The sequence below is a fragment of the Perna viridis genome, chromosome 15 (assembly GCF_037379345.1).
Source record: "Perna viridis isolate PV_CMFRI_1.1 ecotype Kerala chromosome 15, ASM3737934v1, whole genome shotgun sequence".
NCBI lineage: Eukaryota > Metazoa > Mollusca > Bivalvia > Mytilida > Mytilidae > Perna > Perna viridis.
Genome location: NC_142459.1, coordinates 3,402,248 through 3,474,336, shown reverse-complemented (window position 1 = coordinate 3,474,336; position 72,089 = coordinate 3,402,248). Strand labels below are relative to the sequence as shown.

Here is a 72,089-nt window from a genome sequence, read left to right as displayed (position 1 = left end):
TCCCATTTTAAATTTTCTTACTTTGGATTACAAACTTTACTATTCTAAGTAAAATAGACTCTAAACAGTACAATACTTAATAACAATCAATAAATTGTAAACACGGATTTTTTTCTTGAAATGTTATTTTTGGAATTTACTTCGTCATATAACAATATTTTACTTTGGTGTAAATGATCTGATTTTTTAATGCTTTCAACAAATTTAACAAAGATGGTTTTGTGATTTTGCCTACGTTTATAGCGAAAACGATCCCAACAAATAATCTTAATTACACCAAGAATTTGGAATACACATAACCGTGTTTGAAGTTTGGAGTTTTCCTTGTGAATGAATTCAGAAAATGATAACGTAATGTATACGTTAAATAAATGTAGATAATAAAAAATGTTTCTTATTTCTTTCAGAAAAGACCAAATTATGGTGGCGGATCAGACGTATACAAGCCAGTTTACGGAGGTGCATCCCTTAATACACTCCATGTACCAATAGTTCGAGGGATCGGCTATAATTCTGGTAACTCAAGACTTCCTGTGCTTCGAACTGGAAAAAGTTACATGAAGAAGCCTTATTCAGGACAACCATATCCCGGCAAAATGTTCAAGAAGAAAATTTTTGTTAAACCAGGCAAGTCTATTAAGAGGAACAATGTCATTAAATCTAAGACAAACATTAATATAAAAAAGGAACAACCTGTCACCGTTGTATTTAACCGTCAAAAACCAGTTATTGTTCTTGACAGGCGACCTGTAGTCAATATCATTAAAAATGTTGAAAAGGGTGGTAAAAACAAAGTGAATAATCTCGATCTGGTAGGAACTGTAGGACAGGCAACGGGACAAAAAACAATTGACGTAAATAATAGGAAACAGTTAACAAGCGTAGGAGGAGCAACTATTGGTATGAGAGGTGGAAATTCAGTTGGGGGTAGAGCAAAGACAAAAGGCGGTAACATGAATGTTGAAATCTTCAACAAGGTACCAGCCGGTTTTCTATCCCGTCCAGGTATGGTGAAGGCAGCAATGGCCGTGTCATCACGTGGTATAGGACAGGCTGCTGATGTTGGAGTTGCAGGCGCTGGTAAAAATATAGGATTAGGCGGTGATTTACCCGGGATAGGCGGAGTAGGTATTGGTGGAGCAGGAATGGGTGGAGCAGGAATGGGTGGAGCTGGAATAGGAGGCATTGGATTAGGTGGCATTGAAATGGGTGGAATAGGATTAGGTGGCGGTCTTGATGGAAGTTTAAATGCTGCATTAGGACTGCCTGGTCCACATTCCGTTGGATTTAATGCAGCAGATGCATTAGCATTGACGTCTGCTGTTGCACGGTTAGAGGAAAAAATAAGTGGTATGCAACAGCACGTAAATATAAACAATAACAATCACAACAGCAATGTAAACACAAACAACAATGGCGGAGTTGACATGGACCAAATGATGATGGCAATGATGCTAAACGGAGGAGAACTAAGTGATGCGATGGTCGAGTCTATGTCGAGGAAGATAATGGGCGTTGGGGATGGTGGTGGTGGTGGTGGCGGCGGCGGCGGCGGCGGTGGCGGAGGCGGTGGTACAGGAGGAAAAACAATAAAGATAAGTCCAGAAAATACTACAGGAAAATCAGTAATTTTGAAGGTAGACGGAAATGTTCAAATATCAAAGAGTAAAATCTTGGGACAATAATCATTGAGTAAATCAAAGTTTGATTAAGGGTAAATCGCAATCATTTATTTATACTTTTGTACATGGCTATAATGTATCACTGTCTGTTTCCAGTTCTGTTCTTTTGTATATTTTATTATTAAATTGTAATGTTTTCCAAGTGAAGACTTCCCATTAAACAAATGGAAATGATGTTCTCTCAACATTCATTACAATTTGCAATTTTTTGCTCACAGATCAAAGGGTATAACGAACAACTATTACATAAAAATGTCAAAATGCAAAAGTTATGTGACATGTATGTGAATACCATTATATTGAAAACACCAAAGAGTAGTCCAAATGACACAACATTGAAAACATACCGAAAAAGTAATATAAGAAGAGTTCAAAAGAATGCCCATAACACCTGGAGTATAATAGGCCAAGAACAACATACAGCACAAAAGAACTTAAACATACAAACTAAAAAAACTTAATAAAACATAAAGATATGAAAACGTGATGGTAACAGAAAGAAGAGATACTAATATTTTACGAAGAGAACCGATTTTGTAACCATAACATTGACATATTCTTTCGTGTACCTCGATTGTAACATTATATTTTATCCGGTTGGTGTTTCTAAAACTGGGATGCTCACACTACCGGTGCACCTGGCCCATACTTTCAATTTAAGTGGAGTCCAGGTTTCTAATTTACTTCTATTTCTTAAGGCATTAATTCTTAAAACCCGTCAAAAATTCCTCATAACAGAAACGCAAATGGGAAGGGGTTTGTGCATACAAAAGATGACTTAATCAGATGAGTGCGTTCATAACCAAAAAAGTAATTTTTATAATGTCACTGGGCGAAGTGCTTCTGAGAAAGGGGTATGTTCAGCCATTGTTGATGTCATCACTACAAAAGTTTTATCGATGTCATCACAATTTAATTGACCGATGGTGTATGATTAAATGCGTGGCATTTTGTTTTTATAGTAACTTTATCACGGTTCATATCGGATGAGTACGCTTGGACGAGCACTGGTATTAACCGTGATTAAGCCATTATCTAAAACAAAATGTAATTTATTCCTTTTATTGGTAATTTGATGTATAAGAAAAAAATGTTCGTCATCTGAAACGAAATATTAATTAAATGAGGTCTATTTTATCGGATGACCACTGATTGTCATAATTTGTGATACTTTTCAGACACGCGCGTCAGTTGACGAAGCGAAGTGACATGGCAATGTTGGCATGCCGCAAGATTAATTTGTTAACATCTGTTGTGTATTATTATCAGGAATATTTAAGAATTATATAAATTCTGCAATAGTGAGTTATGATTGTGCTCCAGAAAATATGGTTATTCCTGTGGATTGCTCGAAGTCCAAAACCCAGGGAACATCGTCAGTTATCTGATTAAAATCCATGTGCTTTTTTATTTTAAACTTTTTTATTTTAAAATAGTACTTTATAGTTAGTAGTTTACAAGACAAGGTAGACATCAGATACATATCGTAAGAGCATGATGCCGTTCATGGTTTTCCCACATTATTTTTTTTTCAGAGCAGAGCAGGCGATTTATACATGTACATGTAAGAATGCAGCAAATCTTAATTGTGGCTTTAGAAAAGTATGCCGTAATGATTTATTATTCCATTTCAGTGATATTGGTGTACATGTACCGTATTTCTTTTTTTTTTGTATTTGTTTACCGTAACTGCTGCAAGTGCAAATTTGCCGGTCGTTGCAACGTCATAGTAAAACGTAATTTCATTGGCCTCCAAAAAGCAGATCCATACGCGGGTTATTGGCAGATGCTTATCGCAAACTCACCGATAATTTCTTGTTTCAAGTCAGTTTGCCGATCCAAGCATTATCAGCAAGTACACATAAAAGATATTTCACACAAATTACTGATAAAAAGTTTTTATCTCAAAATATCTTCAGTTAGATTTCACATCTTACTGGATGGCATTCACCGAAATTGAGTTTTACTCACGAGCAGTACAACAGTCTCAATAGTGGAGCAGAATAGGCTTACACTTCAGGTGCACCTAGTGAAAGAGTAATCAGCGGAACCAAGATTCTCGCGGAAATCAAAAGAATGTATTCCCGGGACAAAGATTTGTTTTGTTTTGTTTGTTGGAATTTAACGTCCGATCAGCAATATTTCAGCTATATACAGACGATGAACATGAAATTGATGATAAAATGAACATGAAATGAGGATGAAATAGTGCTTAGATCCCTAGCCGGGGGCTAGGGCGCTCTGCCCACAGAGCAACTGGGATGTGTGCCCCAGGTGGTGGAATGGGGTACCCCTGGCGTGTTACATGCTGGGGTTATCAGGCTATAATACGGAAAATCTGACGGCAAACCATAGTGGTGCACCGTGTTGGGAAAGATGCCACGTTCCTCGCAAGTTAAAGAACCTACTGTGGTATTCGATAGGAGTAGGAACCATAGGGCTCCGCCACAGGAGGCTAAATTGCCCGACACTGCCCACCTCTCCCTGTTTCCAGTGGCAATCAAAGTTTTTCGGCCCCAATGTCCGTGTGTCCCATCCTTTTTTCATTTCATCATCATTCATATTCATTTTATCATCCATTTCATGTTCATCGTCTGAATATAGCTGAAATATTGCTGCTCGGACGTTAAACCCCAACAAACAAACAAACAAACAAAGTAACAAAAGTAAATGAAGAATTCGGACTCCACTAAAACCTGGGACAGGTGCACCGGTAAAGTGACACTTTCAGAACATACAATAAATAGCAAGTCATTGTTTTTTCTTTAACAAAAATCATTTACATTTATGAATTGGGTTTTCGGTAATTGAATTTATCAATTTTCTATTTACGAATTTTTGACGTCAGTAGAATAAATTTCAGATTTTATTTACGTTTTTCTCGTTGGCAAAGTACATTCATATTGAGACCTATCTAAACTAAGTCCCTTTTAAACTTCAAAATTGGTTCAGTTAAGACTAAAGTCCGGTTCAAAAGGCATTTAAATTTATCTAAATAGAGATTGAAAATTTTCCATTTTAGACACTTTTTCGGGTTATTCAGTCTCCTGTTCTGACAGTTTTTACTGTCAAAATTGTTTGAAAATAATATACAAAGAAACAGCCCACTAACAGCAAAAGTATGCAGTTTTTCTTATCGAAAAAAAAAGCCAATTGTCAGTCCCTGTGAGAATCAGGTAATCGATGAATCATGATATGAAAAAAATATCTTTTTGATAGTGTAATTTGACTATTTGCAACATCAGAATAAAGGAAAACAGTCCAGATTTTCCATATCATTCTGAAAATGGACATTTCAAGGGCAGATAACTCTGTCAAAAACCTCATTTTTCTAATATTCTATTGAAACATTTTTGTTTTATGGATTGTTTCAAGACATTGATGCAGAGATCAAATTATGGTCTTTTCAAATAGAAAAAAAATATCTTTGAGTGATATTTCATTGTCAAATTGGTGGGGTTTTGACATACAAGTTTCTGATTTTTCCCATTTTGCCTGATACTTACTAACACTTACACTTAACGTTTCATTGGTTTAAGTACACTGACATGGAGTAAAGCATAAAAATCTGTTAAAATGTCTACCTTCAGATGGGGAATTGCCCTAAAAAAGTATTATCTTAAAGCTGAAATGTCAACACTTTTTAATTGGCAGTAGATAATTCAAAATCAAAATATATAGTCTTACCATGAAAACAGATGTAAGACTTACAATCATTTGTTGCCTAAATTAGTTCTGAATTCCACTTGTGGAAATGAATATTACGTACTTTTCTACTTATAGAATAGTGAAGGTATACAGCCTATTGTGCAACACACATTTCGAAAACAGATTCGTTGCAAGTGGTCTTGTATAAATAAACTGGAAATAGTTATACGTCTTGGTATTTGTAAACAATATGAACTTTACTGATATGTGTACCAAATCTATGTTGGCGAGACGTTATAACGGTGTGCATAAAATAATTTTCAAGACAACGATTATTGTTAATTGTTTATTCATGTTTGTTTTGTTTGTTTGTTTTTGTTTTGTCGTTGCCATTCTTGTAACCATAGTTGTATTTAGACTACGGTATGACGTTTTGCGGCAAACGGATTGAAATGAAACATTAAATTAGAATGAATGAGTTGAACTTTTTTCCGTTTATGTGAAAAATAAAACAATACTAAATTCTAGTTCATGTACACTTTAAAACTATTTCTAATGTGCAAGTCACCTTGAAAACAATCGATATTTTTTTGTATTCAAAATGTATTCAATGAGTAGAAAATTACTGAATTGCAGTATTTCATAGTGAGTATAAAACAGTGAAGTTCGGAAAGTCATTACGAGTTATATCACGCATTATATAGTTATAGCAAAATATATACATTCTTCTTATCATAGGGGACAATATAACCCAAAAAGATGGAAAAAAACCAAACATATTACTCATGTTGATATTCCGAAGTGCTGTATACGTGTTTTAAGGGGTAACCTCTAATCTACAGCATTCAAATCAAACAGAGGAAGTAAAAATCCTAAAATTAAATAAAACTGTTATGTTTCGCATTCACAAGACACTTGTACATTGGTCTAGGATGACTAATGGTAATTATTTAACCGAATGTGGGTGGACGTTCAAGTTCAATTATTAACAAAAATAAATCAGTATCATATCATTGATCACTCAATATTGTGTTATTTTTTTCTATATGTTTCTAGTTTTGTAATTATGCCCAAGCATGATCCGTTTTCCAGTTGTAGTTATATTCTATTTAATACATGAGTAGTTAGATTAAAAGTTTTTATTATTCGTTCTATTTATATGTTTTTCATTTTTTTAAATTTATTTTTTTTTTGTTATTGTAATAGTTATTGTTGCAGGTAAAAACTATATCTTCAAAATACGACAATACCAATAAGATATGGATATTACAAATTTTGTCATGTTGTAAACAAGGAGGAACCTTTATTTCGTGTTAAGCTGTCTGAACGTTAGGTTCTTTAATATGATATGATGATGACACATAACACTTTGATACAATGAAGGTAAAATTTAAGGTGCACTAATTAACTGTGACAAGGATGCAATAACAAGATACTTATTACAAAATAAAGCGTCCCTCTGTTTTTCTCAAATTGTTCATTTTTATAACAAATGCATATGATTAAAAAACAGGTTCTTCAAACTTTGAAACCACGATAATTGTTTTGTGCAAAATGGCGTTTGAGAGAAATCGGCCATGTGAATGAAATTTGATAAGAGTTTTTGAACTTGAATCAACACATTTACTCCTCAATGCTTGCAATTTCTGACAGTTTAAAGGTTATGATCCAATCTCGAATTAAAGGTCGGGTCGTTAAGCGTTTATTAGTCACGTATATATTAATATAACCTACATAAAATTAATATAATAAAACTTTTATTACATTTAAATCACGAAACTGTTGAATGACTATTTAGATTTATGCACAAGAAACTGACAAATATTTGGGAATATTAGTTACATTAAGGAATTTAATCTTTCATCTGTTCTAATCATTATGTGATATTTTCAAAATGAATGGTAATAACAAAATTACCGATTTTATAAAAAGAATCTCCTAAAAGAACTCATGTGCTTTCTTACACTTTATCTATCTCCGAAAATTAATACCTTTGACAATGGAAAATCTTTAGTTTAGCCTTATTTAACTTGAAGCCAAACTGTCAGGTCAATCTCAACAAGCATACTAATCACTGATTAGGAACTTTTTCTATCTGGTATGAACTAATGTTATATTGCAATTGGAAAACTTCGAATAAAAAATCGACTTATTCGAAAACCCTCATACATATGTTGTGTGTGTCCTTTTTCTTTGTCTAGTCGTTAACCATGGATTGTGTTTTTTTTACCGTTCGAATCCTGTGCATCTTTATTTTCCTTTTACATCATGGAAAGGAGGAAAGGACCTTGATCTATGTATGTAAAAAATAATATAGGCCGAAAGGCAAGTCCTTTGTAGTCGACAGGTGCGTCAAATCGGGTTACGACAAGTTCACGTTTTGTCTTATTTTCACCGGAAAGTGACCTGGTACAAAGGAAATATTTTTATACTACTTTGTGCTAAATAATAGTGTCTAGAAACTAGGTGACCAACAATGCTTTAAAAAAAGTTTTCGGAGAAAGAAGACAAAGTTTGCAGCACTTCGATTTGAAATGAAGCAAATCCAAATGTAATCATTACAACATTAGAAATGTATGCGATAAAGAATAATTTTGTAGTTCGTTACATATTTCAGAGAGTAGATCACAGACAAACTGCTTATGAAGTGTATTTGATGCCCAATGAAAACCAATATTCACGGTACGTTTGGTATTTCAACTCTCAAGTAAATGGTATTAACTTCCAATTTATATAATGTGCCATGTACAATATCCAAATTCACTGTTCTCTACGGAACATTCATAATTCTCAATCCATAGAAAAAAAGTCAAATTATCTACTATGGAGTCGGAAAGAGTATTCAAGGAAACCAAAATTCTAGCAGAAATTTAACGAATTTAATCCAGGGATAAAGACCTAGACATGGAAAACAGACAAACACAACAAAAAACATAAATTAACCAAAATAATACATACAAAGCAACAAAAGTAAATGAGCAATTCGTACTCCATTAAAAACTCAGGTTACTGTAAACGTGTGTACTAATTTTCGCTATTTTCGCGGTTGCCTCAAGAACGCGAAACATAGTACTCGCGAAAATATATTCACATTACCAATTCCTCTGACTGTTATAATCATGGTTTTGAATTTTGAATAGAAATATTGTTTTGTGTGAGAGTCGTATTATTCAATGCAATCAAGTATGAATTTATACTAAGTCTATTACAAAAAAAAATGTATGCTTTGGTTTTTAATTTCTAAATTCATTATGCAGTTTATATAATGATTTGTATCAATGACTATAGAGTACATGTCACATCTAAGAACAGAAATAAATACTGTGCAAACATTCTTGTCACAAAAGGAACAAAATGGAAGTGTCAAATACACACTACAGGTAATCACCGATAAAAGGTTAACGTTAAATACACACGCCGAGTACTGTGAATATAAAGTTAATCCGTAAACATGCAATGAAAGTGTAAACAGTTAATCCTTCCAATTGGCTTGGGAAATTTAGTGAGTTTTTGTTAAGTTTTAGATAAGAATATATACACTGTTAGATTAAAATGGCCATAGGAAATTATATATGTGGACTTGTTAATTTGTCAATGTCGTATTAACGGTCGTTATTAATTTATTGAAATATAAACGGTAAAACAACTGATCAAAAGAGTAATCACACAATGTCCAGACTAATGAAAACTTTATTTTTTTCATCTTGAAAACCGCGAACATATTGACTTTTCATAAACCGTTAAAATTAGCAGCCGCTTAACTTAATACTTTGCAGTAATATAGTTCAGTACAAATCCATATGAAATATCAATGTAAAAAAGGTTAACCAAGGTTCAGAATCCAATGAACAAAAGATGCCCGTTTTCTTCATATGCTGTATTTTATCTAGTAACTCTGTTTACAAATCTGTAGAAATTAATACTTTCATCTCCCTTATAATTTAACCAAATAAAGAACAATTACTCTTGAAAATTGTCAATTTCATGTTAATTCTATATTTTTGTCTCAAACGTACAACAATGGAATCGCAATCTAAGACTGACTATGGGTCTACAACTGGTTCAAAATAAAATGTGAAAATGAGTTCATTGAGTTTTTGATGGTCGTGAATCACCTCCTGCCTGATTTATATAAAGACTGATACTAAAAATAGACTCCCCGGACTACATTAATGCTAACCTTAAAGGAACTATATTTATTTTAAAAGGTATCTTGTGGTTTGCATAATTGTATTATCATTTTGCAAGTGTGTTTTGATGGATTAATTTTAAGTTCCTTCGGTTTACAACTTTTGATGGATATTAATAATTTAAAATAAATGTACTCCAGGTAATTAATTAATTGATTTTCAGAAAAGTGTAAAAGTAATGAACAAGCTCTACATAGCTCGATTCTAGTGGTAATCATTTCAAAATCATGATTTTAATATGATATGTCTCAAAGGTCGTTGAAATATTTACACTGTGATATTAGTTTAAACACATGACGAAAGTCATATACTTGCATGTATGACAGTCTTATTTCCGACGTCATAAATAAGTTTGACCTAATTTTTCAGACGTCAAAACAGTTTTTTCTCCATAACGGTCGCAGTTTTGTGCAACATATACGATGTGTCTCTTTACAAATCCGAAGACACTCCTCTTATAAGAACTAAAATAATCATATAGTAGTTATTTGGATTGAGATCTTCTTTGTATTTTATTTTAATGCTGCTGATGCGCATTTACTTCTTGAAACACGTGTACAAAATGTCGAAATTCGTGACACTAATAAACTTGGTACTTTTCTATATAGTAATCATTTGATATCATACGGTAATTATTTGGTGCGTTTATGCTAGTTTAAAAAATATATTTAATCGTTTTTGTGAGAACCATATATATCATACATACATTTATATTGAAATATGCCTTTTTTGTATATGCATTTTAAGTGTTTCTTTAAACCCTATATCAATTACTCTATATCGCATACCCTATATCACACTCCTAGACCTATATAAAATACCCTATATCACACTCCTAGACCAATATCACATACCCTATATAACACTCCTAGACCTATATCAAATACCCTATATCACACTCCTAGACATATATAAAATACCCTATATCACACTCCTAGACCTATATCACATACCCTATATCACACTCCTAGACCTAATAAAATACCCTATATCACACCCCTAGACCTATATAAAATACCCTATATCACACTCCTAGACCTATATCGCATACCCTATATCACACCTCTAGACCTATATAAAATACCCTATATCACACCCCTAGACCTATATCGCATACCCTATATCACACCCCTACAAAAAACACACTTGTAAAATAGTTAAATTTATGACATAATGAACATGACATGTCAAAATATGTATCACACGTGGTATTAACCCTCAATCTGTATCACCCCGCAGGCCGTTGGCTTTTGGGTTATATGGGAGTCTCGGGTTGATACGCATGCGATACAGATTTCGACAGTAAATATTCAGTATGTAAACTGAAAAATATATTAATCAAATCGCGCTCGCTTCATCTGTTAATCATATCGCACTCGATTAGTCTGTTAATCATATCGCGCTCGATTCATCTGTTAATCATATCGCGCTCGATTCGTCTGTTAATAAGCACTGCAGGTCTACTTTACACAATCAGTTTTAATTCTTTCACCTTCAAGGATATATGTGACAATTAGAGTTTTAAAAATATGGAAATTTATTAATATGTACCGCATTCAAGGATGACCTATTTTGAATGTATGTCTAGATCAGTGGACATTTGACACATTCGTCACCTTTATAGTGGTCATTTTTGTTAATAATGGTCAGTTATGACACCCCCGCTTAATCATTGGTGGTATAAAGTATGATTTGTAAAATTAAAAGTGTGATGGTGGGAGGGATTATTGTATATTAATGAGATAATTACATGAATTATTTTGTATCTTTCCATTGATTTATGAATAACTGGAACAGATAAATTTAAGAATTAAATTATGTTCTGACGTAGTTTGGTTAACCGAACGTATTAATAAAACAAAAAGAAAAGAGTCCATAATGAACCTAAGTACAAATAAATAGTAATGACAAACTAGTATGTCAATTGTTTGTTAAACAATTGAAAGGTCTTTCCCTTGAAAATTTTCTCTTTGTAATATACACATTAAACCATCTACAACAGTTTGACTTTTTGCACTTGGTGACCTTGTCAAATGCAATTGTTGATGTTCCCATCATGACTTTTGTAATGTCAACTCGACGACCTTTCGTTAGATATACAACAACTTTACTTTCTGTGAACTTTAGCATTGCATTTTGCACTTATTAACCCCAACTGGGTTCTTTTTCTATATAAATGAATTTGAGATGTACACATTATGGCCTTTAATTTGATATGCGACAACCTAACTATATAAGCAACTTAAGTTTCGCACTCATTGACCTCATCCAAGTCGTGGATTTTAACATATAGACCCCCGCTCTAAAAACTTCAATTTTCAATACATCAAAAACTAGGCAAGGTATGTCAAATCTGAAAACTGTATGATAATTTGCAGAACATATACAACAAAATTACAAAATAATTTTGGCAATTTTGGAGCTCATTTTGAGCCCAATGATTATTAAAATATGATACAATAACAAACTTTAGAACCGGAAGTCATAGAGACATGAAACTACCACCATACATCTTAGGATTACCTGGCCTTGAAAAAACGTGCAAGGTCAAGGTCATACGTTTATGTCAAGGTCACAAACCGGATTCTACATAACATTTGAATTGTCATAACTTTTGAACAGACAGTCTAACAGTTGTAAATGTCTCAAAATGTAGGGCTTATCTAGAGGGTCATTTCATACGTTGTATGTATGCACTTATCTCTTATTGCTTTCTCAATATCAAGGCCTGTAGTTTGCAGTGAGAAGGCTTTATAGCACTCTATGAACTTTGACCTTGGATGCAAATGAAAGGTCACATGGACCAAAGATCATTGATGAAGGTCCCATGTTTCTACAACTTCTGGTTCTCGAAATATAAGTTTGAAAAACTTAAGTATGATATTTCAAGAGATATAACTCCTGTATGGTTTGATAATAAAATACATGTTTATGTTTATTCATTAGGTATTCATCTTGTGTACATGAAACAGTTTTTAGATTGATTCTATCTATTATGGTTTTCAAGAAATGAGGGATGGAAATAAATTGTTTTAAGGGGACAAAACTCTTAAAGATGATAATAAAATCCTTAGTAGGGTCATTTTCTAATAGAACATGATGACATTTTCACCAAGTATGCTAATGATATTCTGAAAAATGAGTATGGGGGACCTATTAACCATATTGATAAGACGCTAATAGACGGGAGATAACTTCTACAATGGATTATCATGTAAAGTCCGAAGAAAGGTCTATGGATGGTCCAAATGAATGTAATGAAAGATGACGCAACAGGGCCGTGCCAAAGTAAATATTGAAAGGGAAAAACTAGCACTTTGTGACCTGTGACCTTGGGTGAAAATGAAAGGTCACATAAACCAAAGATCATTGATGAAGGTCCCACGTCTCTACAACTTCCGGTTCTCGAAATATAAATTTTTAAAACTTAAGTATGATATTTCAAGTAATATAACTCCCGTATGTTTGATAACAAATTTATGTTTATTAATTAGGCCGTCTGCTTATGTGCATGAAACCGTTTCCAGAATTATTCTATCTGTTATGATTTTTAAGATATGAGCGATTAAATGAAACTGTTTTAAAGGAATATAACTCTTACAGATGGTAATGAAACCCTTAGCAGGATCATTTTCTAATTGAATCTGATGACATCTGCATGTTCACCAAATATGGTCATGATATCCTGAAAAATGAGTTCGGGGGACCAAGTTGAAAAAAAAAAACGCCAATAAAAGGGAGATAACTTCTACAATGGATAATGGAATTCTTTACAGGGTCATCTGGTGAAAGTCCTTAATGAGCTCTATCGATGGTCCAAATCTGGTAATGATATCTTGAAAGATGATTAGGGGAGAGCATGTCAAAGAAAATTTTGCAAATAACGGAAGAATAATAAAAAAAAAACATTAGAATCTGTTGAAGTATTTCTTGTATACAATTATTTTTTTTTTTATTTTAACCTTCCTTTATATTTGATTCTGATGCTGTTGATTAGAGGTTGCTCCGTGAAATGATTGGTATTTTGTACTTTATGCAGTCAAGTTACTGAGTATTCTTTATTGCAAAGTAACACAATTATTTCATAATAACATATTTCTGACTTTTTTTAGATAGTTCTATTATTTAGGTTATTTGATAATATCAAAATATCTATTTTAACTTACCGTAAGAATGGTAATTATTGCGTCAGATTTGAAAATAAAGAGTATAAAAAAATATTTTAACTGATATTAAGAATGGAATGTATTGCATCAGATTTGTTGTGGTAAGGGGTTATTTCATAAGATTTTATTTTTAATATACCTTGAAATGAGTGTAATGTTCAACTCTAGTTTTCTATATTGATTTATTTATGAAGTGTTCATAATCATAAATAGTCTTTTTACATGCCAATGTGTTACTTTCTACATGATAGGGAGGACAAAAGAAAATACTTGCAATTAAGAACACTAAAATGTTCTTTTATTTAACTCTTGAATTCTGATTTATGGACCTAAATATTAACTAACAATGTATTTGACTTAACTGGTCGAGTGTTGTATAGTTTCGCAATCAATTTGATCGACTTTATCGTTTTTTCGTGACAATTCGTCGTTATTACTTGAAAGGTGGGGGCGTCAATAAATACTTGGAATATACGGTACAACGGGTCAGGTTTAACTTATACTATAAATGTACTATTTTTTCGGATTTCTAATTTTTGCTATTTCCGCAGTGGACACAAAACTAAACAAAATACACGTCAAATTGATTTTTTCACCATATAATTTTGTTTTGATACCACGAAAATCGATACCCAGGAATATGTTCACAAAGAATAAGGGTTTCTTTCAAATAAACTAAATTAAATGTGAATTTCACAGAAAAAAATGCAATATACGTTTTCGTGATGAACAATATATGTTAAGGACTCTAAAGAGAACCATATAATGCGATTTTCGTTTGTTTAAATTGTCCAGGTCGACCTTAACTGGTGTGTGTTAATATACCATAGACATGTTTAATTTATTTTCCGTATAATACAAATAAAAATATTTTTGCATGTTTCGTATAAATCGTGAGTAATGTTGTAATGAAAATTAAGTTCAAAATTATGACTTTAATACTAACAGTTTCAAATGAGTGTGTCTGAATCCTTTATAATCCCCCCCCGGACAACCTAAAATTCTGGAAAGACAAATTTAAAGTAAACACTTTGCAGAAAACTAAATATAGATGTCAGTAGTAAAAACTCGAGCGATAAAAAACTCATTTAAAATATTTAACACAACTATTGCGATAAAGTAACCTGAATATAAAAGAACTGCTGAAAAAATATAGAACAATATTCAGAAATATTATAGCCATTAATATTGGACAGACCATGAACTTACTCAAAACATATTCTATCAAAATGCAAGCACCGCCGTATGATAAATATATACTGTAAATCAAGAGATTTTCCGTTATATAATAAACAAGCGATAAGAAACAGGATACTATTGGCGCACATGAAATTTTACATAAATGAACTTTAACTTTCTCGTGAAACAATATATATATATATATATATATATATATATATATATATATATATATATAGATGTAGTTACAATTGTTGCTATACATTGATTATTCGACAACGTTGCGGCGATTTATAAACAATAACTATAGTACGCACAATATCCAACTAAAACATTTAATTGTATGTGTTTGTGTAAAAGCGTTTTTTTTTTTTAATAGTGTTGTGTTTTCTTCTCAATGACAATTAAGTATGCGGTAATATAATTATCATAATGTAATTTGTAAATCCTAATTATCTTATTGTTAATTACAATATATGATATTTCTCCAAATTAAGCAAATTCTTGGACATGTACATTACATAAAATATGTAATTTACCAATTAGAAGATGACAACACATAAGTAAATTACTTTATATAATGATAAGGATTTTGATGATTACTGAGAGTCGTAATTGACTTCCTTTGGTCGTATGATAAATGTGTACTACGACATGAGACCTATAAACCGTCACGGTCTGTGCCTTACTGACATTTGACGTTCATATACTGCTTTCAATCTCTTCGTTTGTAGCCGGTGGAACCAGTAGGCTTAAGCTTTATGAATTTTACGCCGTCTTCTGGCTTGTAACTTGGATTGCATCTATGAAGATAGAAATGAATTCCATTTTGTTATTTATTGTCGGTGTTATATGTATTTTATTTGGTCAACCATGGAGTGTAACACCTTTGGTGAGTACCATTTTGATTTACTTAAATTGCTTAAAGCACTTTTATTTATTTTTAAACACAATTTGCTTTCTTCAAGACAATAAACCTACTACATTGTAAAAAATCACATTCTATAAACCCCGTGCAGGTCCGGGTGTCAAAAGAAGAGGCATGCAGCAGCGCTAAGCTTGTCGTAAAAAGCGACTAAATAGTGCTCAGAAACCTAGCCGGGGCTAGGCGCTCTGCCCACAGAGCAACTGGAATGTGTGCCCCAGGTGGTGGAATGGTATACTCCTGGTGTGTTACATGCTGGGGTTGTCAGGCTATAATACGGAAAACCTGACCGCAAACCATAGTGGTGCACCGTGTTAGGAAAGATGCCACGTTCCTCGCACGTTAAAGAAACCTGCTGTGGTATTCGATAGGAGTAGGAGCCGTTGCGTTCCGCCACAAGAGGCTAAATTGCCCTACCCTATCCACCTCTCCCTATTTCCAGTGGCAATCAAAATTTGTCGACCCCATGATCCTTGTGTTCCATCCCATTTTTCTTTTCATCATCATTTCATGTTCATTTTATCATCTACGTCATGTTCATCGCCTGAATATATCTGAAATATTGCTGCTCGGGCGTTAAACCCCAACAAACAAACAAACAAGCATTCTATAAACATTCTTTATCTTATGCATAAAGAATTTTAGCAACTATATAAATGTAGCAGTTATGTGTATTGAAGTTAGAAAATACGCTAAAAATACAATTGATATGATAATTGATCATGTAATTATGAACTTTTCAGATATTTAACTTCAAATTCATTAACATTTCATGACAAAAAATATAATTACTTCAATACTGAAAATAGTTTATAAAAACGATACAGTCATACTCGGAAATTAAACATGAATAAAATATAATATTACAATCAGTTAACGATTTTAGAAAGTAACTTTAAGTCGCCAGTGGTCTGTTTAAACTTTACACAGATTCTTTGGTCTGGAAACGATTTTTAATGTTTACATCTGAAATCAAAATTTTATCTAAAATTAAAATGAAATTTTTAAAAGCGCAATTGTGTAATAACTTGTTATACACTTTTTGATTTAACTTTAAATAAGTTTTTATAATTGTGTTAATTTCTGATATGTCAACCTAAGAAAGTCGGGTTAACCAAATTGTTGAATGGTTGGATACACAAATTAAGTTCAAATAAATTTACAACAAATCAAATATATTACTATAGTGAATGACATATTTATTACATGATGACTCGAGTTCACCGCTTGAGTGAAAGACAGGTGTCAATTTTTCCATAAAAAGGTACGGCGATTTCTCGTTGTTTTTGCATTAAGTACCATAAAACACCTGAATCATGTCACATAATTCCTACAGAGAGACATTCCAACTACATCATAACCTAGTTCTATCCGTTCATTCATATAGTATGAAGTTTCAATATCCCTATAAGGACTATTTGCTACGTATTTTTGTCTTTGGTCATTGTGTTTTTGTCCACATCTTTTTTTATCCTTTATTTGATTAGTTTTTTTTCAGTATTATTTAAATATGATTTATGCACATACTAATACAAAAATATACCTTCATCTTAATCACGATTCAATCAAGATGGTTAAAGGTCATTTAAAATTTAAGTTTTTTGAACAACAAAGATAGGTGTAAACCACAACCCCTAGGTAATGTGAAAAAAATGCAAGCTTGAACTACTAAACTATCATTCCCATAATTGTGCGTTTCAAGATTTCGATTAACTTGAACAAGAAATAATTTTACCTGGTTTTCTTTTTTGTTTTTCTTTAATACTTTTCAGTATTAAAAGGGAAATCAAGAAAACCAGGATTAGACGGTTACCAAAGAGAAAATAATCCAGCGATAACGACTAGATCAAGCAAATAGACACACACAACATGAATTAATACAACACGCAAATTAAGACCAAAGATAATGAGTAACCCGGACTACACCAATAACTGGAAGCATTTTGTTATTCTTGTTTACAAGTTATTCTTTTTTCAATTTCAGAACTTAAGAAAAAGTTACTTCCCCTTCAATGGCAGGAGTCTAGTCGCATCGCCATCGATGGTTCACAGGCGACCAAGAAAAGTCATGTCAAAAACATTTCAGAGTATTTTAAACAAAGGTGTCGATCCCACCAGCCAACAACAGAACTTTATAGCCACTAAATCAACTCAGTCAATCATATCAGACATGATAACTCCCACTCCTTTAACACTTCGAAACTCTAATACCGGTTTAGTGAGAAAAAGAAATAACTTTTTAGGGAAAATGAACCGAATTCCTGCTATAAATAATCAAGTGCAAAATCCAAATCGGCCTCCGAAATCCGACCAGGAAATTAGACGCCAACTTATAAACATTATAAATAATATGAGCCCACAGCAACTCAGTATTAATGCTCAGGGACTCCTGAATTCGGCACAACAACTTAATAACATAATTGGACAGAAAAACGAACAGATTGTTAATGTGAATGTTGTTAGAAAGAAAAGTATTCATGTTCCATTCCCTAGTCTTATTAATCGTAATGTAAACGCATTTGCAAACAGAAAACCAGTTATAAGGAAGACACCTATTATTACCATGATACCTAAATCCAAGATGGCGACTAAAATCCGTAAACCTTTAATAGAACGTAAAAAACTAACAATGATTGAGAAAATGAGGACGATTCCTCCACTTAGCGCCATGAAACCAGGTGTCGGTAAAACTGTTCAAAATGCCGTTTCAAACTTTCAAAAAGGAAGCATCGCTACCATTGACTCAAACAGGAAAATCCAAGTAGTTAAAAGTGCTAACAATACTGCAGAAGTAAAAATTGTTAATCAGGGTACTGGTCTTACCGGGAAGCATGATCCAAACTTTATAGTATTAAAGGACATCACAATAACTAATAAAACAGACGGAACGAATGGAACAAAAATGAGTGTCACTTTGATGTCTCAGGCAACAGGAGGTCGACCAATCGTGATTGAAGCTAATAGTAACATTGTTCTTTCCCAGGAGAAAATGGCAAACGGAACAGTTCAATTTGTGGTTAAAACTGATACGAACGGTACTACATTCGGAACAACAACGCCAGCAAGTACAGTAGGTCCAACAGAAGAACAGGAAATCGAAGCAGAGGAAACAACAACCGCAGCTGCGCCAACGACGACGGGCGAGGTATAGCATCTGGAACAGTCAATGTAACTGTCATCATCCCATTCTATTTGACGTTAGCTCAGTAGAACTGACATAGAGGTCTGAACTGAATCTGCGTTCAAATCGGAATCAAAGTTAGCAGTGCGTTAAACCGGTGCATATGGGGAAAATCGGAGGGTGAATGGTGTTCCGGGACTAAATGATGATGGAGCTGGTAAAAAGACCGTCGGTTTAATGTATGGATAATGTTTAGTGCTTTGTCCTAAAAATCATTTCTAGAGTGTTTTCCTTGGCATAAAAGTCGACATGATATGGCGCACTGACTTTCCAATAGTGCGCATGCGTTTCTGTCTCGTGATGTTTAATCTACTGAACTGTGATAGACTTATATTAATTCGTTAATTTCCCTGTAAATCATTTGTGTACACTAGTTATTAGCTTTGTTCAGCCAAATTAACTTTAAATGTTGTTTTTTTTTCAGTAAGTTTTTAAACTCGTAGAATAATACAATTTTTTCAAAGGTGATTATGATTTTTTAATTAAGATGACTTAGTTTTAGTTTTGATTCTTTCGTAAGAAGTAGTAAGTGCCGGTCATATCTAATCAAGATGGAGAAAGACGAATTAAGACCATATCTTTAAGAGGAGAGGTTTGGTTATTACTTGCATTTATTTATCTATATATTCAATTTTCTTTACAGTGACGAGTTAGTACTTTTATTTTCTTTCCTTCGATTCATGTCAAAAACTTGTTTTTAATTTATTCACACTTTTTAACAACACGTTTTATTTTACTAACTTTTGATGTTTTGATACGAGAGAAAAACACTTTACTCAGTCAAAAAATAATTCGATTTATTTTTATACTATATAAGTACATAAAAAAACTTACCATGTTCAAAATTTAAATTGTAACTATTTTAGTAGTGATAATTATATATTTTTAAGAAGATGATATTCGTAAGGATTTTTTTCTAAAATTTGTCATACATACTAGCAATCCCCTGAAGGGAATTTAATTAATTCATATATGGTAGTAAGACTCAGTTCTGTTTCAAAGATAAGTTTAATAGTTTATTATTTGTACTATTTGTTTCATTACACTCAGCCAAAATGTCTCAATTTCGATTTTTTCTGAGGTGTTTTCTTGCTGATGTTGTAAACACGTGTACACTTCGAGCTCTGCTTGATATAAGCTTCGTATTTAACGTGGCTGTGATATTGACATAATAAATATTTTATTTCAATGAAACAGTTTTCTTTAATTGTGCAATTATTATTTCCCAAAGTTAGCAAACAGAAAGGTGGTTTTTAACACTTTTTTAAAAATATGTTATAACTTGCAAATATTAGTGTGTTTTTTAATTGTTTTTATGGGTTTTATGATCTATTATGCACGTGGCTTTGTTTCAATAACTGAGTCAAGTCAGGGGGATTCCCTACACATTTACAAGTAATATGTGTCAGTATGTCAATGGTTACACTTTGAATGTCCCCTAATGATGAATAATAAAGATTAATTTCCATTATTACCATGACCAGAGGGGAAAAACACCATTAAAGGTGTTCACAACAATCGTTTTATAGGTCTTACCACAACTGTGACTTTTTAAAGTATTCTGTTTCTTTCCTTTTTTTCGTTTTTGTTGTTTTTGTTTTTTGTTTTGTTTTGTTTTGTTTTTTGTTTTTTGTTTTTTTGTTTTGTTTTGTTTTTTGTTGTTTTATTTGTTGTGAGTATTTATTGCAATTGCAGCAACATCAGATGCAATTTGTTTGCTCGCTTACTTTTTGTTGTTCTGTTCTTTGTGTTAAATACCGTTTTGTAGTTTTGTATTGTTATCAAACACTGCTGCAAGCTATATTTTTTTTTATTTTGTCTACAAATTTTATTTTTGTTTTATTGTTTTGTTTGTTTTGGGGTTTTTGTATTCTAGTCTTGTTTTAGACTAATGAACTTGTTTTGTATTTGTTACAGCGCTCTTCTCTCATCTAATAATATAACATTTGTTAAAAACCTGCTTTTTTTTATTAATTTAGTATGCAACTACTTAGTAAATATAAATTTAAAAACGATCTGTTGTATTTGTGGTATAATTGTACAATTGTAATTATTCACAAAACTCAATGCAGCAATTTGTGTCTTTTTTGATTGTCTTTGAATTCATTAGAACTTTTTCAGCATCATATCGACAAACAGTGTTGAAGTAGTTTTTTGTTTGTTTTTTTTTTTTAATCAAAAGCATATTTAAGAACAACAGTTTGTCGGTGTTCATCTTCACAAATATCACATATGTACGAATATACAACCTTTTATGCTTTTTTTCCTTTGTATATTTCAATTGCGCTAATTCACATGAAAACAAATTGAAATAATAAGATACTTTGTCAAAAAGTGTTCAGTTAAATTATGAGTGTAATGTTTATTTTTTTCAATATACTTTTTAATTTCGAGTTTCGTGTAATGATATACGGTATGATACCATATGCTTAAAACAGTATTTGCATCTAAAAAACCTGTTGAATGATTTTACTATGAAGAAGTGTATTAAGGAATAATATAGACAATAGAATTGTGTTTTCAGATTTATTACAACTGTAAAAACAACTGCACAACAGTCTTTAATTGTGACATTTTATATTCAATATAGAAATAAACAAATAAATATTCTCTTAAAATGTTTTACTTTTTTACATAGGTCGAAATTCTTGTTGTGTTTGTCATCATGGGTAATTTACTAGTTTTGCACATATTTTACCAAAAACCCCCTATAAAATGCTATAACTGCTACACGGAAAAGAAAGGGCGAGTGTGACAAAGAGAAATATCAAACCTACTTTGTGAGGGTTTTGGTGTGGGGGTTTCCTCGTTTGAAGACCAATGGTTGGCATTGATTTGTTTGTTTGTTTGTTTGGGTTTAACGTCCGACCAGCAATATTTCAGCTATATTCAGACGATGAACATGAAAGTGATGATAAAATCAACATGAAATGATGATGAAATGAAAAAGGGATGGGTCACAAGGACAAAGGGGCCGACAAATTTTGATTGCCACTGTAAATAGGGAGAGGTGGGTAGGGTCGGGCAATTTAGCCTCCTGTGGCGGAGTCCTATGGTTCCTACTCCGGGAGAATACCACAGTAGGGTTTTTTAACGTGCGAGGAACGTGGCACTTTCCTAACACGGTGCACCACTATGGTTTGCGGTCATGATCTCCGTACTATAGCCTGACAACCCCAGCTTGTAACACGCCAGGGGTACCCCATTCCACCACCTGGGGCACACATCCCAGTTGCTCTGTGGGCAGAGCGGCCTAGCCCCCGGCTAGGGTTCTGAGCACCATTTAGTCGCCTTTTACGACAAGCTTAGCGCTGCTGCAGGTCTATTCTTTTGACACCCGGACCTGCACGGGGCGGTTGGCATTGAGCTGACATTTTCACCCCGGTGGGTTTTTTCTCTTTGACATATTCACCATAACTATTCTCGTTATATTAGCCCAAAAGTATCAACCAAAGGCAGTCAATATGTATGTATATGTAACCGATTCATGCTGAATAATTTCCCACACGGTGAATCTGCATTCGACTTGTATCTGGAACAACAATTCTACCAATTCAGGGAATCTGTCTCTAACATATAAAAAATAGTTCAGCATGATACGATTGCATACAGTTGAACTCTGTTTACTTAAGGCAAGTGTGGACACAATATAAGTTTTAGCACACTTAAACATGGGAAATTTTAGTGTGCTTTTATGGAACAATCTCGAAAATGGCCTATGATAAAGTAAATTTACCAGTATACTTTCCAAAGCCCTTGTAAAGGGAAACAATTTACAATAAAATCAATAAAATCAGCTGGAAAATTCTTAAAATGGACTTTTAAAAAATGACATTTGGCCCCTTTGATTCTTTGCTAATTAAAAATGGTAAAACATCTTCCAATACTGATTGAAAAGTACAGGTAGGGAATACCATGAAGAATCCAATGGGGAAAAAATCAAAATCGGACAAGAAATTAAAAAGATAATTGTGAGAGTTTCGCCAACCTTTGCCCCATAATTCTATTTTTAAAATCAGTTAAATATTCAAAGAACAAATTTCTATAAGACACACACACAAAAAAAGAATTATCCATATTGAATGAAAAATAAACCTACATCAATTTAAAAATGAAATGTCTGTTTTACACCTGTTTTATGGTATGGTCTTTTTGCAGAACGGAACAGTCTAGTGACCCAATTTTAATTACCAAGATACCTCTCGCAACAAGTAACAACATATCAAATTTTTTTGACATTCCTTTTCACTACAACTAAAGTTATCGCACGAAAATAAAAAAAAAATAGCAAAGAACACGGATAACGACGCCAACAACAAAGACATCATAACATAACACGACCGCAATTTTTTGAGGTCGTACAACAAACTAGAGGATATGCACAAAAGATGAAGCATGTTGAAATAAGTTGATTTGGCGTCTAGACAAATACAATGTGTACACTTACTACATTACTTGCTGACGAAACATGCATAAAATGACATTCTTTTCGTGTCAATAGTCAAGAAATGAAAGATGAAACAAAGTCAAATATTTTTTTTTTCCAATTTAAAAATCTATCGTCTCATTAGTTCAATGAAATGAAAGTCATCGATTAATGTTAACAAATTTTTAAAAAAATGATTGACAACAATATTGATAAAAGAGTAATCAAGAAAACCAAGGTCATAGCGGCAATCAAAAGAATGCAGTCAAGGGACAAAGACCAAACACACACAACAAAGAACATAAAGTAACTGAAATCATACATACAAAGTAACAAAAGCAAATGAGCAACTCGGACTCCACTAAAAACTGGGAGCATGGACCAGGTGCACCGGTAGGGAAAGCGTCTTCTGCTTTTCTAGAAGCACCCGCCGAGTTGCTCATAAAAAAGTCAAGTCCGGGGGTAGACAAACGAGGAAAGGAAAAATATGACCCGTTGAATAAATCAGTATTCATGGTGCAGGTGGATACACTATAACGATCCACGAGTTCATGATGACTACCATAAAACTTCTGTAGTGATGACTTCAATCTTGTAGCAACATAACCCTGCTATTTAAACTATCATTGTTGCCACGGTCAAAGCCCTTGGTTAGGAAACCGTCACAAATATGCATTACTCTGACATCATACTAATGCATAAACAAAAAGCGTTAACAATATCACTATCAACTATTAAAATCTCTAATTGGTGAAAAATCTCTAAAAAAGAAATCATTAATTATTGTTGTAAATATAAATGTATGTAATAAACAGCAAGATCTATGAATGTATTTCAAAGGTAACAAACCACAATATGCTAACATTGCTAAAACATGTGGTCGAACTACAAAAAAGCATATATTAATATGATTATTCATAGTTGCCACGTGACCCGTATCCTGCGATATCCGATTGTGCACTGAAAGTGTTTCCTTTTGCTACTATATATTTATGAAAACTGCCAAAATGGTTTTTTTTTTAATTTTCGTTCTATATCAAATTAATGCTTGAAAGGCTTTTGGTGAAATATTATATCAATGATTTCAAGATTTATTTCCTTTAACTTAGGTCTACCCCTTAAAAATCTTCATCTTATATGAGGGAAATATCTAGAGAAGAAACCAAACGTTTTGATTGCCAAGTTCCCACATACCGGTGGTTGAATGAAGTGAACAATTATGGACTCACAATTGCCTATTTATAAAAACTAGCATTTTTTTTAACTTTTTTTCGTTTTCATTGAAATCAACTTATTATTATTTCAAAGTCATCTTATTAAATCTTTAACCCACATAGACTTTGTTTTGGTTCACGTTTTTTTTTATTGCTGTTGAATTCTTTTAGATTCGTACTGCACGTATCGAAATCCAATTAATTGTTTGCAGTTTTAAATAAAAAATAAAGACAAGATATAGCTCTGTTATTCTATATTATTCTACTATTCACTAAATCTAAGTATAAATGCGGCTACATAGTATACGGTATTCAATTAACATACAGCATCATTTCTGATATTATAAAATTTCACTACTAAATATAACTTGTGAACTCCTTAAAATTCTATCTAAAAACCCCACACCCAAAAATTAACATCAATCCTCTTTTATATCCCCCAGACTGCACGTGCTTTCTACAATTCAAAATAATGAATATGCATGAGCAGTTGGGGTGTGGCATAACTACCATGCTTATCATGAAATGATAAGCCAATCTGAATAGATTTGATTTCACTAACCAGTATCAAATACACAAATATAACAATTCACATCTGAACTAATTTTATTATCGATTATCTAGGGAGACTCACGTTTGGCACGGTTGTTCCCCAAATGTGTAAAGTAATGTATAATAATATGAAAGGAAAGTTATATAACAGATGTATACACAAGAACTTTTTAATTGGAACGCTGAATAAAGTTTAGGACGTATCTATTTTGGTCCGAAGTAACATTTACCGGAAATTGGCAAGGGAGGCGAAAACTACCAACCGGCACAAACTGTGAAATAATTTTAAACTAAATACAAACTTCGAAATGGCTGTACGAACTATTACAGAAGATGGCCAGTTTCAAGTTGAACTAACGAATGCAGGGACAAAACTTGTTGTTGTCGATTTCTATGCAACGTGGTGAGTTATTTCCCTACAATAATTATCGTTAATTTAATATGACAGTTATTTGTGTTTATCATGGGCCATGGCCATTGGCTATGGTTTGTTCTGTTACTATCATAATCATAGCTACATGTACAAATATAGCTCCTGTGACATATTCATATCTGCTACACAAGTGTATATAGATTTCTTTATCTCAGCTGTGGCAGGATGGCTTACCTGCATTTGTAGTAGGTAGTGAGATTTAAATAGCCAGTTAATAGACTTGGCTAAAGGATTAATTCTTTTTTCTGAGGTTCAATCCTCAGTAGCAGAGTATAATTTTGTGAGTCAAATAATATCGAAGATTGAACCCTAGACCACTCTGTGACAAGCCAGTGACAAACCAGTTCAGCTAAAGAATTAATCCTCCCATTACACAGCATTAGCCTTCTCTAACAGTGTTCTTGTGAGTCATGATAACGGTGCTCAATAGTCAGATAGGTATTACTTCAGTAATAACCATTTATACATGTATGTATTGTCTGCCTTTTAACATATTCATGTCTAACAAGGGTCTTAAGAATAGGAGCATAATAGAATAGTCCTTGGTTTCATTATTAATGAAAGAATGTTTATACTTCCTCAACCAGGGCTCATGTTTCTGGGCAATTTAGGTGAAATATTCGGCATTGAGTCGCTCATTTCGCCCTCAGACAACACCAAAAGCAAATTGAAGTCACCCTGTTGTTTTCAGATATCGCCCATGTCGTGCCAGTATCGTATTGCATATCCCTGAGCAGGTGTACGTCAAAACATGGATGCTATAAAAATATAGTGCATTTTCTTTTTGCCTCTCTACAAACTAATGTTTTGTCAAGAGATATGAACAATGACTTATAAAATAGTGCAAACATCACACTAAGATGAAGAACTTTTTTAAAAGAAAATCTAACATGATAACATAAAAAATGTTCCACTGAAAAGGTTGGTTAGGTGAGTGCAAAACGAAAGTGAAAGTAGGGGAAATGGCTACTTATAGTTCAAGACTACTTTTCTGTCTGATCTTCGTGGACTCACCCTATTTTCTTTGCAAGAAATTATTTTTTCACATGCCCTTAGAAATGCTACATAAGTGAAAGTTTTATTGAATCAATTTACATATTTTTTAAAAAATCCTAAAAATATGCACTTCACTATAGAAGTATATAGGAAAATTAATGCGATAGTGAGACCTAGTAAGCCAGTTTTTCAAGTAAAGTTGAATATTCAGCAAGTGGTCTTTACCAGCTGAAAAAGTAGTACCCCAATGCAGGTAACACTTTTAAGATGAATTAGCCAACTTTTGAACCTGATTTTTTATGGTAGCTCTGGTTTTTTGCATTTATGGTTAACTTTACCAAATTTGGAAATGCTTTTTGTTTTCATGAATTTGTAGGATATCAGTTCAATAAAATTACTATCTTGACTATTTATGATGAGCATATCTATATTCAGGTAACCTAAAGAAAGTAATACTCCTGCATAAAGGATAGTTTTCAAGTTACAACACATTTTAAGTATGTGGTTAGGACTTGAAAATAGTCATTTTCCGTACATTGCTTCTTATATATGAAAAAAGGAATATTTTTTTTTATTTTTTGTTTTTCTTTCAAATAAATAGCTAAAATGAGTTGCCATATGACTGTGTGATTGATTTAAAAACAGAAATGTCACAAAAGTCAACAGCCAATTTTTTAGTGGACTTTTTTTAGTGGTTCAAATGGACAGATTCTAATGCGACAAGAAAAATAATGGTGTTTTTCATTTAAAAACTGAATTTTTTCAAAAAGTGTCCAAAGCAGACAAATATTATTATGATATTTATACCAGTAAACTATTTTTCTTACACTATAGCTATCTGTTTTAAAGAAAAAATCATTTTCCTGTCATATTGAGGTCCATTTGTATCTGCCTGGGGTACCAGAATGGCTTAAAATCTGCATTTTCTGCATATGAAAAGCTATATTTTTTTAAAACTATGATATTGGTATCATTTTTTCTGGATTTATTATAATTGAAATGACCATATCTATAGTTTAGAACAGTTGAAATGTTTATTAGTAATAGGTACCAGTATCGTATTGCATATCCCTGAGCGGGTGTACGTCAAAACATGGATGCTATAAAAATATAGTGCATTTTCTTTTTGCCTCTCTACAAACTAATGTTTTGTCAAGAGATGAACAATGACTTATAAAATAGTGCAAACATCACACTGTAAGATGAAGAACTTTTTTAAAAGAAAATCTAACATAATAACATAAAAAATGTTCCACTGAAAAGGTTGGTAAGGTGAGTGCAAAACGAAAGTGAAAGTAGGGGAAATGGCTACTTATAGTTCAAGACTACTTTTCTGTCTGATCTTCGTGGACTCACCCTATTTTCTTTGCAAGAAATTATTTTTTTCACATGCCCTTAGAAATGCTACATAAGTGAAAGTTTTATTGAATCAATTTACATATTTTTTTAAAAAATCCTAAAAATATGCACTTCACTATAGAAGTCTATGGGAAAATAAATACGATACTGAGACCATGTACTCTATCTTTTTGCGGTATTTTGACTAGAGTTATCTCTCTTTCGATAACAATTTAGACAAAAATGGCGCCCGTTCAAGAAAATAAATTGTGAAAATTTTCAAAATCTATCAAATTATCGGTTTCAAGCAAATATTTTTAATCAACTTTTTATTTCAAACGTTTAAGACTGGATTCGGAATGAACATTTTTCACTTCAGCTTACTGTTCACATTTTGTTTCGAAATGTGTAAAATAGTTGTGCAGGTTCCTTTGACAGGTTAAATTTATCTCAATTGATAATTCGGAAGAAAACCCAGAGTTCTTTTGATCTTGATGTTTCATAACAAACAGAATAGTATATTCTCCATTTGGACGAAACATTTCATAAGCTTGAGATGAGTTTGTACCAACTGCTACAATTTGTGTCAATGAAGTTTTAGTCTTGACTCTGTCAGTAATAATTTTTTAACATGACTATTGATACTCTTGATCAACTTATACCAAGAGACTGGATATTTTGAACAAGAAATCATTATGGATTAAGTGGGACCAGGGAAAAAAACAAAACAAAATGAAAATTCTAACAGAATGTCACAGCCTGAAAATTTTCTATTCCAGTGCTGCTAAAAAAGACAAAATCAATAGGACAATGCATCGCAAGAAGCTTTGCTTTGCTCAAACATTTATTAATTTTGCTGCAACAAATTTGGTAAGGGGTAGAGGTGTAGATTAGAAATTCAACTTCATGAATATAGGATACAGTCATTTATTCAATCAGCAGGCTGATTTCATTTTTCCAAAATATTTAGCTACTTACATATGTAGCATAAAGAAAAAGTAACATTTATCTCAATAAAAGAAAATAAATATATGAAAATGCTTGCCTACATTATGTGCATGTAAGTAAGATATAACACACATATTGTTAAAAAGCATTAGTAATTGATGTGCATATGCATTCACTTCTCCCTGTTCATCCCCACTTCTCCCTAATGTCTCTCTGAAAGAGAAGTCACTTCTCCCTGTTTTTCTCATGTAGGTTGAGCCCTGCTCAACTCAAAATTTTAATGTACATGTGTACTTTCCCTGAAATGAATCCAACTCATAGTGTATGATATAATGTAGTAAGTTCCTTTGATCAGACGCATAACTTTGATCAGACGCATAACCAGAAATAGTTAATAATAGTTAAAAACCATGTGACAGTCGTAACAAATATCCATATACATGTATATTATAAGTCCGGAATATTGCAAAACTAGTAAATACATGTTTTATGTTGCAGTCCTTATAATTACACTATATTCCAAACACATGTCTGTTGAAGGCTAAAACTGAACTCTTTTTATATCCCTGACAACTGGAATTAACTACATTTGTAATTACATGTATGTTACCATTTAGAAAAAAAATAGCTCTACATGTATGTGATTTAATTTCTAATCTTGACACTTAAATATAACCTGTTATAACAGTTAATTGCCCTTTGGTAGTTAGGCAGTGAACACTGTGTTCAAAGGAGATTATGAATAGCCCCAGTTATCACTTCCCTTGACAAACATGGAAAAAAGTATACATGTATCTTGCAATTAAAAAGTCTTAATCCTAATCCTTATTGTCAAGAAAATGCTAAATATTTTGAAACTGTGGGAAAGTAAAAAGTTACTAAATAATATCAATAAGTTTAAATAAATATTTTCATAGATTATCATAGTAATATGAACAAAAATCAGAAACAAAGGGGGACAATTTTCATAATTTCTGTTATGGGTGATACAGGTATGGATCTTACATTGAGGTCAAGTCTAGAGGTGTTTACTGCATTTCTATAGTTTACTTACATGTACATGTATGTAAATTGGCTGAACATAAGTACATCATGTATCATTCACTATTGGGATTTCATGTATATTCACTGCAAATTACGTGTAAATACATATAATAATGATAATATTGATTTTCAACGATTTAATCCTGGCCCTCATTTAATTATACCAATTATCAATTAGTTCAATAAACAAAAAAGACTAAGGGTTTACTGATAATAAGATTGTATATCTGCGTAAAAAGAAGATTTTGTTTTCACTGTGTAGTTTCTTTTTAATATTTAAATGTAAAAAAAGATGAATAATATATCTTTATATACTTCAATAATACTTCACTGAAGTCAATTATAATTAATTTGAACAATTAATATAACAATATTGAAAAAAATAATTTACACAATGTATATTATACAATCATAGCACATATTAATTATTTTGTCTTACATGTACATGTATAAGCACAATTTAAGACACATAATGTTGAAAACAAAATATATGAAGCACTATACATAAAACAAAACATTGAATTTATAAATTATGAATATTTCATCACAAAATATATTTAAATTTGCACTGTTGATTCATATTACAAAAATACAATATTTACAATGTCAATCAAGAAATCAGTCTTGAAGTCCAAGTGAAGTAGATGGGATGCTGTGTCAACGTGGTCTACCATGTTGATGAGTCCTTGGTGGTACCTGTCTTTGAGTGGCTGAAGTCTGGTGTCTATCTCTCTGCATCTGCGTCTCTTTGGTGGGCCAGCTTCTCCTGCTGCGTACTGGATGATGGTGCATTCTGTAATTGCCTGGGTCTTCTGTAGTACCTCTATGATCTGGTAGATTTTTGGGTGGGCATACTGAACTTTCTTCTTGATCTTGTTGTGCCAGCCTTCCATGTGGTTGTATGTTGGTGGTGCGGGGTCCGTCAGTCTGGTAGTGGTTCAATAAGAAAGGGTGTCCTTCAACCCAAACTCTGTCACATAGTTGGTGAATGATGTTGTGTCGGGTACTTTGTCAGCTTCTCCGATGTCTTCAAGTGCGTTGAGCTATATGTCCTTAATTTGGTGTTGCTGTACGAGTGGTAGGACTGCTGCTTGTCATACAAGCTGGGTGATGTCTTTGTAGTATGTCTGAAGTCAGCATTTCTGTGTCTTTCACCAAATACACTGTATAAAGTGGAAGAAGAAGCCTTTAACAATAACCCCAGGGAAGGTGGTGTGTGCTGCATTGTTAGTTGCTGTCTCTTAATCGATGAATATGGTGTCTTGTTGGAGTTATAGCTGGTGTTGTTGAGAGATGTGTCGGGTCTGGCTGAAGAAACATGTGTAGATGATCTCATAAAGTATTTCGTCAAAATTATACAAAGTTTTACAAATTTTTTTTTTTAAAATTAAGCATAATGTTTACAGCTTTATTGTTTATTATAGAATTCTTTATAGGTAAAATACAGGTACATTTCAGATACAAAATTTTAAATGTTTAAACAACATAACCCCTTATGTTTAATTATACCTGTAATTAAAAGTGGGCAAACCAGGATGACACCTTTTCAACCTACATCAAAAAAAGAATTGATTTATTGTCTGACATTCCTAACTTAAGTCAGCTTATAACTAATTGCACACATATACATGTTACCTAGAAAAAAAAGACATTTCACCTCTGCTCAGGAATCAGGTTAACCAAAAATAAAAAATCTTGTGGTTTGTTGTCAGCATTTAAAATCATGATATATTTTTTTTAAATATTGATAGATGAATATCCAGACTACATATATATAAAAACAAAATAAGTCAATCAGTTTCTTTTTTTAATGTTATTGATTGCTTTACATTTTGACCACAAAGTACTCATGCACTTGAAAACTCTAAGAGATGAGGAAAATCCTAAATTTAAATGTTTTCATGAAACCTAGGTCTTAGTGAAGTGGTATTACTTTGAATACTTAATTTTTGTACGTACAAAGATAAATATGATTTGTTCCTTATTATATCAGGTGTGGACCTTGTCAGAGAATAGCACCCATTTATGCTGAATTGAGCACAAAGTACCCAAATGTTGTCTTCCTCAAGGTTGATGTCGACCAGTGTCAGGTGAGCAAGTGAAATGGGATATACGGGTTGGTTTTGTTTGATGACAAAGTCCTCATAATGGTAATCAGTGTGAATTGAACCTTTCACCTTAGAAACACTGAGAGCCTGAATTCAGTCTGACAGGAAATTAACTTGTAATACCAAGCATAATACAAAGCAAGGATTTTTTTATTTCATATCTTTAACAACAATAAATGATTGTAGCTTGTGCCTTAATGTATTCTTAAAGTATGAAGAAAAATAAATCCTAGTTGTAAAACTGATAAGGCATTGTTATTTTTAAAAATATTAATATAATTAACTTCATCCTTGTACTGATTACACCTGCCTCATATTATTTCATAATCAGCTCTATTTTTTGGACACATTATTTTTGTCCTATGAAAATGAAAAATAACAATGATAAATAGGGACCCATCCAATAACATAGGAGGTGGTTGTTTACAGAGTAAAGATACAATCTTTTCATCGAAAACCTCATGTATGCAAATTAATGATTAAAATTAAGAGGGTGTACATGTATGGCAGTAGGTTGCACATGACAAATTTTGTTTTCAAAATATTTTGATCCATTTCAAATTACAAATGCATCCTTTCTCAAAGTTGAATGTTCATGAAATTCATTGAAAAAGGGAGATAACTCTTCATTTATGTGCAAAATTTGTTACTTTGTTAGGGAACTCTAAAATTGTTTTCCCAGCATTCCATTGTCACCTTAGTTTTTTTTTATTATTTGACATACATATGATATAAACATTACATTGAAACGAAGAATTCGGTGGGATAAAATGACCCTGAGCCAACCATATCATAGGACAACCTCTTAAACACTTAACTATTTCTATAATAACTTTGATGTTGATGAAGCCTGTAACTATGCAGCTCATTATAAATGTTTCAGTCTGTCAATAATCATGATAATGTCCTTGACATATTTGAAGCAATTATGGTATATTGCGTTTTTGTAGTTTGGAGATACAGTTTCATCCATAAAACTGGTATTAAAACCTACATTATTTACTTATTAGGGAACGGCAAGTTCAGAGGGGATTTCTGCCATGCCAACTTTCATATTCTATAAAAACAAAACCAAAATAGACACGTTGAGAGGTGCAGACCCTAATGCTTTAGAGGAGAAGATAAAACAATGGAAAGGTGAAGATTCTGAGGGTGGAGAAGATGAGGTTACAGTCAAAGGACATGTAAGATATATATATAAGTCACAGAAGGTCAAGTTACTTATGTAGGTCACAGTTCAAGATCAAGTAGGTTGTATAGGTTACAATTTACGGTCCTGTTACATATAAACATCAAATTTTTAATGTCAGATTAGTTGTTTAGGTCAACGTCTCATGTCAAGTTTGTAATACTGGTCACAGTTTAAGGTAAAGTTTATGATATAGTCTAAACTCAAGTGAAAAAAAGCCATGACTGGCCAAAATAAATCAGATACTACATGTAATTCTATAAAATATGCACTTTAAAGTATTATTTTGTAACACTTATGCAACCTAAGTATTTGTCAGAAATATTGTTATTCTTTTACCTTGTTGCATTTTTCTCTTTGTAATTTTTGCTTGACCGAAACACAAAAATACCAATTGTAATAGTACATGTTTAACAGATCTTAAGGCTGGCAATGTTTAAATGTTTACTGATTACAGATGGATCTATCTTCGTTTATCAGCTCTAAAGGCTGTGAATGTTTAAATGAATCAGATGAACATACATTAGAACATGCTCTGTCTTCAAAAGGAGGCTACCTGGAATCTGACTGTGACGAACAGGTATGAAAAACAAGAAAAATTTCTACATATTTTTTCATACATTTTAAAGCATGTGAAAGTTTAGGGCTGGTATGAAAGATGTGATTTAGTTCAAATATGAATACAAACACTTTAATTTTTATTTTTCCTTATCTCATGTAATTTTTTTTCAGTACTAGAAATTTAGTTCCATGCACATTGCCCCTTTAGGAGATATTGCTCTTATTGCATCAAAGATGGGCATCTTAATAACCAGCTGAATTATCAGATAGGGCAAAAAATATGAAAATTTCTTGTAATTTAACATAATGTGATGTACAAGTGTAGCAGAGTTTCATACATGTAATATATACTGGTATGTCTAAAAAACATTCTATTTAATAAACATAAAAAAGAGTATTTTTACTTGAAATGAATTTTATGTATAAGCATTCTTTTGATTAAATAGATTATTCTGTAATCAGTATATTGTATGGTGGATTATTTGGCAGATTTTAGGCCAAAAGATATTTAAAAATTTTTGCATTTCTTATTTTGGCGGTTACTTAGTTTTGCACAAAATTCTTTAGCCCAGAGTAAATATTTAGTGGAATTTATTTAGGCATGCTTAGAAAGACTCCTAAAATATGCCAAAATTAGCACCTGATTTTTGCAATTAAAGTAAAGTATAAAGTGGTTATTTATTTCAAATGCATATCTTTGTCCTTAAACTGTTGAGTAGTCTATGAGCATTTGTGATATATACTTCTTCCAGGTAAGGATTGGGGTAGAACAAAAGAAATGTAGATTAAGCATGCTTATCCACTACCCTGTAGTTAACACTGAAGTTGTATTTTTAGATAGTTTTGATTGGTCACCTGTGTCTGAATACTTCCCATTGATGTTGGTCTTTAAGTGGTATTTAATTGTCCCCCGTGACACATTGCAAGGGGACAAGGAAATGCTGGGTGTCCGTCCGTGTGTCTGTCTGTCCGTCAGCCCATGTTTTCCTCTATTTGTTTTGAAATGCTTTTACCAAATAAGTTTGTTTTTGGTATGTGGCCGTATCATGAGGAGTTACAGATTAAGGTTGACTTTGGTTATGGTTGAATGATTTTTATTGAAGTTATGGCCTTGGACTTAGAAAATTTCAGTGAATTTACAGTTGTCCACACTTTTTTGGTAATGCTTTTACCAATTGCTTATATATTTTGTATGTAGTCTTACTATGAAAAGTTACAGATTAAGTTCGACTTTGATTATGGTTGGTTGATTTTATTGGAAGTTACAGCCCTTGGATTTAGAAAATTTCATTGAATTTAAAGTTTATCACATTTTTTTTAGCGTGGACATTGAAACACTGTTCTTTTATTTAATTACGAACTTTGTGATCTTTTATCATACCTTTTCATACCCAAACTGAATTAGTGAGTTGTTTATTAGAATGCAGGGGCTGCTCTGGCTTCCAAAATTCTCTTGCCAATTTTCATAAATTAGAACAAAAATGTGTGCCAACGAAAATTTCTCTAATTTTTTAAAATATGACAGTATTAAGTCCCCTGATGAGTTATCTTTGTCAATTTTATCAAAATAACCCCTTCATTCATGATGTACATGTGCCCAAGATTCACTCTTGATGCATACATAAAGCTGGTTTTTAGCTCTAGTCTTAGTCTGGATCATTATAACCATTAGTCACTATTCATATGCAAAACAATAAAGTACAACTCCAGGTGTTTTATTTCTATTATTGACATCTGTCTAATTAAATTGATCTTAAAATTTAAATTGATATTTTATTTACAAATTTTTAACAAACTTCATTTTCTTTTTCTTTTTTCAAGTGATAACATTTCAACAAACTACCATGGACCATTAATTGTGTCCCTTTTCAATTATCTATTCAATTTTATTAATTCTTGCATTTTGAAGTGTTTTAGACACTTCCTAATGGGATAATTATTTTTAATTGGATGTAATTTATTTTTTTATTAGGTAAATCTGTTTCTGATTGTATCATATGGTTTATCATGGCTGTGAAGCTTGTATGTTACCATGTGCACATGGTCATGATTGTGTTTACCTTTGACTAGATGATGAGAGTTTTGATTGGCTCAATAATATATTTACATCTGATTGACACATTGTAAGTCACGGTCACCTGGTCTAATTACCTTTGATTGGCTTTAGTTGTAAATTGGTTAGGGTCAATTAACTCAGACCAGGTGTCAAGACAATTGTTTAAATAGAAAGAAGAATATCTGTTGCTGACAAACTTCCTGTCAATTTTAATATAGAAAACCTAGACACCAAGAAAATTGCCAACTGGTTATTTTTGTTGCCAGGTCAAATAAAAAATCTCATATTAAGCGTGATCCCTGAAATGATCTTGTCTGTCTATCATTCTGTCACTTTCCATTCATCTGTTTGATAGCAGTTATCATAATGGATTGGTATTTGGCTGTCTATAGATGGGGCTTTGTTAGCAATGTTTGTTTGTTGCTGCTTGATATCAACTTAATACCAAACTATCTATTATAACATGCAGTCTACTTTTGTATTGTCATGACTTACTAAAACTGAACATAATTAATTTTACCCAAACGTTCCTCTTTGATAGATTCCACAACAGTTAAAAGTGTAAAATTTGTAGTAATAGAAAATACATGTAGCATTGTGATGTTGTCAAATACATGTAGTACTGTGATGTATTGTGAAAATAACTGCAGATGTAATGAATTAATGGAATTAGTTTATTCATTTTGCAGTTGATCATCAATTTAGAATTTTCACAGACAATGAAGCTCCATTCTTTGAAACTATATGCTCCAGAAGGTATGCCTAATCCTATCCTAAAAATTCTTGTACGGTAATGTAAACCAATCTATTTCTATGAATACTTATTTTCATGTCAGTAGTGATTTTGGACTTTTGACACTCATTCAAAGTATGTACTAATAAGAACCATTCTGTTTAAGAATTGGGCAATGCATGGCACATCATTTTCATCAATTTGGTCTGTTTTTGTCTCAAATCTATTCAATACATCTAGAAAACAACCGAAAAGCCATTCAAATTTATCCTATAGCATCTGTAATGTAGATATTTTTTTTACTGCTTATATATGGATAAAGTGCAAGAACTTTTCCTCACCTTTTTTCTATAGTTCATTTCAACTAAATTTGAACTATCAATAGCTTAAAAAGGCAACTTTTACAAACTTTTGATGATTGATTCATGAGATAATGCAAAAAAATCTCTGCATATTTTTTCTTCTTGTGCCACAACCTTATGCTCATTTTGTCAAGTTCTTAGACATAGAAGTTATGAAAAAGAGACAATTTATTTTTTATTGCTTGTAAATTGAAGAAAATCATGCAGAGGCAGTAGGTACCTTTATCTTCTAGAGTCCACACAACTAGAAGTGCCACACAATGAGAATCTTGTGGTTTGGAACATATCTTGGATCGTACATGTTTGGCTGTATAATCCATATTCAACCTAGTCATTGAGATTAACACCTGTTCAAATTTATTTGCATGGTACATGTATAAAAATGTAGAAGTTGATGTTGCTCAATTTCTGTATACACAAACTGCAGAGGTTTCTAGTAAGGATGGTTTTGGAAAAAAGTAACAGAAAATCAATAATCGGGTGACAAAACTAGATAAGTAAAGCTGATATTGACAAAACACCATGAATAACACAAATTAAAGAATACACACAGAAACTTTAGAATAAATAAGCAATCTGGTAGAGTAAGCATCCTCTTCTTTTGTGAACTTTTGAAAGCTATAGTATAGAGGAAAGACTTTTTTGTTTACTTTACCCTTTTAATGTCTACTGAAAGAAGTTAATTTTTGTGTAATTTGTTATTTGTCTTAGTATGGCTAAATCAAACAGATTTTTTGTATTATTTTTCAAAAAAAGTTAAATAATGGTGTGGCACTGTTTTGTCAGAGTCGTCATTATCTGTAGACTCTTCATTTTTATGTGATAACTTGGGATCTTGATGAAATTTTATAACAAGGTTGCATTTGATTTTGGGTTTATGTCTCACTTGTTCTGAAATAAGGGGCAACAAAATAAGCATTCCGTGGTGTTGTCTGTATGACTTAATATTGTACAAATCAGGGTCTGTTCTATTTCTTGCCCTAAAATGCTTGAAATACCTTCCACACTACAGTGTCAAACAGCAATCAATCTGTCAATCAATTGATCAATTCATATGATAGATATATACATGTACATATTAAATAAAGGACATACATGAACTTGTATATTTTACAGACAAAGCACCAAAGACAGTAAAGATCTTTCAAAATTTAACAAAGTCACTTGATTTTGATACTGCAGAGAGTATGAATGGAACACAAGAATTTGAGTATGTATTATTGTTATTCAATGAAAATATCCAGTTTTATATGGTTACTTTGGTAAAGGGGACTTTAGGATTGCACTCTGTCAGTCTGACAAATCAGTTTTCAGCACTTTTTTCGTCATGCTTGCAGATATTCATTTGATATTTGGTATATCCCTTAACCAAATAGCAAGTTACAGGTAAAGTTTGAATTTAGTTTCGGCCTGTTGATTTTTTGCTGAGTTATGGTCCTTAGACTTTGAAAATTAATGCAGACTTGAAGCTTTCTATACTTATTTGTAAACAAATGCATTCTGTTCTGTTAAACAGAAATTCTTCAGAATTTATATTGCTAAGCAGTACAAATAAGAGGAGAGTAATTTTCAAATGCATATAAGACACAGGTCCATAAGTGGGAGATTTTTTAACTTTTTGTGATACATCGAGAGTCTCCTTAAAAAAGTCTTAACACCTATGTTGATACTCTGACATGTATATAACTCTATTTATATTGAAACTGTATAATGGGGGCATTTCACTCAATGTTATTGCCCTAGAGTTGATATTCTGTATACTGAGGGGATGTTTACTTTGTTTATGACTCCCTGTGCAGGTCCGGGTGTTAAAAGAATAGACCTGCAGCAGCGCTAAGCTTGTTGTAAAAGGCGACTAAATAGTGCTCAGAACCCTAGCCAGGGGCTAGGGCGCTCTGCCCACAGAGCAACTGGGATGTGTGCCCCAGGTGGTTGAATGGGGTACCCCTGGCGTGTTACATGCTGGGGTTGTCAGGCTATAATATGGAAAACCTGACCGCAAACCATAGTGGTGCCCCGTGTTGGGAAAGATGCCACGTTCCTCACACGTTAAAGAACCCTACTGTGGTATTCTCCCGGAGTAGGAACCATAGGGCTCCGCCACAGGAGGCTAAATTGCCCGACCCTACCCACCTCTCCCTATTTCCAGTGGCAATCTAAATTTGTCGACCCAATTGTCCTTGTGTCCCATCCCTCTTTCATTTCATCATCATTTCATGTTCATTTATCAATTTCATGTTCATCGTCTGAATATAGCTGAAATATTGCTGCTCGGACGTTAAACCCCAACAAACAAACAAACAAACTTTGTTTACGACAGGTTGTCAGCTGCTGATGTAAAAGAAGGAACATTGATACCACTTAGATATGTCAAGTTTCAGAGTGTGGGCAGTGTTACGGTATGTTATTAATCAGGGGTTGATTTTAATTTTTTGAGAGGGGTTCAAAGTTTGTGATTAACTTAAAACTTTGAGATTTGTATCATTTAATATAAGGGAACAGAACTGTCTGGTTACTTCTTTATTTTATTTTCTTTCATATCAACATGACACGTGTCTCTGTCACCATGACAACATGACACTTCTGTCTGTCAGTCACAGCCACTTTGTAGACCAGTGTCAGATATGACTTCTTAGAAACTTTGTAGGATGATCAGATGTCAGATTGTATTTAATATCTGACCAACAGATTAATTTATTGAATTTTCTGGAATTTAGTGGCTGAATTGTTTGATATTTATTTCTTGATAAAGTTCTAGAATTTTTTTTTCTTTGTAGTAAATTATGATATGATGTGAAGGGAGATAATCATAATGTAACCAGTGTGATTTGACTGTTATTTCAGTCACTTCAATTTTAATGTTCTCAATTAAGTACTCATGTCACCAAAAAAAAATCTGAACTTTGGTATTACAGAGGTGTTCTCAGTATTTTCTAAGAATTTTGTCTGAAAGTTGTGAATCTCTTCACAATACCTGTTTTTTTTAATTTAAATTTGATCATTTGCATAAAATACAACCAAAAGCATGGAGCATAAACAGGTCTTGTATTACATTGAAATGACTAAGTTGCAATAACATTTAGACATTTATTTCTGCATCTTCATGCTGAGTAACTGCATAATGCAGATTTGACCAGTGGTATTTGCCTTAAGATCTGTGACAGTTTGAAATCAAGTAGGAGCATTTAAGTCAGAAATGCCTCGAGTTTTATCAAACATCTGAATTTAATTCATAGTTTTCCTATTTAAAGGGAGGTAGCCAGACTCAGAACTCCAGATATATTAATGTACTGCCTCTGTGGTATCATCTCAAGTGTGGGAGGTCATGGGTTCTTCTTCTAGATACAGAAAATAATAGCAGTGATAAGACATATACTGCCACTACACTTGGCCAAAGAAGAGAAAGTGGAAAACCATAATCTGTGTTATCAAAGACAATGATTTTGATTTCAGCCCCATATCTTGATCTACTCTTAGAGTTTGTGGTAAAGGAAAGCTATTGACCAAACTTCACAACAAACGGGATGACTTTTTATTCAGAATTGTCAACTTTCCTTTCATCTCTGGCTACATCCCTTAAGCACCTGTGTATGGAGTTTTCATATCACAACTCATACATTATGTTGAAGCTTGCCGTAACTACGCAAACTTTTTGTATCAGGCTAGACTTCTTTCAAATAGGCTTCTGGAACAGGGTATGTTGCTACAAGATTGAAGTCATTACTACAGAAGTTTGATAATCATCATCATGAACTTGTCGATTATTACATTGTACCCATCTGTACCAAGAAAACTGATTTGTTCAACATGTCATAGTTTTCTTTTCCTCTTTTGTCTACCCTGGACTTAACTTTTTTATGAGCAATTTGGCGGATGTTTCTAGAAGAGGAGGCTAACCCTTTTCGGTGCACCTGATCCATGCTCCCAGTTTTTACTGGAGTCTGAGATGCCCATTAATTTTGTTACTTTGTATGTATTATTTTAGTTACTTTATGTTCTTTGTTCCATTTGCCTGTTTTTCATGTCTGGTCTTTGTCCCAGGATTACATTCTTTTGATTTCACCTAGAATCTTGGTTCCCTTGATTACTCTTTCAATTTTCATTGTAGATATTCATCAAAGACAACCAGGGAGGAGGGGAGGTAACTCAGATAGATTACATTGGATTTGTTGGTACTCCTGTAGGAACAACTAACATGACTGACTTCAAAAGGGTATGTATTGATAGGATAATTACTTGGAAAAGTGAATAACCAGAATATAAATATATAATCATAAACACTAAGATTTAATGAGGATGTGGAATTTGTTTTGAGATAATGTGATGTTTTAGTGAGGGAAAGTCCTGGGAATTGCAGAATTTATTTTGTATCTGTTTTATCCAAATTTATTGCACAGGTAACATTGCATAATTCACACCTGTCTGCATAATAATGATACATGTATATACTAAAGCTATTTTTAAATACTTCATATGGTTCTTGTCAATACTGTAAATTTAGACTGTATACAAAGAACATTGGAATTGTTTTCTTGATTCAATAATTGTGATTTTGAAAGTAAGTCCACATTAAGTAAATTCCAGAATGCAAGTTTTAATTATTGTGATTAAAGGGTCATGTTTTTTGCAATAATAAAAATATCGCAATTTGCAGTTCAAACCTTCCTAAGATTGTTTTGTTAAATATATAAAAAAAATCTTAATTGTAGAAAGGGAGAACATCTAGATTTCTCTCATATGTACACACCATTGAAATTCCTTTAAAAACTAATTACAAATATAAACTCCAAGATGGGATAGTTTTGGGGTATATCAAATAATATGCATATGACACAGAAATGTCTTCAATGCTACTCAAATTATTTTTGTTTTGCAGGTTGCTGGAAAGAAAGGAGAAAGCCATTGATATTTATTGATCTATAAAGCCATTGTTTCAACATCAGACTTTACCCAATAATTTAAACATCAATATCATTGTGGAAATCAGCTTCATGTTATGCTTATTGTGACTGTTCTGAAATAGAACATACAATTTTGGGGCAATTTTTGAATTATTAAATTTGTTTTAAACTGTATAAATCAGGGGTGATTTTTTTCATGCTTTTTAGTAGAATTCTGCTATTTCAAATCCGTATTTTACCGTTGCGATTCTTCTTTTTTACTGTATATTTACACAATTTAAGCTAAAGTTGAAGATATTCTGCAGAAATTATTATGAAATTGTACAAGGATCTAAGTTACTCTGTTAACTGTATTCATTGATGGGAAGTAAATATTTTTATTTATTATATTGATGACTTTTTATACTTTTGTCATCTTTGCAGGAGGTATATCATGATGTCTGTTTATTTGGCCACAGCTTATTTTCATTATAGTTTTCTCTACAAACACTTAACAGCCACGTGCAATATTCTCTGATTTGATTTCAGACTGAAGCCATGTCAACTTCCTGTTAAACAATGTTATACTTTGATAATAATTGTATCTTGGATCAGAGGTATCATATAGTGAGCTTTTGAATTACAGAGATGTTAATTAGTCTTAATTAGTATGGATTATTACTTCATATAATACAGTACAGATTTTGATAGGCCCCATATACAAATGTATAAAATGTGGAAAAAGTTAATTTGAAAACTTCAAAATTGTTATCGGTAGATATTATGCTTTATGGTTGGAATGGAAGGTTGAGTAAACTGCTCTGTAATTATCATGATGGTTTTATTAATACAAAGAATGTAATTGATTGATTGGCTGAGTTGCTATGCCGATAACAGAATTCTACATTACATTACTGTATCATCCTTGTCCTGATATTGAAAAAACAAAATGTATATAAAAATACAAAAAAAAAACTTCCTCCGTCATATTAAGCTACTCCAGGAAACGTTTTATTTTTCTGGATAATATCTTAAGAAACATTTCAGTAACTTTTTTTTTTAAGTTAAGCAGTTTGTTGTAAGTCATGAAACACAGGTATAGTTAAATTACTTTGGACATCTTAAAAGTTTGGAATGCAGTGGACTCTGTGGTCAACTGTTTAACACCGACAAATAAAATTATTGATTTCAAATAGTAACTCACATGAGAAACAACTGACATATCCCTTCTCAGATAATACCTACCACAGGTTCTTAACTGATTTACTACAAACAAATGTATATTAAATTGGAATCACCTTGTTCGTCCATCCGTCTTAATTTGGATGCAATTATCTGTTCCCAAAGTATGGATTGATTTCAAATTTTGTGTGTGGCTTTATAAAGATGGGGATACATTGTAGGCGGTTCGATATCAACTGTTGGGTTTGTATGATTTAACCATTTTGATACGACCGAAGTCGGCGTCGTCTGGGGGAACAACGCATCTGTGCAATAACTTAAGTTGTGGTTGACTAATTGTTCTGAAATTTTTATATGATTTTTCTAATCACTAAAGTAAAATATTCAATTTCTACTTGGTGGCCCCTACCTTTTAGAAAAGGACCAAAATTGGTCAAAATGGGTGTTTTATTAAAACCCATGTCGAATGTTTTTTTTTTTTTTTTTTTTTTAGATAGTAATTATTCTTTTTTTTTTAATTTAATTCTGGTAAACATATGTATGAAGCAGATTTTATGTGTTTTTGACCGTTTTTAAGTTATAGGGGGTCAAAGTTGGGCAACGCCAAAAAAAAATCATTTTTTTTAAATTTTTGGTCTTGTTTTAAAAAAAATGGGGTTCGTCATACAAATCCCTGCCTCTGGCTTTCAATAAGAGTTAGATATATTTACGGTTTTCGAGTTATTAGGTGCCAAACCCTTGAGAGTCGATTTTTTTATTTTTGGCCCTATCCCAATATTACTTTTTTTCTAAATTATTGGATTCCTCATAAAGCGAGGGTGCTTCCGAATTTCCGATAATCTTGATTTTTCTGAGGGAAGCTGATCATTGTATTTCCGTTTAATGTCGGTTTTATAATGGTTTGTAAGTCATAATTTTATGCTATCAATAAATAATAACATGTAAAAAGTGTTAGATGATTACGACAAATGACTCAACAACATTTCCGAAAACAAAAATACTACAATGAAGGATGTAAATGTCGCGTACTACATGTTTGTTAAATATATTTGTGAATTAAGTTGGTGTATTATCGAAAGAAAACAAATTTCCAATAATAAACATGTTTTATACTTTAAGGTATTAGACGGAGCTCTGAACTCCCTTTAATATAAAATGTTTTAATCCTATTAAAATAAGTGCAATTAACTTTTTACAATGGCAGTGTTTAATAAAAGTTAATCGGATTCTTCACGTTCACAATACTATAGTAGCCTATAGGTCACCTTTGTTGGAGAAAGTTGGGATTAGCCGTCGATATCCACATCCCACTTTGCTTCTTATATGTATGACGTGTATATACTTGGTGTGACGGTATTTGTATAATGTTGCACGTTCTCTACTATCTTACCCGATACCATCATAGGTTGTCCTATTCAGTTACATCATAGGTTGTCCTATTCAGTTACATCATGTGCTTGTGTTCTAGATTTACTTACGAGGAAGTATCACTCAGTTAACGAAAGCTTTATTTTATATAGCTTAGTTGGTCGAGTGGTCGACAGCGTTGGACTTAGTGCAAGCGGTATTGTCAGAGATGAGAAGGGGTTCGAATCCCGCTGAGGGAGCGACCAAATATGCAACTTAGCATCGATTCTAGGGTAGGGGTGTAGCTATTATATGTAGATTTGATCTTCTTTCCATGATTACTAACATTACTAATTGTTAATAAGACATTTGTCGTCGAGATTCTAGACTGAAAATGTTCGAGCCCAAAGCCCTTTTCCAGATACACGTACATGTACAACTAAGATTTTTTTCTTTTCTTTTTTTTTTTTTTTTATTTGGGGGGGGGGGGGGTAGAAATGTGTCAAAGGAATCTCGCATATACGCATATGCTTTGTTTCGTAAACCGTTCACAAAATGCAGAGATATTTTGAGGACTAAAACACCTCTAACATTACTTAAAAATAAGATATTTGATTTTAAAAAATGGGCACTGCTTCAAATTCAATGTGTCGATTTTGGACCCAGAAATTTGTGTGCTTTTATCGCCTCCTGTATTAGTCTTAAACGCGTTCGTTAATAATAAATAAGTGTGCATATTAATACAAATACAAAAAAGGTTCAATTTAAATTGTTCACATGTATTCACTTTCGACTTAGTTGAAGACACAAAAGTGAGCTTTAATTATTGCATATAATCTGACCTGAGAATGTTAACTACGTCTTAATTTCTGTCGTCTACGGAATAGATGCATGCAGAGGCAGAACGCAATGACGTTGAAAATTAAACTCATACGTGATAATAGACTGAAAAGAACTAAACGTGAGAACTGATAGATCCACCGAGAAATACATTGTCAATCCTGTTTAAATATATATCAATAGTATGATTGACTTTGACATTGACTTTGTCTCAAGTCTATATTCAAGACAATCGACACAGGAATTAAGAACACACCCTTTGTAAATACTATATTTGCACCTTTTCAGAGTTCGTACGGTTCACATACGAATGAAACTCTGAAGAAGTGAAAATATTTATATATACTAGATCTGATCACTGATCATGGAACAGTCTCGTGATCTATCCTCCAAAAAGATAAATCATATATCAACCTCACTATATTACTTTTTTCCAGAATGTACAGTTCAATAACTAAGTATGATTCTAGTCATATTAAGCTTCTGCTAAAGTCAAAATCTTGGATATTTATTGTCAATTCAATTCAAGTCAAGAAATTAAGAATGCATTCATTATGTTCGTGGAATCTTTGCCGAATGCTTCTATATACAGTATTCTACATTTATGCATGTTTCATTCCTTCACAAAACATGTTACTACACCCATATTTTGCCATCAACAGAAGTGTAAACACAAAACTAAAGAAAATTACAGACTACAGAACAGATTTTTGTTCGGAAATGCAAATATGTTGTAGCATAAATAAGTAGTGCAAGCTAGCAATAATTTGTGATATATTGTAAGATTTGATAATTTTGAAATTTTACTTTTATTGGTATTTAGCTCGGACATTTTTCATGAAATAACCAATTCATCCAAATTTAAAGAAATGGCTTTTTTTTCAAGAAAATGAATAGATTGCACTGCATAATACATTTAGGAACAGGACTATGGATCGTAGACTTCAAATCTTGTTTTGAACAGCTGAAGATTTAGTCTAAAATATGGTGTTTACACATTATTTGTTAAAGTTATATAGCAGTTTAAAAAAACATTTTTTTGTAAGTTTGATTTGTGCTTGCGTGTAAGATACAGTTAAAGACACACTTAGCAATGATTCAGCGCTAAATGTAATGTATTATTAAAACTGAATGAAAACATTTCATTACTGAATGTCCTAAACATTGACTTTAGCTGAACCTTAAATGATTCAAACAGTGCGAATCTGTGAATGTCCTTGATATTGACTTAATTAGCTCAAACCTTTAATGATTCACAGAGGCGAAACAATGAATGTCCTAAATATTGACTGCAAAGTGGTGAATCCATGAATGTCCTAGATATTGACTTAAGCTGAACCTTAAATGATTTAAACAAACCGGCGGATCCATGAATGTCCTAGATATTGACTTTAGCTCAACCTTAAATCATTCAATATGGCGAATCCATAAATGTCCTAGCTACTAACTTTAGCTGAACTGGAAATGATTCAAACAAAGTGGCGAAGCTGAACCTTAAATGATTTAAACAAAGTAGCGGATCCATGAATGTCCTAGATATTGACTTTAGCTAAACTTTTAATGATTCAAACAAAGTGGCGAAGCTGAACATAAAATGATTTAAACAAAGTAGCGAATCAATAAATATCCTAGATATTGACTTCAAAGCTGAACCTCATACGATTCAAACAAAATTGCGAATCCATGAATGTCCTAGATATTGACTTGAGCTGAAACTTAAATGATTCAAAGTGGCGAATCCATGAATGTCCTAGATATTGACTTTAGCTGAACTTTTAATGATTCAAACCAAGTGGCGAAGCTGAACATAAAATGATTTAAACAAAATAGCAAATCAATAAATGTCCTAGATATTGACTTCAAAGCTGAACATCATACGATTCAAACAAAATTGCGAATCAATGAATGTCCTAGATATTGACTTTAGCTGAACCTTAAATGATTTAAACAAACCGGCGAATCCATGAATGTCCTAGATATTGACTTAAGCTCAACCTTAAGTGATTCAAACCAACTGGCGAATCCATGACGTCCGGAAGTTTGAACCCAGCTTTTGTGGGAGAGTTTTGTAAATATGGTAAAAATAAGGGACTTCAAGCCTGGAATTTCCTTTTCTATGAAGCACTCTTTCCAAAATTTCTGGCTCCGCACCTGCAACCTGGAAAATTCTATTAACGGTGTTAATATGTGTTGGTCTAAGTTTGATTTAACGATGATTAAATTGAATGTTTTGTTTGTTTGTTACTCGTGCTTCCAATTTTCAATCGTCGTTTTATATACAATTTTTTGCGTTAAATATTTCGAGTAGTTGACATTACATGTACCAGTGTCCCAATCGATGCATATTTACATGTACATGTAGTTTGGTCTATTTTTATATCATTCAAACAAATATAGTGACACGATACAAAATTAGAAGTAGGTCATTATATCATTAAACCAATAACACATCCAGACTCCCCATATTTTAAAAAGGACGTTCATGTACATCAAGCAGATGTTACCCTTGGCATTCACCCGTCAGTATTTACACAATCAAAAACGAAATCTATAGGGGACGTCATTTAGAACTGGAATCGACCCAATTGTACTATATACCCATGATAACCCAGCATGACCCAATATCCGGATAAAAAAGGAGGGTTACAGGGTCAGGGGAACTACCTGCTGAATTCAATCAATATAAGAAAACACAGACAGACTTGTTATATGTGAAGCTTTGTGGAGATATCTAATTTTTATACTACCGCAAAAAAATGGTGTATATTGGTGTGGCGCTGTCGTCGTCGGTGCCATCGTTGTTCGTAGACACTTGGTTTTCATGCGATAACTTTAGTTGTGGTTGACCTATTGTTATAAAATTTTGATATGCTTCTTCTAACCACTGAAAAAAAGTTCCTTTGTGGCCAATAAGGGTACAATTTTGTGTTTTATTAAAACCCATGTAGATTAATGTTTGTTGTTCTTCCGATTTTAATTGTAAACATATGTATCAGCAGATTTGATGTGCTTTGGACCGTTCTCGAGTTAATGTGGGCAAAGGGTCATCACCCCTCCCCCCCCCCCCAAAAAAAAAAAAAAAATATTTATTTTTGGTCCGATTTCAAAATTTTGTTTTTATTGGATTCCTTAGAAAATCAATGCCTGCATTTTTTCAATCAGATTTCTGATTTCTCTTACGATTTTTAGTTATAAGGGGTCTAAGGGGTTTCAACCGCAAAAATCAATTTAACTGCTTTTGCGCAATGTCTTAACCGGTTATTGTGTCCATAATGAATCGTAAGTCCCTATGCTTAAGTGTGTCTAAAACTAATATTGTGTCCACACTTGTCCCGACTGATCAGGGTTCGACCACTGCGGTGCTATCACGCTGCGAAGATTTTATTTCTGGTTACAATGGCAGTTTCTTTCTTTTTTTCTTTTTCTCATGTATTTCACCAAGTTTTAAAATATAGTTTTTCTTCACTACTGTTTAGAATTACATTTCAAACTGATAAGGTGATTGTTTCAAGGTGCTATAACCGCTTCCTGAATTACTCTATGTTAATTTGCTGATGTTTCCAGTAAAGCCTCAGTAGTTTACCTTAAGTTTAACCTGATATAGACCACACATCACCTGAAACATACACATGAACTGCAATGTCACTCAAAATTTCACAAGGGGTTTACTACCTTGCAGTAAAGCACGGACACTAGGAACTCAACTACCCTAAAAATAGAAATGCTGAAAACAAAACAACGCTAGGAAATTATACTAAAAGAAATCAAAAGGCAAAGATCAAACGCTACACAAGGCGGACAACCCTATACCCAAAAAAGTGTGTTTTAAATATACTTATTTGACTGAGGACCTGTTGGACGCATTTAAAACTTATACATACATGACACAGGGCGTATTGAGCGCACCTCAATCTTATACATACCTGGTATTGGGCCTTTTTGCCGTTCCTGGAACTTATATATTCGTGTAATCCAGGTTTGTGTTCAACAAGACACTTAAACATGCCTAATTACAAAATAATTAATTCATTAACCGAATTATTCAGCCCATACCGATATGTAAAAACAGGTAGACATGATAATTTGTGGAAAAGAATTTCATTACATGAAAGGATTGTTATAATAAAACGCGTAGTTATTAGACAAGTTTTATATATCTATCAGAAAGGCACCTGTCATGTGGATTAATATGTAGGGTAGTTGATCCTTGTCATACAGTGCATGGTTTTGATAAATATATACATTCTTATTGTACAAGGAGACACCGTTTGTGTTTTACATAATTATATTTATACAGTGATTCATGCACTTTGTGTATTTTTTCAAATATTTAAATATCCCATTTCAGTTCCGATTTACAGTTTTTAGGTCTGTATATCTATCTGTCCGACGTTCGTCACTATACAGGAAACTTTCTTATTATGCATTTGAAAATAAAAGTAGGCCGGGCCAACTGATAGACAAATATTTAACACCTCAATCTTAAGAGACTGTAAACAATACCTATTTACACGAAAAGCGGAAATATAGAAATCAAATAATAAGAAGGGGATATAAAAGAGAAAAACACGTTCCGAAACACATATTTAACACATTGAGCTATACGAGCAGAACGAATCCCGCAAAAAAAAAAAAATAAAAAAATAAAAACGGATGCCTCAGAAGGGTGGGCATTTCGTGATCCATGAAATAAACCCACCGACAGTCCGGGCTGCTTACCCACAATGCTGCCGAATGATTCGTAAATGTTTAACCCCTTATTTTCATAGTCTTCTAAAAAGAAAAACTATTGGTACAGTTCCATGGTACAGTTCTGCACTCAACTTCAGTTCCAGGCTACACCTGCAATGCAAGAAGATGTCTGCCAAGCTATTTTCTTACTGTGGTTGGACCAACCCATCTTCCAGTAGTTTTTTACTCTTTTAACAAACTTTAACAAAACCCAACCACCATTAAATCAGATAATATATACAACATGTATGTTTGTACTTTCGCTGTGAACATGACCCACCTAATGTACGTCATATTGTGCACCTTTCTTTGTAAGTCACTCTATAAGAACGTCTTTGCCATATACAAATTATCTCTGATCAAAATATACCTCTCTGTCAGGAAATGAATGACAAAGAAATGATTGATTGCAGGTGATGAGCATGATGTAGCAAAATCTACTCCATTCTAAATCAATTCTTGACTTCGCTTTATTTTGTAAAACGCTTCGTCAATATTTCATTTTCAGGATTTTTATTTGCAGTTTGAACGAGAGGTGTTTTATTAGAAATATGGAAATTAGAAACCATTATAATTGCACAGCTGATTATTTTTTCCTCCCAACAGAAAGTGTAAAAGTATTCTCCCTATTGAAACGCAGAATCATTAACCTTCGATGTAAACCCCGGTCACGTCCTCATGACTCGGCGTTTTTTCATGGTTTTTACAGGAATACTATTGACCCTGTTACCGATTAAAGTTAGCCAGAGATACACTCCACAAACTCTCTGTTCCATGATAATACATGTAATTACTAGCAAACCAAATAAAGATGTCTTCTATAAGAGATTAATTCTAAATAATTGATCCCTTTGTTGTTTTTTTTTCTTTTTCTTTTTACTTTTCATTTCATTTTTTAATTTGTTTTGTTTTGTTTGTTTGTTATTATTTCTTTGTTTTTGTTGTTGAAGAAGACAATAACTACAAGTATTGCATCCGATTTTTAGGACTGCTCCATAAAAAACCTTTTCTTATTATTTCATTGAACAATGGTCAAAGAATGAAAAAATATTATAGTTAGACTTAAGACAATTGACAATCCTTTTGTTTTCGTTTGTTTGTCTCTTTGTATTGGTTTGGTTTTCTTGGAGGGTAAACAGGCAAGATGATGCAGGCAAGGCAATGAACCTCATCAATGATAACGGCTGCATGTGACCAATAATTTTCAATCAAAGCGCCGATGGCGTTGAACCTCGGAAGTTATGAGATATTTATAGGTATTTTAAAAACTTTATAATCCACTGATGGTAATTTGTTCTTTCTGTATTTCCAAAAAGATTACTTATTTACGACGGAATCAGCACTTTCTCCATTACTAGAGCTACATATCCACACAATACTGATGATTAAAAATTTCGATTTTTAAATTTCGTTTTCATTTCTTTTTTTATCTGTTTTGTTTCGTTTCATTTGGTTTTTGTTTTGTTTCGCAATGAATAATCTTGAGAACCTATTTTTAGTTATAAACGTAGCCATTCACGGTGAATCCATATATGGATATTGAAGGCATTAATACAATATAGTTCAGACTTCTATTTATGTATTTGAATTTTTATTTTTAATCGAGTGAAAATAACAAACATACAATAAACACTTTTTAATTGTTAATAGCCAACAATTATGAATCAACATCCTTCAATGCATATCAAGCTAGGTACATATTTTCCTCTCAATTCTGAATCTCGTCCTTTCTCAGGGCCTAAAAGTTAAATGTTTACAAGTGATAAAATGCTACGTGAAGGATTATTCTTTGAGATTTTTTTCATCTATTTATTTACTTTTGTCGTATTTTTATTATCTTTTTTATCTGCTTTGAAGACAACCAGGCCTACTTCGTTTAATACAGAAATTTACATGTTAGTGTAAAAACATAATTTTAGACAGTTCCGTATATTACGGTGACTTTTTTTAGTAAATCTTTCTGACTGTTTCGTGTAATACACTTCTTTTGGACTGCATCGTGTAAAGTAAATCTTCGATTCTGGCTGTTTTGTGTAATATAGTGCGTATAAATTCGTTGTGAAGTGTACAGAATATCGTGAGTAATAGTACGTGTGGACTGTAAAGTGTAACGTTAATCTTTTAGTAAGACTGTTTCGTATAATACAGTACTTGTGGACTGTAACGTGTACTACAGTAACAGTGGACTGTAACATGTAAAGTAATTTGTGAATTACGGTACTTTGTACTACTTGTGGACTGTAACGTGAGAAATAATCTTCAAGACTGCTTCTTGCATTATAGTTCTTGTGGACTACAAAACGCGTAAAAACAATCTTTCAGGCTCTTTCGTGGACTGTAACATGAAATTCTTTCAAGCTGTTTCGTGTTATACAATACTTGTGGACTGTATGTGTAAAATAAATCTTTTAGACTGCTTCGTGGAAGAAAAATTGTGACTTTTAGATTGGAACATAATTGATTGTTTAGACTTTTTCGTAATACATTTCTTTTACAGTGTTCATGTTGCACAATGTATTTAAAGTCTGTCTCCCATTAATATTACAAAGCAATAATATTTTATATAAATATGAATTTGGAAATACTTCAAAGTGACAAATGTAAGTTCAATGTCAATTCGTTTTTTGACTTCGTTTACACTTTGTATTTGCACTGCTTGTCAGCTGAATGAATTGTCACGTTTACCATTGGTGATTTATTTATGGAAGAGAAATTGTTTTTTGGTAACTTCATAATTGTAATTCAATATCAATTTTTAAATTCCAGTATTACTTTAAAAAGAACAGAATTGAGAGCGACACATATAAAAGACATGTTCATTTATTAAAATGAATTTATTCAATGTTTGTTTATATAACCTAGGGTGTGTATTGATGCCAAAGTCTAATTAAGATTATTATTTTGTACCAAGGTGAACTTCAGAGGAGAAAGAAATCGATGCAATGTTATGTTTATCAATAACTTGATATTACGTATATAGCACAACTACATGTACGTGTATGAGGTACTTACTTTCCTTCTTGTAATTTAACCTAACTCTGGGCGACATTCAGAAGTTTATAACAGGGAGGTTCCGATTCAATAATTTAAAAAAAAAATGGGTCCAGGTTGTCATTTGCTCAAAAATAAAAGAAGTATTGGAGTGCCTGGGCATCAATGTAAAATACCCCAATATTTCTTTTTCTAGCCAATGCTAACACATTCAAGACCAAACGAATTTGCTCTTCGGGCAATACCAGTCAGTGTCCACACTTGAAATTTTCTGACGAAGATGTGTTTCCAAGTTTTTTATCCTCCCTGATTTCACAACATATGCTTCTAGTTTATTTCCGAGGAGTTTTTTTTAAGTGATGTCGAGCGACTTTTATTGCAATTGATGTTTCTTGTCGATCGCTATCAGAATGATTTTCGTCGCTTCTATGTACTTATTTACCGATTCCTGTTGCTGTGTTATATCAAACTAATAAACAGCATAACTATAGAACACATGATGCGCCGCACACCTTCCGCTTTTTGTGTTCAAGTTTAGTGAGTTGGAAGCGAAAATGGAAATTCTAAGACCGTATAAAGGGTGATAACATCGTACCATCTGTCAAACCTATGTTCGCTTATGGGGATACGATCGGTATAAGGCATAATAACACCGTAGAAAAATGGTTGTATAAAAATGCTCTGAGGATCAATTTCTAATGATGTCTTAATGATTTCCGTTACGCCTCTTATATATCATAAATTGTTTTATATTTATAGAGCACATAATGGATATAAAAACGAAACAGCACAATGAAAAAGCGAAACAAATAAGTACACACACAAAACAAAACAAAGCAAACATAAAAAAAACAAAGAAACAGATAAACAGTCGACATGTAGGTACCTAGCTCTGTCCACCACATGTCACACCAGTCGACATGTAGGTACCTAGCTCTGTCACACTATTTTATGAACGCCTCAATTGTCTACCATAAATGAATATTTATAATCACAAAACCATTACATTTATATAATCCTTTACAAGAGTCTTAAATATTAACGACAAAAAGTTGACATTCCTCATTTACCCGGCTTTATCATAATGCGTACGTGAATAGTAGTGGTTTAATGCGCATGCGTCAATATTTGAACTTTACTTTCGTTAATCCGTAATTAGATTATATATAAGTATTTAAATTTTAAAATTGACATGACATAGCAGAAAAAACGTAACACCAATGAAAATGTTGATTCATTCATAACGAACCATTAAGACAGCCCATCGACAAGGGTTAAGTTATTTAAATTGCATTTTAACACGAGAGTATAACAATTGTAATCTGCATATGTTTATACCGCTGTTTATCTATTTAAAACACGAAATAAACAAATTTATTGATTATTAAAGATAAAGCTTTTAAAATGTGGAGGTAGGACAGTTGGATGTTTTTATACAATGGTTTGGTGCGTTGAATTATTTATTTTACGAAGTTTTTATCAGTTGTATGTAGCGTATAGACGTTTGGAATAAAAATCTGGAATATTGTCAAGACGTATAGAGACAGATAACAGATGCCTGGTGTGTGAAGATTTATGCACATATTTTTGATATTCACTTGAAATAATCAATGAAAATTTGGAGCAGATTGCAGTTTTTTAAATACAATTTAAAACGGGTTTTACCGTATAGATCGCATCAGTTGAATTTTTGGAAGCTGTTTGGAAAAAGATTTCGGATAACTGCATTATTTTGTAGTTACAATATTTATTGCTAATTGACTGATTATTGCTATGAAATTTGATTCGTTGTATACAATTAAAGTCGCACCAGGAGCTGTACACCATTAACACGTGTTTTCACATCAGTAACTGGAAAGTTCTAAGTAACTCCTTCATTAAATTTAAGAAATTGGAACTTGAGCGAGCACACCAGTAACTCGTGTGATGACTGTGAAGAAGACAACTTCGGTATCAGTAATCCACGTTGCTGAGGTAGAAGCAGAAAAGACAACATGGTCGCTCCCTTCCTCTAACGATAGTGATACAAATGTTCCCTTAGTCAAACAGGATAAAGAGAGTTCGGTTGGCTCCGCCATTTTACAGCTGGCAGTGTCCACCGTCTGTGGGATATTTTTTGGAATAGCTATGGAGAAGTCCAGAGGTTTGTATTATTTTTTATTGATTTGGGGGCAATGGCGGATTAAGGGTCTGGAATTTGAACCCACCCCTTTTGAAGGAAACTTGTGCGCATTTTTTTTTGGGAAAAATTAGTTAAGGAACACTAACCCCCTCGTATTGAAATGTCGTAATCGGGACCCCTTCTCCTCTATGATTATATTATTAATTTTGGTTTCGTTACTATCTATCTACCTACAAAATTCAGGATTTTTTTCTTGGCAGTAAAGACGACGTAAATTTGTATATATTTTTTACTTGTTAAAATCAGTACACAAAGTATGATAAACATATCCGATCTTTTAGTAGATATCGGTCAGTGTGCTCTGACATAGATATCATGATGTTCTTATCTAGAAACACACATTCGATGATAATAAATATTCTGTAATCTTTCTCTTGTGAAGTTCAGAGCAGAACACTCGTTACAAAATAAGAAAAAGAATGAAATGAAATAAAAAATTATTAAGATCCATACGGAATCAATGGATTTGAAAAAGTTTTTTTTTCGTGGGTTCCAAATTATTCATATTATTTTTTATAAAAGCAAACACTATATGCATTTCAGTAATTCTAACATTCATTCATTCAATTGTCTACAGAGTTCGTCAGATTTAGATATTAATCTTCACCAGTGAGCAATGGATCATGCAATAATCTTTTGCATTTGGTCATTGCATGTTTTTATCTCTGTGTTGAGATTAATTCGACATTACGACTTTACCCGATGTGTTATAAGAACAAACCTTAAACATTGATATCGTAATTGCTCATGTAACACGCACAAAACATATTATTATTTACAAAAAGCTTAGCATAAATACAAATGTCGTAATCATTTTGTGTATTGATATGAAGTACAAATAGTAGTCCAATAAATTCTATAGAAACATTTTGTCAGTCTACTGTTGTATTGATTGTCGTCCGCCTGAGTTGAAAAAAAATTCTTTAGAATTTTGAAGAGTGTAGTTAAGTGCAATTGTAGTAAATTCAGGAAGAAAGCACTAATTCTTCGTATAATTACTTGCTTTAGACTCTTAGAAATATTCGAATACATATTGTTTATGTATGTATAATACTACATGCATGTAGTTAATGCGCGCATTACGGAATTTTTGGAAAGGAGGGGGGTGTTCCAGGCCTTTATTTGCTCATGTAAAACATTTTCATACAAAAAGATCGGGGTGGGGTCCAATCCCGGAATTCCTAATCTGGATCCCACCGCTGCAATTAGATAATAAACATGACATATAATGGACCACATCATACACATGTATTTCCTACATGTTTCCAATATTGCAGTTCTTACATTGTATCTTCATTGCATATAGTCATTATATTTAGAAGTTCGAATCTAGTTCTTGAGGATTTTATTTGGGTCGTTGTGCCGTTATTTTGGGGTACGGATTATTGGGTTAGATTTTATATTACCATTCGTTGACGAATCCAGAGATTTTGATGAGGGACATAAAAGAATGGTTCTAGGCTTTATACGGCATTCTTGGCCCATATTTTGGACAATATTAACAAAATTTTCAAAAAAAAAAGATTCTTCATTTTTGCCTTTGAACGTAAACCTTTAATGAATTCAATAAGAACATAATACACTTTTTTTATAACAAGGCCATTGCTTAATTATATCACTGATACCTTTCTGTTTAGGATAACTAATACATAATTATCCACCCTCATAGTTCGTATAAGATATTCTCCAGCAATCCAGGGGTTGTACTGAGAAGATGTTTTCCGATCTTATCCTAACGGAGGAACGGAATTTCAGTTTCTTACGTTGTAGTGGTGGTAATAGATTTGTTTGTTGGGGTTTAACGCCCGAGCAGCAATATTTAAGCTATATTCAGGTGAGGTGGTAGTAGAAAACACAATCCTTAAATCCTTGGTAATAAATGCTGAAAACAAACAACAGCAAAACACAACACTCGTTATATTAACTTTCACATTTCGGCAATCTCTGAATCGACAAATTGGTCATCGGCAAATAGGGATTTTGCTGAAAATCGACAATTTCGAATGCTACATTGGTATCATCGGACAAACAAGGATCCGTGAAAAACCCTTAACTGCAATACTTCATTATCATTGGATAGTTTTACGTTTTAAAACTTTTTAGAAAAAAATATGTCTGCATGATTTTATCTGTTGGTAAAGAAAGAGAGTAGTTAAATTGAATTGATCTATTCATTTAGTAAGTTTTAGGCTGCGTATCTTTTTTATTTAGAAGATGATACTATGTTTTAAAATTTATAAACAGTATATATTGCTATAATGAACTAATTATTTATTTATGTATTATTAATAATACACACCATTTTGATTTAAAAAGAAACATCTGCATTCCAATTTTGATGAATTGAGAAGAGATTCCAAAGGTGTTAGACATGAATTGGCTCTGTACAACTTATCTGTTATCAGACGTACTGACGTCAATTGATGTTTTACTAGTGTCAAATCCTGGAATTTTAATATAGGGGTGGGGACAGACTGGCCTAACTGGGTCAGTGATATCTCGTGATTTTCTATAGGATCTAAATAAATAAAATGAGGTGGAGACACAAGCGCTATTCTTCATATATATTATCCCCAACTTTGCTTTGACATAACATGGCATAACTATAGTTGGCATAAAAGCCTTGCTCGTACTCTTAGTATATATTTTATGATTCAGGTAACTTCATTTTAATTTTGAATCTGTTTTTTTTTTCTCAAACAGATGGATAATTAATTTCACAAATATATTAATCCCATTTAATAATATAAACCTGTTAACTGACTTTTTATACAATGAAATAATAAGTTATGATAAAAAAAAGACCTAACCAAATAACATAAGTGGCTTGTGAACAATAATTGTAATCAGATTAGCGGTTTTTGACGGCGATAATCCGCCGAAAAATGCCTCACATACTATGTGGACCACTGCATTAGGCCAGGCATAATACATTGTATGTTTTCAGGCTCCAGTCTAATATCATATGTAACCTTATCAAACGTGGGAACAATCCAAGGAAATCTTCAAAAACCACTAAGTTGTTTTTTAATTTTCCTGGACAAATATATAAATATTGTTTGAAAAAGGAGTACGCGCTCCTGGAGCCCCTGCCTCAGCCTACTTTAGGTTAGGAATGATCATTCACAAGGAACACATCACTTAATACCTTTTTACACGCGCACATCTGGTATGGATAGTGCCCCGCTCTATGTTCTTTGTTGTGTGTGTCTGTTTTCCATGTCTGGTCTTTGTCCCTGGATTACATTCTTTTGATTACCGCTATAACCTTGGTTCCCTTGATTACTCTTACACCCGAAATCAGCATTTCTTCTTACTCAAATTGTTATTTTCAAAGGATTTTTATTAAATACAATGTCAAAATGAAAATTACCTTGAAATACTTTTATAATAATAATAATACATTTATCTCGCCATGTTGACGAAAGAAAAACCAAACATTATTTTATTTTGCCTAAGTCTTCTTTGGTTCATATACGATTTATAAAGATGGGACCCAAGTCCGAGTAATGATATATGTCGCAGATGAAATAAAATATTCCGTGCTTCTATTCAAACATTTAAAGCGTTGACAAGATATCGAAGTCGATCTTGATTCGCAACATAGATGTACTTTAAATACAGGAGATAATTATAAATGCACACAATGAGATATGTAGTTACAATTCACAAATTTTCATCGTGTGTTAACTTAAAGGCTAAAGGTCATCATGAATATTTCATCGTAATCAGAGACACCGTTACCTAATTTTCGGAATCTTTGTTTTAACGCAGCTACGGTTATCTGAACCTGTGTTATTAAAATTCTTAATTTACCCTCTAGATTATCAAAATTTGGCATTCAATATTTGGTATTAAAATATTCATATTAAATTTAAATGATATTTCCATCATGATTTATACACTGGTCTATAGCCGTAGCAAAAAAAAGTACAACTCAAAATGTTTGATATAAAGTCTTTTTTCAGCATAAATTGAAACAGTTGTTGCCTTTTTGCTGTCAATAATGTTCCCGTTTGTTGAAGTCGGACGATCAAGTTAAAATAAATAATAAAGTCCCATATTCCATTGAACTTGTGTTCATGATCTTTTGACGTGAATATGTATGATCCGCTACCATTGCAACACAATGGCCCATAGCAACGAAATGACAATGAACTCTAAATTTCATTTTTGGTAATGAGGCCACATGCAAAGTTTCAGGAGCTTCTGAAAGTATGCTTGCCACACTCAATATAGGGTTTGGTTGGTATTTAATTTTTTTATGTGTTTAAAACATGTGTGACATAAACAATAAGCTACCGATATTAGACTGTGTATAAAGATAATAAAGGAAATGTGTATTTCTTGCAACCATTACATCATAAAATACACCTTTATCTTTATACTACATACTAATGTTTCTGAACTGCCTATTAGTCTGTCGGTCGGTGCAACAGTCCGCCCGTGCGTTCGTAATTGTTCCAATTTATACTGCGGCAAAAATGCACATAGAATCATGATACATATATACGACTGCTCAATATTTCAGTTTTTGAACCAGAGTCCATACGGGGTCAGATGGTTTTTGAAATGTTTATTATGTTAAAGATGTTCTTATCAGCAGTGGCAGCAGGTAAGCATATCTTTATTATTAGAAAAAACAGCTATAATTAGAATTAAGCAACACTGCGCTCACTCTTACTTCAAATCCTGGATCCACCCATTAAGTGTCAGTATCTGTAAAAATCAGGCAGTGGATTAAACATGGTATGAAAAAACCATCATTTTGATAGTTTAATTTGAAGACATTCAAGATTTTCCATTTCATGCTGGCCCGTTGAATTACAATTTCATTGAAATGCACTAAAATGAACATTTCAGGGGCAGATAACTCTGTCAAAAACCTCATTTTTCTAAGATTCTATTGAAAAAAATCTGAGCAAAGCCAGTGATGCGGGGATCAAATAATTGTCTTTTCAAATAGAGAAGGCATCCTTGAGTGTTAAAACAAAGTCAGATCGGTGGGGTTCTGACATGCAAGTTTCTGGTTTTTATCTTGACCTTTAATTAGAAATCGATGGTAAGGGAAAATTATTGACCAAACTTTACGACAAACGTGATGACTTTTGAAACACCCACCGAGTTGCTTATAAAAAGTCAAGTCCGGGGTAGACAAACGAGGAAAGGAAAACCATGACCCATAGAATAAATCAGTTTTCATGGTGCAGATGGATACACCATAACGATCCACGAGTTCATGATGACGACCATAAAACTTCTGTAGTGATGACTTCAATCTTGTAGCAACATAACCCTGTTCCAGAAGCCTATTTGTTAGAGTTCTAGCGCGATGCCAAAAGTCTGCGTAGTTTCGACAAGCTCTGGTATGAGTTGTGATATGAACACTCCATACGCAGGTGCTGAAGGGATGTTGCCACAGATGAAAGGAAAGTTGACAATTGTGAAAGAAAAGTCATCACACTTGTCGTAAAGTTTGGTCAATAGTTTTCCTTTACCATCGATTTCTAAGTTCTAAGTGTAGGTCAAGATATGATGTTGACTTCACAGTGTCTGTAGTATCCTTTATCTCAAGCTTTTTGGGGTAGATGCGATTTATCAAATCCCCGAAATTAGGATTGTTTAAAGATAATACGTCAGCTATATAGCGGAAACTTAGATTAAAAGATCTAGTCAAACGATATTCTTTTTTTCGGATCAGATCAGCTATAAAGCCAGCCTCACAAGAGTGAAGGAATAGGTCAGCAATTAAACGAGCACAATTTGTTCCCATTGGAATGGCGACCGTTTGTTGATAAACAAATATGTTGTCGATTAAAAATTCCAGCATTTTGTAAACATCGTCCTCTGTATATCTGGAAGATGATTTGGAATTGTTTCTTACAAAGTATGAAGAATCTCTACCAAGAACTATATATTTGTATCTAGGAGTACCATCTTTATTTGGAAAAACAACGATGTATAATGTTCTTAAGTCGGGATTTAAACTTAGTATGGAGAATAGAAGTATACAGTGTTGAAAAATCATAGGTTTTAATGCTATTATATTCAGATGATAGTCTTAAACTGATTGTCTCCAAAAAATCTTTCGAAGTTTTCAGGATCCACATTGAATTAATACCAATATGGGAGTAACAAGTGTTTTGGTGGGACTGCAGACCCTCTTTGACAGTTGTGAGTATGGAAGTTAAAAGTTTTGAAAGAGGTTTAGTGGTACAGGTACATTTTGCAGATCCAGCTATGAAACGTTGTTTGTATGGATTCTTGTGGAGTTTAGGAATCCAGTACATAGACGGTAAATCACAATTATCGTCCTTTGTAGAGAGACCAAAAGAGGATAGCATAGATTTATGGTTTTCCACAATCTCTTCTTTGGAGAGTGTGGTAGCAGGATAGGTCTTATCACTGTTATTATTTTCTACGTCTACCTCTGATAATAAACATTGGCCGTAAAACGTTTTGCGGACAAAAAATGTTGTTTTGGGCTTTGTCTGCTGGTACGACAGCATACTTGTCATGTATAGTAGACAAGGTATAACTATGTGCTTTACAAAAAAGAGAATAAATCATGAAATCTGATTGGCTGATCAGAAAAGTCAATTGAATAGACAGTACAATGATCTAACATTGAGTTCTGACAAGTTTATGTCTAGTTATTATATCGCAACTCCGCACGTACATCTACCAACCAAGGAAAAATGTAAGCAACTTTCTTTGATGTGTTAGATTAAGCCTAGTTCTGTTGTTTGTGGTGAAATAGAATTGTGAAACATACCAGCATGGGCTAGTTATACCTTATACCAACTCTAGACCAAGGTCTTGTACTAGACTTTACGTTACCATAGACATTTCGTGTGAAGACCAGCATGGGATACTTACACATTATACCAAGCTACGGTCTCTAACTTATCTCGGTGTTACCACAGACATTTCTTTTGCAGACCTGCATGGGTTAATTATACCATCTTTTTACCATAACGATTTTTCATTCTAGGCCAGCTAGGTCTTGTATTATTGTCTGTGTTACCTCCCACGAAGGAAAAGTTCAACAGAGCAATTAAAGCGTACACAGAATGTTTCTGTGAGAAGAGTTTTATTACGTCAGCTGTTGGGGCGTTCATCCTTGGGGTCGGAATGACCATCAGTGGGGCAGTAAGTAAACTACTATGATAACCTCTGAATAGCATGGTATGTTCTGTCGAAAGTAGTCTCTCAGGCGATTAAGACTGTCTATCAAAACCTAAACAGTCTTTCGAAGCGTCGGGCCTTTATTATCCTGGCAACTAATATGACCTTAATGCAAAATTTCTGAAAGTTACTAGCATTTAACCAAACACAGACATCTATTTTTTAAAACACAAACAAGTATATTATTTTAAAACGCCAATTATACTCATTATTTTGGAATGCCTATGAAATAAAATGGATATATTGGAATTTATATAACGTCTGAAACCTTACATAATGGGGCATTCAGTTACATGAGAACTGACATAGTGACAAGCAATGCTTCTAAAGCAGCAAATAATATAAAATACTGCGCTATAATATTGACTTGCAACCCTCGTCAATTCAAAGTTCCCTACTTACAAACACTTCAAATGTTATAACCCGTTGTCTCCAGGCTGTTTTTCTGCTTAAAATGATAACCCGCCATGCAATAAATCACTAGATGGGCAAACAGCAGTAAATCATACATATAAATGATAAATAATATTTAAATACTTATGTTTTACCAACGTGGTTTTACTCTTAACATGATATTGCCTTTGTATTTACGATTTTAGAAAAACTTACAAATAATTACACTTAAAAGCTATAAATTACCCACCGTTTATCTCATGTAAAATACCGACAGTTGACCTGCAGTTAAACTCTTGAAAATTGCCTTCGCAGATGTAATATATAGTGTCCCAATTGTCTTTTTATTTTATTTTATTTTATTTTATTTTTTTACTTCCTTGTCCGGGTGGTCGTGTAGATTATATACCTTTTTTTTTTATTTTAGGGAACGGATAATCGTGTAATATTTACAAACGTTGTTTTTTTTTCAAATTTTATTGTCATGATGACCGTGTAGATTACAAACATTTTTTTTTATTTTAGTGTCCTGGCATGGTGCTTATACAAGTGGGAACATGGGTACCCAACGCAAGTATGTTGATATTACATGTGTATGGTAACATTTTACGGTGATATATTATGTGCGATTGTTATTGATGGTGTGTATTTGTGTAAAGTCTAAGTTACTGTGTTGGTGTCTTTATCCTCAAGTCGAAATATACAAAATACTGCAGTAAATTAATACAAAATGTTAGGACAAACAAAGTTTTTTTTAACGGTTCCTTCTTGGTTTCTTATGTGATTGCCTAATTACCTACTCAATCAACACACACATTGCACACAAGACATATAAAAAGACATACATTCCTTGTCTCCTTGTGTTTCCTTTAAAAACACATTTATTACTATTAGTGGCAATATTGCAAAAGGAATTGCCAGGTTTTCTTGACAAAAAAAAAAACAAAAACAAACAAAAACAAAAAAAAAACAAAAAAAAAAACAACAAAAAAAAACTAACTATGAAATGTCAAATATATTATTTATCAGCAATTTAGATCAAATATCAGCATTGATATAGCAGTCGCCATAGCCTTGATTTGTAAAGCCTGATAGCATCTGCAATTATCTTACATGTACATTACCGCAGCGATCTAGTCCCATTGGCATACCCCATTTAGTTTCAAATGCAGATAGTTAAGTCCATTTCATAGGTATATATCAAATTTACTTCCTATTTACGCCAATAAACAAACTCAATGAACAACTTTTACTTAGCACTTAATGCTGATTAATTAGGATTGTATATTTGTATTAACAATAATCCAATTAAAAATAGTTGACCTCTAATCTATTATCAGTAAAAATTTCGATAATGCATTTATCGGGTGTCAGTCTGTTGTCTGATTATATTGTTTTTTGTAATAATAATTCTATTTGGGTATTTTGGGCATGTGTGAAGATAATAGAGCTGTAGGTGCTACAGGTGCTCCATGGCTAGTGTTGTCTGCACCGTACATAACTTGAAATTGTATTATAAGACTTTGGCGTTTATGTTAATGTGCGTGTGTCTGGAACTAAATGCATAAGATAAGAAACTATCTTAAAATGACACATAAATGTCTATGCGATAACTTGTAGCACTTGAGCTATACAGCTTATCAACTGAGGAACGTAGCTATTGAGAGGGGCATGTATCTAAAGACATGATTTATTTCAATGATTGTGGCAGCTTAACTTTGAATGATTTGATAGACAGTTTCGACCTGGTGGTCGATAAATTGAAATTCGACTTGAAAATATTTAGAAACCGGGAAAGGCCAACTAGTAGTTTGTAGTTCAATTACGCAGTTTGTCGGAGAGTTTTGTGTTCATTCATCTAGGTGTTCCATGTAAACCGACATCGAACTTGAATATTACGCAAACTGGCACACTGCTACGATGTATTATGAAATGGGTGTGTTCTTTTTGTAATGTCCTTCGTGATCAGAATGCAATTTGACGATTATTTGGGGCGTAAAAATTAAACAATCGTTATAAATTGATTCAGCACTTGAGTACCTTGATTTTTATAAATACTAATAAGAACATGTCTGTAACTGACCGCCTTTCTCTTCCAGTTTTGACATTACTTGGTTGTTTGTTGGGAGCCCTGATATATGGAATTCTGGCCCCATTCATCCAGAGAATAACACGACCAAAGAAGCCACTCCAGAAACTGAGGTAAACAGCTACTATTGTGTGATGCTTGTACAGACAGCACATTGACAAACGATATTTACAAGTCATAACATGACATCTTTGTGATCTATTGTTTGCTTTACACTGGTTTAAAGCCGATACATTCCGAGTAAACATGTAAACGTCTCTACAAGTAATTTGTGGTTAGAAAGGTTAGAAAAGTTCCTTCAACCGTCAATAAAGAATTTTGCCAAGTCACTATGAACATTGTACAATTAAATATTTCTTTAGAAATTGATTATGTTACAATATGAGAAATTGATACCCAACAAACATTATATAATTAGGTCAAACTGTGTACTATTTATTGGACACATCTGATTGACTCTTTGATATCTGTTGTATCTGTCTTTGATCTTGTCTGCTGGAATATCGTTTTTTTATTTTTTATGTTAAAAACGAGTTACATCAGGGAATGATCCATGATTTCAGACTTGCGCTCTTGAGTGGGAGTTTAATTTGTGAATCAAAATTTCGTGCACACAAAACCTATATATACGAGTCCGCAGTTGTGTTTTATACCACACTTTTGTTTCAATGATAGTGAGAAGGAAATTTCTTTTGTTTTGTAATCGTTCTTGTGTCGTACGAAATACTTGATGCATTTTACACTAAATTCTCAGTTTAAGAATATAAATGATCCAAAAACCAGTTTATGTCAAATGTCATAAACATCCCTAATAAATGTAGCTATAAAAACAGAAAAGTTTGCACATTTCTGATAATTTTCACCCAAAAGATGAAATTATTTTTTACAGTATACCGGAGACACTGAACGTGCCATATTTTGTGATAGCTTTACCAATGGTTATCGTACTTGTTGTAATTGTTTTTCTGAACGAATACTATTGGCCGTGGACAAAAGATATAACTTTACTAAACGTAAGTCATTGTATTACTGATTACGGTGCCACTAAACTGTGACGTCATTAACTAGCTTTATTTTACCATTCAAAGTAAGAATATTCGAAGACAGAAGAATCTGAGAGAAATATATTCACTTTTTTAGCTCACCAGGCCACGTGAGCTATTGCCATTACTTGGCGTCCGTCGTCGTCGTTAACAATTGTACAAAACTCTTCTTCTGTTAAACTACTTGACTGATTAGAACCAAACTTAGTATAAATGTTCCTTGGAGTATCCTCCATAGAACTGATGTGGAGATGTTTGATTCGTCGAAAAACATGGCCGCCGTTACTAAAAATTGAACATAGGGATGCGACAGTAGTTTTTCACATATATCTCCAAAACCATTAGGTTTAGCTAAATTCTGACATGGATAAAAGTGTTCAGCATGATGAGATCTATCTCTGATCAAGTTTTGGTTTGAATCCGTTAAGCCATGTTGGAGTTATTGCCCTTTTTCAACGATTTTTGCTATTTTTAATGTTATTTCTTTCAAAAATCTTCTCCTCTGACACTACTTGGCCAATTGAAACCAGACTTGGTATGAATGTTCCTTGTGATATCCTGCATAGAACTGATGTGGGGATTTTTGATCCATCGAAAAACATGGCTCCCATAACTAAAAATAGAGATCAGTAGTTTTTCGCACATATCTCCAAAATCGTTACGTTTAGCCAAACTCTGTCAATTGCTGAAATGATCCTTATTATAAGGCCTTCAAAGGTCTTCAGGAATCAAAGTTGTCAGGCGACTCCTTGTAAGAGTTCTTGCCTTGAAAGATGACTTTTTTACAGTTTTCAGCCAATATCTTGAAACCTATAATAGATAGAAAGAAACTTTCGATTGCTGAAATGATCCTTATGATAAGTCATACCAAAGTCTTCTTGAGTCAAAATTGTTGGACATCTCCTTGTTAAATTTATTACCCTTGAAAGACAAACTTTAACCAGGTGAGCAATTAAGGCTCTTGGGAATGAAAAATACTATGAAAAATATTTCTATTTACTCTCAATGTTTTAATAGGACATTCTGTGTTATTCTGCTTTTAATTTTTAAAAATACCAATTATACAAATATTACAGCATACGTTGAACCACTGTTACTTTCTATCTCAGGCCACTGTCATAATATCAAAATATATCGGCAAAATCCAAAGTCGCCGATAAACAGAATAACTTCAATTTGAACGTCTCTTCAGGATATCACATCTAACCCTATCCGGTTTATAAGTGTGACATTGTCTGTCTCGTCTTCAAAACTACTGATATTTTGTTTATAGCTACTTTCTTTCCTCGTTGCGTTTAGTTTCTAATTTCGCTATAACCACTTCCCAACCATAATTCTTTATTTCAGCGGACGAATCCGTCTTCCTCAAACGTAATAACAGCTGTATCATGGACACCGTATGCCTCAGGTATGAATTCTTTTGTTGTGGTATTTGTAACATTGTATTTTTTAAATCTGTTTGAACGCTTTATACTCTTTGCTGTGAAAAAGTATATTCCTCGCAACTTTGCAACCACTAAGCTGTCTTTTCCACGAGCCAGCATGAACATGATTGTATCATGTGATAGTTGCATATATCTTTTAGTATAAATATTATTTAAAAAAATATTGTAACTAAGATGAATCAAGGGAACCAAGGTTCTGGCATGGGAGCATGGACCAGGTGCACCGGTAGGGTAAGCGTCCTCTGCTTTTCTAGAAACAACCGCCGAGTTGTTCATTAAAAAGTCATATCTGGGGTAGACAAACGAGGAAAGGAAAACAATGACACGTTGAACAAATCATTTTTTATGGCGCAGATGGATCCACGAGTTCATGATGACGACCATAAAACTTCTGTTGTGATGACTCCAATCTTGTAGCAAAATAACACTGTTCCAGAAGCCTATTTGTTAGAAGACTAGCACGATACGAAAAGTCTGAGTAGTTTTGGAAAGCTCTGGCATAACGTATGAGTTTTGATATGAACACTCCATACACAATTGCTGAAGGGATGTTGCCCCAAATAAAAGGAAAGTTAACAATTCTGAATGAAAAGTCATCACGTTTATCGTAAAGTTTGGTCAATAACTTTCCTTTACCATCGACTTCTAAGTGTAGGTCAAGATATGAGGCTGTAGTATCCTTTATCTCAAGGTCTTTGGGGTAGATGCGATGTATCAAATCCCCGAAATTAGGATTGTTTAAAGATAGTACGTCATCTATATATCGGAAACTGAGATTAAAGGGTCTAGCTAAACGATATTCTTTCTTTCGGATTAGATCAGCCATAAAGTCAACCTCATAAGAGTGAAGGAGTAAGCCTGCTAGTAGAGGATCACAATTTGTTCCCATTGGAATGCCGACCGTTTGTTGAAAACGCGTCCACCACACTGGACAAATATGTTGTCGATTAAAAATTCCAGCATTTTGTAAACATCTTCATCTGTATATTTGGAAGATGATTTGGAATTATTTTTCACAGAGTATGAGGAATCTCTACCAAGAAATATGTATTTGTATCTAGATGTAAAAATTAAGTTATATGTATTGACCGTTCCATTTATCCCAAATTTGTCTAGATATAGTTAGAATTTTATTTTAATACAATACTGATGACTGTCTTTTATTTTGATTCTGAGATTGATTTTAGCAGAATATCAAGTCTGATTCGTTTCACAGGCATTATAATCGGCGCAGTACAGATACCCTTGGTGTTGGCTGTAACAGACACATTAGGCGGAAGTAGTGCATACGTCACAATTGTATCACAATGGGTGGTAACAGAAAAACTACAGAAACTGTTCCCATACTTAGCCAGTAAAAGACTGGGAGTGGGGAACTGGTGGCAGGTACGAAGCAGTCTATAATATGTATCACGAGTATCTATTGAAAATCTGAGATTTTTCCCAGGAGTGTGAGAATTCCGTCAATAGGGTATGTAAGTGTCGTTATAGTTTCATTTTCTTTACCGGAATTTCCGATGTAGAACGTATTGAAAACCGAAGACCGATCTGTATTTTATTGTTTACTTCCGGGTACTCGAAACGCTGTATAACAATGCAAAATCTTCTAGTTTATGAATTTCCTGACTACATTTATCATGTAGAAATAGTTATTTGTCTTTCTATTGGTATTTTTTACCCAGGAAGTTTTTTTACTCTTAACACTGAACTCAACGCTCTTTATATGACAAATATCTACGGTTTTGAATGGTAGACTAGGACCCATTCTCGTGAAATCACCGGGTCACATGACGAGACTTACATACCCTATTGACGAGCGGATATCTCACACGAGAAATATATGGTACTGCGTTCGTATTTAAAACGCTTTTTTTTTTATCAATTTACTACTATGTGAACGGATTTCAGTGGTATATTGTTTAATTTTCAATGGAAGTTCATCTACAGCTTTAACTTTCTACTGATATGTGTTTATTTTGCTAAGGACAGTTATGACTACAAACTTCCGATTGCCAGGTTGTCTGATGTCAGGGGCAGTAATTTTATGCTTTTTATTGACAGGTTTTTATGGTGTCAGGGGCAGTTATAGGAGGTCTAGTGTCGGCGATATCATCATCTACGTTATCTAGTAGTCATGGTGTCCAGGCACATACGGCGTTCTTGGGTGGTTTTGTCATGGTTTTTGGGGCTAGATTTGCTTCCGGTTGTACGAGGTATGTTACAAGCCTACTCTACGCTAGTAAGACATTGATAGGTCTAAGTATAAACTACGGAGAAACACACATACAGTGATATCGATGTCTCGAACAGAAACAACAAAACAGTAAAAATTAACAAAGAAAAACAAAATACATACAACAGCCGAAAAAGAACACAAATTGCAAAAATAAAATTGCTATATTGACTTCAATGTAAACTTAGATCATTTTCAGACCCTTTAATCTTTTTTTTTTATCATTATTGGGTACTATAGTCTAGATTTGGGACAGTAGATATGCAGCTACATCAGCTTTCATGACGTCAGTATTAGTTCTGATCTTTTAAAATTCAAAATCTTCTGTTCTACTGGTATTTTCATTTTTATGTTATGAATGCAGGCTATATACTGGTAAAGGATTGAGTTGACAGAAGCTTTTTTGAATCATTTTGCTGTTACTATAATGTACTAAAGAAAAGACCTTCCTCCTATGTCAGTAACAAGACACACAAATCACAAAACATTGTTGTGTAATGTATGGTTTTGTCTTTTAGTGGTCATGGAATCTCTGGAATGGGTCTGTTGATATGGATGTCATTCGTGGCAGTGCCAGCCATGTTTGGAGGTGGGATCGCCATAGCCTTTGCCATGCAAGCCACAGGTGTACTCGATACCTACGTAACTCAAACCGGTGGCGTATGATTTTATGTGTGACCGATATCTAGGCCAATACATTGTCATCAGACCACACCATGTTGCATCGGTTCAGTGTAATATCATGGTGATGTTGTTACAGGACAAGTACTTGCACATATTGATCTTGCCTACGAACTCTTCACGGGTATCATTCTTTATACTTGTTCATGAAATGAATGATCGGGTCAAAGGGTGAAGGTCATAGCCATTATATGGTTTAATCAATACATACGTACATGTATGCTTAAAAACAACTACTCAGGAATTTTAAGTGCCATATTTGTTATCACGTCAAGCACGTTTCTTATCATAAGATGCATTGAGTATACAGCATTGTTTCTTAAATCTAGTCTTTTTGTACACATTGTTAACCACTGTTTTGTTTTACTATATTGCCATTTCTCCTGAGCAAATGACGTAACCGTAAGTGGACGAATAACACATGACTGGTTTCTAAATGATAATATGTCAGGTACAAACACATTCTAAAATGTAATGCCATTAATTACATTGTTTTTTAATACAAACACACCCTTTAGGGTGAGTTCACAGACAGACTTTGTGAGTTAATCGATTTTCCTTGATTTGACCAAAAAGGAACACACACCCTTAAGGGAATAGCACTTTTATTTGGTTTTTGACAGGTCGAATATTTTGACGATTTTTTACCAGCACGGGAAGTATTCAATGCACTAAAGTTGTATTCCCAGTTAACAATTATGTTTTATGGTATTCCTTTGATCAGTTCCATAATTCATTCTATATTTGCATGTAAATACCGTTTTAATATACTTATCATGTTACAATTTTTACAGCCTTGTTATTTAAAGTACGATGATGTACTAACTTTCAACATGTATAATAAATATACCTAATCAATCTTGCATTGTTCATATTGCAACGTTTGTGCCACGCTCCTCTTAAAATACAAACGAAGTTACGAAAGTTTACATAAACAATATGATGGATATCTAGCTTTATATTCTAATGGATTGAAGTAGACTGACGTTAAACAATGTTTTGGCTTACAGTTGTTATCCGGGAAGTGAAGTGAACATTTCTTTAGAGCAAATTATGGTGAAATAAAACAAATGAAAAAAAATCAACAACGAAAATACGTTGTTTTACTCAAGGCTTAAATTTGTTGTGTAGCATCACAAATAATCATACATCACAAATGTCATACATCACAAAGATCCGAATAGTAGGCATTAAAAATATTTATTTAATGACGCTTTATTCAATGTAATTGTTGTCTGTGATATTTTAAGGGGAAATTGTGACACTTTCTGTCATAACTCTCTGTGTCCAAGGCCAGATATCAGACTGTCATAACTCTCTGTGTCCAAGGCCAGATATCAGACTGTCAACTCTCTGTGTCTAGGGCCAGATATCAGACTGTCATAACTCTCTGTGTCCAAGGCCAGATATCAGACTGTCAACTCTCTGTGTCTAGGGCCAGATATCAGACTGTCATAACTCTCTGTGTCCAGGGCCAGATATCAGACTGTCATAACTCTCTGTGTCCAGGGCCAGACTGTCATAACTCTCTGTGTCCAAGGCCAGATATCAGACTGTCAAAACTCTCTGTGTCCAGGGCCAGATATCAGAGGCGGATCAAGAAAAAGTTACCAAGTTATTATATTGCTTATTTCTCCGCGAAGTTTGTTTTTAAAATTGGGTTCCCTTCTATAAAAGCCGATTGCATCCGCCAATGAAATATACCATGTGCAGATTTAGAATAAATTATGTCCTTGTGACGTCCACTGAAGTGTTACGTATTTTAAACGTTATAGGTATCACCACCTGAACCTTCATACAAAAAGCTGATGTAAATTCAAAAATGTTTCCAATATTTTAGTCATTGTGATAAATGCGATAATCTTCAAATCCCAATAATTTAAATTTGCATCATGGAATTTGTAACATAGATAATGTGGGATTGGTTCGATTT

The 72,089-nt window shown here is 33.1% G+C and overlaps 4 protein-coding genes across 5 annotated transcripts in view; all 4 read left to right on the top strand.

The window, feature by feature from the left end:
- The window catches only part of LOC148596550 (uncharacterized), a 6,278-nt gene extending 4,507 nt beyond the window's left edge, over window positions 1–1,771 (top strand). Inside the window, exon 2 of the mRNA XM_088563593.1 lies at window positions 408–1,771. Within this exon, the coding sequence (XP_088419719.1) occupies window positions 408–1,685 (1,278 nt within the window). The 3' untranslated portion in view covers window positions 1,686–1,771. The remainder of the gene's footprint in view (window positions 1–407) is intronic.
- Window positions 1,772–15,144: 13,373 nt separating this feature from the next.
- On the top strand, window positions 15,145–21,537 carry LOC148596549 (uncharacterized). Its single transcript, XM_088564236.1, has 2 exons — window positions 15,145–15,757; window positions 17,775–21,537. Exons 1-2 carry the CDS (start codon window positions 15,671–15,673, stop codon window positions 18,939–18,941), a joined length of 1,254 nt encoding a protein of 417 aa, XP_088420362.1. The 5' UTR covers window positions 15,145–15,670; the 3' UTR covers window positions 18,942–21,537.
- A 3,845-nt stretch (window positions 21,538–25,382) lies between these two features.
- LOC148596548 (thioredoxin-like protein 1) lies at window positions 25,383–42,221 on the top strand. The gene is made up of 9 exons (XM_088562739.1): window positions 25,383–25,566; window positions 31,916–32,012; window positions 33,041–33,214; window positions 33,677–33,799; window positions 36,526–36,592; window positions 38,048–38,141; window positions 39,252–39,330; window positions 41,040–41,144; window positions 41,808–42,221. The coding sequence occupies exons 1-9, from the start codon at window positions 25,472–25,474 to the stop codon at window positions 41,835–41,837; spliced, it is 864 nt and encodes a 287-aa protein (XP_088418865.1). The 5' UTR covers window positions 25,383–25,471; the 3' UTR covers window positions 41,838–42,221.
- A 2,301-nt stretch (window positions 42,222–44,522) lies between these two features.
- Window positions 44,523–71,014, top strand: LOC148596547 (uncharacterized). 2 transcript variants are annotated; one of them, XM_088562737.1, is made up of 11 exons: window positions 44,523–44,633; window positions 54,791–55,045; window positions 59,616–59,699; window positions 62,079–62,236; window positions 63,191–63,239; window positions 64,765–64,867; window positions 65,644–65,767; window positions 67,145–67,205; window positions 68,459–68,628; window positions 69,304–69,455; window positions 69,994–71,014. In XM_088562737.1, exons 2-11 carry the CDS (start codon window positions 54,829–54,831, stop codon window positions 70,139–70,141), a joined length of 1,266 nt encoding a protein of 421 aa, XP_088418863.1. In that variant the 5' UTR covers window positions 44,523–44,633; window positions 54,791–54,828; the 3' UTR covers window positions 70,142–71,014. The 2 variants fall into 2 exon arrangements, with proteins under 2 accessions (XP_088418863.1, XP_088418862.1); XM_088562736.1 differs by lacking the exon at window positions 44,523–44,633 and having other exon boundaries at window positions 54,210–55,045.
- The last annotated feature ends 1,075 nt before the right edge of the window (window positions 71,015–72,089 follow it).

Excerpts from the sequence above, each read along its gene's own strand:
- LOC148596549 (XM_088564236.1), top strand. The coding sequence starts at position 15,671 with ATGAAGATAGAAATGAATTCCATTTTGTTATTTATTGTCGGTGTTATA. Across the intron at positions 15,758-17,774 it reads CATGGAGTGTAACACCTTTG|AACTTAAGAAAAAGTTACTT; the intron begins GTGAGTACCATT and ends TTTCAATTTCAG.
- LOC148596548 (XM_088562739.1), top strand. The coding sequence starts at position 25,472 with ATGGCTGTACGAACTATTACAGAAGATGGCCAGTTTCAAGTTGAACTA. Across the intron at positions 32,013-33,040 it reads TTGATGTCGACCAGTGTCAG|GGAACGGCAAGTTCAGAGGG; the intron begins GTGAGCAAGTGA and ends TTTACTTATTAG. Across the intron at positions 41,145-41,807 it reads ACATGACTGACTTCAAAAGG|GTTGCTGGAAAGAAAGGAGA; the intron begins GTATGTATTGAT and ends TTTGTTTTGCAG.
- LOC148596547 (XM_088562737.1), top strand. The coding sequence starts at position 54,829 with ATGACTGTGAAGAAGACAACTTCGGTATCAGTAATCCACGTTGCTGAG. Across the intron at positions 59,700-62,078 it reads CTTATCAGCAGTGGCAGCAG|GCCAGCTAGGTCTTGTATTA; the intron begins GTAAGCATATCT and ends TTTTCATTCTAG. Across the intron at positions 68,629-69,303 it reads GAGTGGGGAACTGGTGGCAG|GTTTTTATGGTGTCAGGGGC; the intron begins GTACGAAGCAGT and ends TTTTATTGACAG.